This window comes from Mastacembelus armatus, chromosome 19, assembly GCF_900324485.2.
Source record: "Mastacembelus armatus chromosome 19, fMasArm1.2, whole genome shotgun sequence".
Taxonomy (NCBI): domain Eukaryota; kingdom Metazoa; phylum Chordata; class Actinopteri; order Synbranchiformes; family Mastacembelidae; genus Mastacembelus; species Mastacembelus armatus.
The window spans coordinates 5,511,274-5,583,362 of NC_046651.1; the positions used below are offsets into that span (position 1 = coordinate 5,511,274).

Here is a 72,089-nt window from a genome sequence, read left to right on the forward strand (position 1 = left end):
ACCTACTGGCTGGATGTCATGCTGGTTTTATTTTACATAATAAATTTCTCAGCTGGGGCACCTTGAAGGCTGATGAATGGGTAGCATGCTCAGTCAGGGAGCTGCTAAGCTTTGAACGCTCCCTTTATTTCTCCCTCCACATGGGGCATCTGCTACATAACTGATCGACTCCAAACAAACAGTGGGCGGTGGAGGAGATGATTGGAAAAGCAGAGAAAAGAAAGGAGAAAAGGGAAAATAGGTGTAGGGTAGAGGAATAGGAAAATGGGGAAAGATAAGGAGGAAAGAGAAAAATGATGGGGAGGGAGGAAACGAGGTCTGGCCAGGAAAGCCCAAGCTTAATGCTGTGATTATTACTGATGTTACAGCATTTAAATCTCGGGAAATATCATTAAACTGATTAAAAGAGCCAAGAATGATGAGGTTCTGGGTCGCTGGTAATATTACTGTCTAATTTACTCTTTTGATTTTATTCTCATAAAAAAGATTGAAAAGATGTCACTCTAGGGCAAGAGAGGATTTATTCATTGTACAGAAGGAAAGTAATGCAGGGAGATAAATCCTCAAACTGTTTAGTGTAGCCGCGGGTCAAATGAATAAATATATCATGTATACTCTCGGCTAAAAGGATTGCCTCTAGGTTATAACTATCGAACACCTGAGTGGTAAACGCAATCTACAAACTACATTTCCCAGAATCCACTGAGCAGGGTGAGAGGTTATGTGGATATGTGTGGTTCTCCACAGCAAGCGCAGACTTCTTTCAGTGAAAAACAAGAACTTTGTACGAAATATTGCGTAAGATCGGGCATCATCTCCCACACACACTGATAAGAGCTGGTCGTCGGTCAGTGTTTAGCCGGTGTAAATGCGCGGCAGCGATACCGCCGCTGTGCGGAACAATAATCCTGCTGCAGACAGCCGCCGTGCGCCGCTCGACTGCTGCGGAGGACTCAACAACGTGGATTACTCGAAGGTAAAGCTCTACAAGTAAATCAAAGAAGCTGCTGGTTATGTCTCGGTCTGTACGACAGCACAAAGAAGCTGCTTCGGTCTGACCTTAAACAGCCGAACCATAACCCAACCGCGCTACTTCACCGCCGGAACACAGCCCACCCCGCGCTTTTTTTCAAAATAAAAGCATCATACGCAAACATTGTAGAAATAATGCTTTTAAGGTTACCAAGCAGTAAAGCGTACCAACAGTGCCATTATTTTTGTAGCTTACATGCTAAAAAAGCAAGTGTCAGCGTGTTCGTTTATATGAATTAGTGGAGGAGAGTTTGATTGATCTTAAAAGTATTTAATTGAAATTCTAAAGCTTGTACAAGGACCCACTTCCTGATCAGAAAATCACAGTCTGCAAGCAGTTAGCTGTAACCAACTTCACAGGAAGAAAGATGATGAACAAAGGACATACATGACATTATAAGGTTGCCAAAAATCACATCTCATTGGTTGACTACAGGTGGGGAGGGCTTTGGTTTAGACTTTCACCTTCCCTTGTTGGTGCCCTGGGTTGGTCCCAACCCCTCAGCACTTTGCCATCCTCCTCTTCTTATCTTCTTGTCCAGAGCTGCTCCTCATCCTACAAAACATTCTGTGACACAGTACCTAGTACCTCTGTATCCCTTTTACATAAGCCCCCCTTTTATGGTAACTCATCCTTGATGTCTGTGATTCTCTCATCCCTAACTACACCTTGCCTCTCCCTCTGTAACAGTGTATCATGCAGGGCCTCTCTCAGCCTGCTAACTTCACCTTGCCTCCCCTCAGCAACAGTGTATCATATGGGGCCTCCCTATGTGTAAGCACCTGTGTATGTGTGTGCGTGTGTGTTGTAGTGTACATGTGGGTATATGTGTGAGGTAAGTGTGTGTGTGTGCGTGTGTGAGTGTATGTGTTAGACTCCTTCACATTTGATTGCTTCTTCACACAGCGGGGCAAGGTTTGTAACCCTTGATCCTCACAATTTGGTCTTACAACTCTTTGTAACAATGTATAGACGTTTATAAGAGTAATGATATTATAAATGAAAGATGTAAATATATAAATTTATTTCCCAATAATTATAAGTGAAATTAAGATTTTCTTTCCAAACAGTTATAAATGAAGTTAGTAGATGTGTAAAATTTATTTCCCCAACACAAGTTATATACCGTATGGCCTCCAAACTGTTGTGTGCATATAGAATTTGTAGACAATAACGAAAAAATAAAGCCAACAAAAAATGAAAGAAGCACTGAATGTGCTATGTTTTTTGTCAAACATAATTGAGCAATTCTCAAAAAAAATTCTATATACAAATAAGTTTGATTATTGAATAGAAAAAAATGACCAGACCATTGTGATCTCTGTCCCTTAAAACCTGTTGTCTACCCCGCCCCCTTTTCTGCAAATGGCCGAACAACACGTAGCTAAATTAAACTAGCTGTTGTTCTTACATTTTAAGAGTTATATTGACGACCTTGGTGCCGTTTGAAGCAAAAGCGTCCCAGTTTTCTATCGGCGCGCTGTAAAATGTGAAATATGACTCCCCTCCCCCTCTAGCGTCGAGCGCTGTTTGCCCAGTGTTGTCAAGGCTACATTTACAGTAAGGAGGGGCCATTTAAAGCCCACTGTTGCATCATCTGGCTCGACTTCCCATATATTGTTGCAAAGGTCTCATCATTGGCTACAAGATGCATCAGTTACCATTTACGAACAATTTGACTGGCTAATTCTCCTGTCAATCGAAGTTAGAATATGCCCCCTGACTGGGATTTTCTCTGAGGATGTGAATTCTATTGGTTTTACCGTTAGTGACGCTGCGAAACATACAAACATTTTTGATTGAGGCCTCATGTGATTCACAGAAGCTTGCTATGTCAAACTTTATTGAATAAACGGACAAAACAACCGTAAAACGAAGCGGTTTACGGCTTTTTATGAGGAGGACGATGGATTTATGGATTTACTGTACAATATTACGTCTTTTGGACTAAAACATGGGTGCACTTTGTTTTATGGATTCTAACGAACAAAACGATATACGACACTCCATATTTGAGTACACATATGAACTAACGCGACAGAAAGGTATGATCTTAAGATCTTATCTGCCTTTGTGAGGCACCTTGAGTTTCAGCTGTTTATGAAGGGTGCTGTATAAATAAAGCTGATTTTGACTGTTTTAGATATTATGTGATGCAGGTTGGTGACGTACTTTATCATCTCAGTTATGAAAGTCCAGTGAGAGTGGACCTTTTATTTCTAGATAGTCAGGCATTGAATTTGGTCTTGTAATGTGAGTGTTGAAGTTTTGGTTGAGTAAACAAATAAATTGACCATCTCCACAGATAAAGTATTATGATTTTGTGCAATGGAGCCATTAAAACTTGTGAAATATAATTGCAGTATTAATTGCCACCAGTACAGTGCAGTACGTCCTAATTTGCTGACTTTCTTTTGGTGGTAATGTAAATATAGTATAGTTGTATGTAGGTGAAGCAACAGTTTAAATTAAAACCTCATGAAATATCCTGAATCCCAAAACATCATACCACACAGGCCTGTAACCACTGAATTTATTGTTTACAAAACTTTGAAATTCCTGTTCATGTATTGAAGCAACTGCACTGTACCTGTAAATGTTGAGGACAGTAAATTGTGTCTTCATTATTAGGTGCACTATCTGTTGCCTTATATTTTATTACCTTTTGTAATTACATAACATCCATGCTTGCAGTAATGTTGCAGATTATTGTTGCATTTATGAAGCAAAACTAAAAACTCCCTTTTATAAATCACTGACACTACTCATCATTCTCCAAAGGAAATTATATTTGGACTGAAAATGAAAATCTACATCCTGAGCTACAGGTTCTGTAGAAACAGTAAATTTGTGAGGGGAAACTTGCCTGTGTGCTGTGCAGAGAAGCATTTAGGTTAATTATGCTACAGTAAGATTAGAATTTCACAGCAGATGATTTAAATCATTAATGGAAATACCGCTGCTGTGCCATGTGTGTAAACTACACACAGCTCCTCTCTCAATATGGAGACAGCCAGTTTAACTTCTGGTTGTCTTTTGTGTCTATGTAGAAGCTACTGGTGTTTTAGAGCATGTATCATGTTCTGTTTTGTACTATGTTCTCTATATTTTTGTCAGTTTACATGATCACATACTGTACTTCCCATGTGAGTTGTGTTTTGGTGTGATCAAAATTAAATGTAATGGGCAAACAGCTCATTATGTAAGAGATGATGGTGTACTGGCAGCCTGTAAAATGACGTGAAATACTAGTGGCTGCTATGCAGTGGCCTAAAGGACACACTTTGTTTTTGGTGTCAGTGCAAGCTGCGTCATCAGCTGGAAAACCACACAGTGCAACCCATTCTGTAAGAGAGGAGAAAAGGAAAGGAAAATCCACCCAGTGGCACGACCTTAAATCAGTGATTAAATTTAATTTTTATGTAATACTTCACTTTTTAAAGGTCATTTTCTCCTTTCTTCACGCTGAAAATACTGTATGAAAGCCTGTTACTGTTTTTGATACAGCATAAAAAATTCTTTTTTTAAACAATAATTGGTCAGTGCTGACATTTAATTAAGAATGCCTTGGTAAATTAAGGCGAATGATGTTTGTCATGTTTTATAACTAAGACTTCCAAAGCAATTTGTCTTTGATGTTTGGCATGTTTCACATGCTCCTCAACCTTATTTTTCTCTTGTCAGATGGACCTGAAACTGATGGAAGAATTCCTAAAACTCATCAACTTTTATGACTCCAGCTTTTGTTTCGCTGTGTTCACCATCATTTTCAACCCCCTCTTCTGGAATGTGGTAAGATTGCACTGTAAATAGATAGTATAGCTCCAAATTAATTTGTATTGGAAGCCCTTATCTTTTATAGTTGACTATGTATTATTTTCAGTCCAGTTAAGAATATTTTTCTGGCAGCCACAATAGTAAAATTCCTGCTATTGTTCATGGCTATGAGTAATCAGCTTGCATTGATCATTACGAAGTGTCATTGTTTGCCTTTATAATCTTAATAACCTTTGGAAGTGATGCTTTTGTCAGATGAACACAATTTGATTTGAGAAGGGAAGACAGTGAGGTATCATGTCTTTTTTGCTACATTAGTTGCTGCTGTAAGGTTGTTGAACCTGGTGGATAGGGGACGATTCAGGGATAGAGTGCGAGCTTACTGAAGTCAGTTGACAACTTGAGTATTGCAAATTGCAATTCTGTCCACAGGCTATCAGTGGCTATGTCAAATCAAGGCAAACTGACTCAACAGTGTCCTTCAGTCTGATAAAACTGCCCTTCTGTTGTGAGGGTTATACTTCACAGACATGATGGCTCCAAAGCTCTGATAGTTTATCATAAATGTTTATTATAATTTGGTGATCAAGACAGAATTTTGCGTAATATCTGATCAACTATACCTTACATAATATTGCAGAAACAGACCATAAACAATGATGGCATTAAGTTGTGTTAGCTCCCATGCACTTTAAAACAATAACAGAGACAGAAAACAGAGAAAGTATTTACATTGTCCTCACTGATTTTGCAATCTGCCTTTATTGATACAGTATCATACATTAGATGAAAATTAAATATCCACATAAAAAATTTAAAGTTAAATACCTACCTAAAAAATGCATCAATCAAAACACTTGGAATATTTAGGTCCAGCTCACTCGATAAAATTGGGTCAGTTTACTCGCTGCTTTTGGAATTGGTTTCACTGCTTCACCAGCTGTATGACTTTCACTGACAGACTTGTCATGTAACCAACTTCTAATAGTGACTCATATGAGCAATGACTCAGTCCACCATCTCACCTGTGCAGCACAGCACATGTACAGAAGAGAAGCCAATTATTTGCATTAAGGTAAATGTTGCTAAGGTGCTCTTAGCCTTGAACATGCCCCAAATCACCTTTTTGTCCATTGTGCTGGAAGATAAGCTGTAAGTGGCTGTAATGGGGGTTATTTAGGCAAACAGCCTTAGGACTGATGGAATTTACTTAGAGGAAATATTAGATCTTTCACCTTGTCTTTTTGAGCCACAGTGCCACACTCCTGCAAGGTAGCAGTCTCCTGAAAGGTAAATAAATAAAAAGTTGTCTTTATGCTACACTTGCCTTGAATCCCACTAAGAATGTACACTGATGACATTTTAAAGAAAGTTAATGGTGAAGTATATTTCCAACCTGTAAGTAACTAGTGGTACAACATGTATGCAGTTCTTACAAAAGGCCACATTTATGTTTGTTTACATTAGCATTCATTGTCGTTGTAGGAATGCTTTTGTACACTCATCAGAAAATGTACTTTTTGCTGGTGTACATTCACAGAGAGCACAGAGGTCAGGATCGGTCTGAGGTAGTGGGTGTTTAGTAACTAGCTCAATTACTGTGCCTTGTGTCAAACTCCAGGGATGATTTTATATCCCATAGCATGTGTGTATACTTGATACTTGAGTGACTATACATTGTGAAGCCCAGTTTGACTTTTACATCAGGGAAGTGAGAACATTTTGGTAATGTGAGGACATTTTGGCTGGTCCGCACACCTTCAGAGGAGTGTTTGTGAGTAGTTGTGATGGTTAAGGTAAGGGACTAAGGAATCCATTATTTCAATGAGTGTCCTCACTAACATAGCTGTACTAACGTGTGTGGGCACACTTGTTGGGTCATGCACCCAGCCCTTTCTGCTTAACCCTTTATCTTTACATAACACTGACATGAGCACTGTCTCTGAATGAAACACTCACTGCTGAACACAGCTGGAAAATAAAATCAGAGCTAGAAACAAGAGACTAACTGGATAAAAATCGGGCCTCAACAGGTGACACATTGACCTTATTGTGGAATGGGGCCAACCTTGCTGACTGAGAACAGTCAGCCCATTGTGACACCAGTTATGTCTTTGATAGACTTCTATTGTTTCAAACATTCGAATCTGCAGGGTTAACCGACTTCAGCATCACCTGCACAGTGTGGGCAATAGTCAGTGTGCGTGTGGTGTGGTGGGGGCTGCATAGTGACTCATCTACAGACTAGATTGAGTCTCTGAAAGCCTCCAGAAGGTGCGGATGCATTTTGTCTCATGGGCTGCCTGTCTGTCAGCCAGCACAGCACTCTCATTAGAACCGGTTTGTAGGCTGCTGCACCTGCTGATCCTCATTACCCCTGTGCACTGGCTGCAATGGTGTCATCAGGTGCAGATGACATCATCTCCCTCTGCTATGCAAGGTGGTAAAGTTGTTATGAGTGTCGTGTGGTAGGATGGCTTTGTGTCTTTTGCGTATGTCAAATCATATTTATTCATAATCATACTGACGTCCAAACTACTGTACTGCTGCCTCTACAGTATGCGTCCAGATTGTGATCGCTGTCTTACATCCACTAAGAGTATAAGGCATCTAATAGAGTTTTGATATGTCAAAGCAGATTAGTCACTGCATCAGATGTAGCATCTAAATGCTGGGTCAGTCATTATGTGCTGAACTCAGAGTGGGTGGGATTCATTTGCATGGAAGTCAGTTTTCACCATTGAAGAATTTTGTACAGACATGTACAAACAGCAGGAGTGAAACTTAAGGAAGTGAAACTTAAGTTCATGTTCAGTTTGAAATCCATCTGAGCTTTTCTACGAAGACATTCTGCATGTTGGCAGCAAATGTCAAAGCTCATCCACTGGCTGTTGGTGGCCAGAAGACACACGCTTGCAGATGTGCAGCAACTAATGCTGTCAAATTGAAAAGAAGATTACTTCAGGTTGTAGCTAAATGCTAGCAAAATGCTTTTTTTGTCTTATCCTGATTAAATAATCACATTGGCAGATTCTGCCATGATATACAGTACATTGTATCTACTACCATCCAAAATAGCCCACAGATGATGGTGTAATTCTCTTGTCTCAATTGGCTAATGTACTAATTACACTGCTCCACACTCCACTGCCCAGCCATCTGGATTGGACTGGGACAACCCAGGTAGGCACATGCAGTACCTTTACTGTGAATACACTGATAATATATTTCACAGTTGTCCACCATCATATTCTCTGTGCACCTCCTTTGTTTTTCTCATTTCACTTCTGCACCATTTTTCATCTCTCTGTGCCCCCTGTTGTTTCCTCCTATGAATCTGTCCTCATGCTCCTGCCATGAATGACTTTGTCACAGGGAGGGCTAGTGAATCACACAGTAGTAATTTTCTTCTTTCCTATATGACTAGGTCCTCACCTCACCCCTTACACTTCTCAGTGATCCCCATGTCCTGTCTCTGTTACATGTCTATCATTCTATCAGTCTATCACTGCCCTTGCTCCGCTTTTAATGTCACAACCTGACATATTAAATTTGTTAAAGCCATTAGGTTCTCTAATGTAAATGTGTGAGGTTTGGGCCTTGCTTCTTGCCAGCATCTTCTGCTCCACAGGAATAACTGTAATGTTTACCCTAAAACTGGCCCTAAGAGCAAACCGACAAAGCACTGACAGTTTATCACTAGAACTGGCTCTCATGGCTTAGTGCTTCCTAACCTGTGTGTGTCCAGACTGTGCACAGAAGTAGTGTTTCCCTTGTGTTAATTATGTAAATTTTAACTGTTGGACTGTTTCTGCAGGCAGTAATTATTTTGAAGACATGAATGTACAAAGAGTACAGACAGCTTTGGCTGGCTGGCAATGTAACCATCGATTCTGTGTGGAGTGAAACCTCTTGGAAATTGCAGCAGGTTTTTCTGTCGATATCCTTCAGTTTTTTTTCTTTTTCCATGGAGTTTTCCATAAAGTCATAAAACACTCTTTGACTTTCCCTGCCTGCATCAAATTACCATCCATTGAACTGCAGCATCTATTACTACTATGCATGCACACTATTAAAAGCACTACACACCAACACGTTTTCAGTCTTAACTGAATCAATTACTTTTTGTATCAATTTCAACCTCACCGTAAAGTAATGAGTAATTAAACTACAGACTCACTGTCAGATTGTGTTCTGTAGTTCAATCCTGTGATAATTGTTCAGGGATGAAATGAACCTTTAGCTGCCAAACATGAATGGAAACATTGCACATTTCCTCCAAAACAGCAGTTTTGCAAACGTTGTAGGTATTGTTGTAGGGTTTGGTGAGAAACGTTGAACGTAAACATGACTTTGACACTTTGACAAAGTAAAATGTCCTTTTACGTACTGTACCTACTGCACCCTGTGTATGTTCTCTCTTTCTGATTGAGTGAACTAAAAGCATTTGGGCAGAAAGGAAAGGATAGAGCCACAAGTATTTCAAAGCTTTTTTCTTAATTCCATGTTATTTGTCTCATTCAGAACGTGGACCCTGTGAGTCAGTTACCTGAGCAACAGACATGTGCAGTATTGCTGTGCTCACTGGCTTTTCTGGGTAGCAACAGGTTACATGGTCTCCAGCCTCTATAGATATCACGAACTAGTTCAAAATCAGATCTGGTCCTATATGAGATTAGATTGGGTCTGGGCCTGCATTAGATAGATGTCATGCTGACACTGAGAGAAGAAGGTGGTCAACCTGTTCTTTTTTGTTTTATCTCCCCCTACCTCATGCTGACATCTCAGCTGGAATCACATGGACATGACATCAAGCTTTAGATAACAGGATGGGGGAACTGTGTAAAGGTTAAATTGAAAAGAGCACATTTGAATATAATGAGTTAGCAGATTAGACACTGCAGACAAAAGTGCACTTTGTGATGTAGTAGTATTTAGAAGTGCAGTGCAGGGATTAATGAGGAGAATGTAGCAAGTAAGTAAATACAATAAGTGGAGTAGCAGTTGGTGATATGACAGAGGAGGTGGGGGCAGTGAACTGTGTGGAGATCAGTTTGGATCCAGGAGGAGTGCAGCTGATCAGTGCGGGGGACGTTTGCAGCTAATGATCATCTCAGCTGAGTGAATGATATGTTGCTGTTTCTGGTTGGTTGCTACACTGTACGAAAACAGTGATGGATAATGTGAAGATGGACTCCACTATGGCAGACTAGATCTAGGTCAGCACTGCCTGTGGTAGGTTTAGTTTCTTCAGCTGTCTCAACAGGACCATCCACTGCTAGGCCTTCTTTGTTGTAGCAACATTTAAGGTCCTTGGAGATGGTGGTGCCATGGAGCATATATGACTCCACAGTTGTGATTGTAGTGCTGTTGGTTACTGGAAGAAGGGGCACAGTCTGTTTGGGTGTGTTTTCTTGAGCTGCAGTGCTTTCAGTTTTCAGGATCACCGAAAGCACAAGGGGACATGCCATGTGATGTCACTGTGGCCTCCAGCAGACCTCTGGTTATTTACAAACTCTAAATGCTGAGAAAATGAGGGAATAAATGCAAACAGTGCAGATGAGTCAGGTTAACCTTGTGTGGGTTAATCAAGTCTCAATACTTTGGAAATAGGAGGAAAAATAAATGTTTTCGAAAAATACATACCTAAGGGACAACAGAAAGTAAAATAACAAACACGAAAGAATGACAAGAATGGAAGAAAAAACACAGGAATATTTGAAAAGAATTGAAGGAAAAAATACAAGAGAACATGAAAGGTAATTCTGAGGATGCAGCAGGTTTGTTATTGGCCTGTCACTTTTCCACAGCATTCACAGAAATACCCAAAATAACACTCCTTTAGCATAAATCATTTCCTATTAAGTGATGCTTGTGTCTGAACTGTTTTTGCTTGTTGTTTGAAAAGCTGTACCAAAACAAAAGTGGCACCTGCTCGTGGATTGCTGATGTGAAAATGTAGAATTATAATAATTATTCAGGGCTTCGTGCAATATTAAAGGCAATCTTGAGACTTACATTTCTGCCCAATTTTATTGTAGATGTTTTTTATAATGAGAGCCTCCAGTTTACATGATGTCATGACATCTTCAGACAGAATGAAATGTAACCATCAGCATTCAGCAAGATTATTTTTATTGTGTGACGCACAAGTGTTGCGTACTTGGGAGCATAATGCCTTGTGTTAGAACACAAACTTAATATTAGTTATATTTAGATTGATTGATTGCGAGACTACGTCAGTTGAGGAGTGTGCATTAAAGTGTCAGAGTTTGTATGCTGCTGCTGCCACTGTGTGTGGGCATGATCTACAGTCTTTCTCAAGACTCCGTTGTCAGGTTAGATCTCTGACACTGTTGTTGAATCAGACCTAAGGTCTTCAAGGGTTTGGGTTTTACTCAGAGGTCCTCAGATGCGATGCAAAGTAAGACATTTGGGGGTTAATTTAAATTGGTTATTTCACTTTATAGCTCTGTGATTGCACTATTGTATATCTGACTGTGCTGAGCTGTGCTTCAGTAGTTACTGTTAACTGAGCTGTCGGGCTTTCCAGTTTAACACTTCACATAGGCACTTTACAGTGGCAATAGCAGTCAGAGTTACCACTCGGTTCATGGAAATGTTTTAATCTCTGTTTGATTTCACATAGAAAGAAAAGTAACTTCTCATTTCTAGATAACAATAATTTTTGTTGGCTATAATGGTGAATGTCCATGGCTGATTTTTTTTTTTAGCTGTTTTGTTAATTGAGTTCCATCTGAATGTACTACTGCTGAAAAGACTGAGGCTAGAGCTGCATGTCCTGATTAAACAGCAACCTTACTAGGTGTTGATCCATCTAGAAGACAGGAAGATGAAGTGTTGCTAGTCAGTCTTAGTATTACGATACATCATACTAAATGACAATAGAAATAAAATGTCTTTTGTGCTATGTTCAGATTCGAACTGTAAAAAATATACCCAGACACGTAACATAGATGTTAAGTTTTGCTTTATTGTTAATATTTTTAAACATAAAAAAGACACTTTGAGAAACTAATAACAGATGAGTTTGAAAAATGTAACAGTGCCTCTAGAAGTAAGCCAGGTTGCTACTGTAGGTAGTAAGCTGGATAGCCAGGAGAGCTGATACACTTTAGGTTACTGTGGATAACAATATTAAATAAAATACTTCAACTTATTTATTACAGTTAGCGTTGCAAAGCTAATAATTACAAATCCAGTTGTCAGAAATGTACTTTTGGTTTGGGTTTAATTAATTGCATGCCCCTTTTCCTCTGCAATCACATGATGATTATTTATAGCATTTATAGTACTTATGTTTTTTTTTTCTCTGCTTTTTCCTGTAATTGCAGAAACAAAATCTCTTCTCTCATGTTGTTGCTGCACAGGTCAATTTCTGTTAAACAAATAGCTGCCACCCGGTGCATGTGGTAATCAACCGGCCCAGCAATGATGCAGACAGAACAAACAGCATATTAAGCACCATCTGAGCTTCTTCTTGCATATGGAGTCAGTCTCAGTCATCAGGCCTGTGTTGGCCAATGACCTACATCTATGGGAACACAGTACGCCTCAGGTCATGCTGTCCACATTGGCTGCTGCAGTGACTTGTAGTCTAATGCAGCTGATATTTCAGAGGTCAGCCCCATCAGATATAATGATAGCCAGAACATGTTTATCCCAAGATAGGAAGAGCTGGGTCATTGGTTTTAATGATCCTGCAACACACATCCAAAAATGTGTGCGTTGATTTGCTTTCCTCATTGAATCAGAATTGACAAACTGCCGTCCTCGGTGCTTTCTCTTTTCTGTTTAAAATGGAACTTAACATTTTAATTAATATTTAGGCAAACTCTATTTTTTGTATCTTGTGTTTTATTGTGCAGCATGGTGGCTGAGTGGTTAGCACTGTTGCTAGAAGGTTGTGGGTTTGCAACTCGGCCTTTCTGTGCGGAGTTTGCATGTTCTCCCCGTGCTTGCGTGAGTTTACTCCGGGTACTCCGGTTTCCTCCCACAGTCCAAAAACATGTATGTCAGGTTGACTGGTGACTCTAAATTGCCCGTAGGAGTGAGTGTGAGTGTGTGAGGTTGTTTGTCTTTGTGTGTCTCTATGTGGCCCTGTGATGGATTGGTGACCTGTCCAGGGTGTACCCCTGCCTTTCACCCGAGAGAGAGCTGGGATAGGCTCCAGCAGATCCCCGTGACCCTGGCTTTCAGGAACAAGCGGGTACAGAAGATGGGTGGGTGGGTGTGTTTTATTGTTGTAACTGCTGAATTCTTGGTACACTATGTGGTGTCATTGAGAAAATAAGATTCAGACAGAAGATAGTAATGGAGTTTGTAAACAAACCAAGCTATTAGGAGTTCAAACCAAAGGTTAGTGCATCCTGTAATTTTAAAAATAATTTGTGAAGTGATAAATGTGATAAGTGATAAGTGATAGCTTTACATCGAACCAGGACTTTAATGGATGTTTACAGTTAAATTATTTTATTGGTATTGAAGAAATTTTCAGAGATAAGTAAACTAAGGCAAAGTATTAACAAACAGTAGCTGTGCTTTAATTAATGAGGAAGCCACCCATTGCCTCTGATGTTCTACATTATTTTGTCTGGCCAAAAAGTAGTAATAAACAAAATTAAAGTACCAGTAAATATTGATTGTGTGTAGGCCTTGCTAATATGTTAGTCATATGAACTAAGTATTTTAAGGCTTATTGTGTTTGTTTTGGAGTCCTTCTGCCTTGTGCTCACCTTAGGTAACTCTGATACTCAGGATAACACAATCCATCTCACTAAGTCATTAACTAAAGTCTTTATTGTACATATGTATTAGATTCAGTCAGGTAGATACTCATGACCTCAGTGAACAAGTAAAGGTTTGGTTTCTTGTTTTCATGTTTTTTTCAATGGACTCAATTACACTGATTGGAAGGTTGATGTGACCTCACATGTACCCATGCAGTGTAGGCAAGTAAGTGTGTCTGTGTGTCTGTGTCTGTGTCTGTGTCACATCAGTAGGCACTGGAAACAGTGGTCGATAATGTTGTTGTTTTTCTTCAGATTGGATAGCATTAAGAAATCTGTTGGTTGTTAAGCATGTTCATATTTTAAAACTCAGCCCTGCTGTTGAATTTGCTGAGTTTAAGTTCAGAGACACAGGTGTTGGCAGCTTCTTTGTGATTTTGACAGTGTTCAGTATATTGTTTAAGTGACAAGCTCTCAAAAGTAAACAAAGGTGCTTGTTAGGATACTGGCTGTGATAACAGTAATAATGTTTTTACATCTGTAGTAATAAAAACCTCCAGCATATTTAAAAATGAAATTGTCCTGACCCCACATTTTTATTCTTGTGCATTAGTATGCACATTATTATTAGCATAGTTTCATTGAAAGAGTGTATGCTCACATCGACCAATTAATACCTGAATAACCAGTAAAAGAAACCCAGGCCAACTTAAAAAAAAATCAGCATCGCATATCGGACATCGGCTGTCCTGACTTCTAAAGATTGTATCAGCATCAGCCATAAAAAAAAACATATCGATCGACCTCTACCTTCCAGTACCTTCTGCACTGCTATTGACAAAATGTCCATGAATCTCCAAATAATTAAATATTTAATTAGTGTTTTCTGAATTAAGGAGGCTTTAATCAGGATGTCTCTGGTGTGCATGTGATCCATTTATGTTCTTGTTCTTTTTCTCCTTTTGACTCCAGGACAGCACACATGCATGCATTAGTGCACTTGGCTGTGCGTGCATGTGCATTTGTGCCTGTGTGCATGATGTCGCTCATTAAACACACTGTATGTTAATAAAAAGGATGGACCACCAGTGACTGATCAGTCTGTGTGAATCACACTCCAAGTAGGAGAATTTCTCCGTACAGGGCTTGAAAATTAACGCAGCACAAGGTACTCAAAAGTACTCCTTTCACACTATAGTATTACATAAGTTTTATTGTTATCACTGTGCTATATTTTCCCCATCTCCTGCTTACATGTTCGTCCATTAAGGAGCATCAGACGTCAGAAGTCCCTAGCCATCAGATGTCTTCCTAATGTCCTGACTTCAAACCCATTCAAGTGCCTGCATCTCAGATTTAAGTGGGCTGATGGGCATGCAGGAGGAGCCTGTTAGATAAGCCTTAATTGAATTTGTCTTAGAGAGCTGTTAGTTCTGCCAAGCTGGCACCTCTGCCTCATCTCTGCCTTCTGTTATTTCCATGGCTTGATTGATGATTTGATACCAGCATCAGTAGCCTCTCTACAGAACAGTATTGTTAGTGTAGTTCTCCACCTTGTAGAGGGTTGTAAATCATGTTGATTGACTGCTGGCTTAGAATAGAGTGTACTGGTAAAATGTGCTGCTAATGTGGAAGTTGGATGATGCTTGCTATGTTTTCCACATGGTAATAAGATGTGTTGTTGAGCTTATTATTTATTATTATTTCTCATAATCATCCGTTGATGCTTATATAGATGATGAAATGACAGAAAAAGACAAATGTCTGCTCAAACAAGTGTAAAGGGTGTCTTTCTATAACCAACTCCTGAAGGCTGCATGCACAGAATGAACAAAAATAATCCCACATCTTTTTAGTACACACACATGCATGTTGTACATGTGTCTTTTGCTTAGCATAAAATGCGTCACATACACTTCCACTTTCAGTGGAAAGTCACCAAAGTGTTATGCTGTAATCACTCTCCCAGTTCTCATGTCATTCTCATTAAGGTTTATTGCTGTTAACTTCACAATCAATAAGTGATTATTACACAATGTTTAGTTTTACACTTGGACTAACACCTGGGCTACCTATTTGGTGGAAACTAACAAAGGTGTAATTTTCATTGGTCACAGTAATGCTTTATACAATTTTTTTGATAACTTAATCTTTTCCTCTTATGTAACAGTGAGCAGACACTCTCTACCCCTGGGTCTGTTTTACTTTTATAAAGTGAATTTTTTGTTGAAGGTTCTTGGCTGCTTATTGTAAATACCTCCTCTTCTTTTTGAAGTTAGCGCTGTGATTTAATGCTATATACAGTGGGTACGGAAAGTATTCAGACACCTTTAAATTTTTCACTCTTTGTGTCATTGCAGCCATTTGCCAAAATCAAAAAAGTTACACCTTTGTTAGTGATGACCATGTGATATTTCAGTTTTTTTTTTTTAATAAATTTGCCAAAATTTCTACATTTCTGTTTTTTTCTGTAAAGATGGGGTGCTGAGTGTACATTAATGAGAAATAAAATGAACTTTTCTGATTTTGGCAAATGGCTGCAATGACACAACGAATGAAAAATTTAAAGGGGTCTGAATACTTTCCGTACCCACTGTATAACTGGATGAGCTATCAAAAGTGTACTCTTGCAGGGTAATAACTTGAAAGTAGACCTCCCAAGGCTAGAGACTTAACCATATTGGAAAAAAACATGGGAGAAGGAAGCATCACATAACAACTATGCTCAACAAAGCTGGACCTAAGAATAGATGACAGCAACCTCCCTGAACAAGTTCCAGTAACCATTACAGTGGCAGATATCAACGAAAGAGTCTGAAACATGAAGAACTGGACAGCATCAGGTCCAGACATATTCCATGCATACTGGCTTAAGAAGCAAACTTCATTCCATGAACACCTAGCTGCACAAATGAACTAGCTGCTAGTGGATGGGACCCACCCTGAATGGTTAACTGAAGCCCAGGGTGGTCCAAATCCTGAAGGACCTCCAAAAGGGAACAGTCCCATCCATCTACTACTATGTCAGACATCATATCAGATAAGACAAGTAGGCACATGAGTGGAGTGAAAGGAATTGATAACAGAGGAGCTAAGCACCAGGTACTGGTAGACAAAACAGTTACCTGAGAATGCAAGACTAGCAGGCCAGCCTGTGCACAGCCTGGATTGACTACAAGAGGCTTACAACTCAGTGCTGCACACATGGATCATGGAATGCTTGAAACTGTACAACATCAACAGAACTCTAACAGCCTTCATCATGAACTCAATGAGAATGTGGAAAACGAAGGTAGAGGACAGCTTCAAGGCAATTGCACGAGTCACTATCAAGTATGGTATCTACCATAGAGATGCATTGTCCCTGCTGCTGTTCTGCATTGGCCTAACCCCCCCCTCACCAAAAGTGGTTACAGATAGCGATTACAGAATGGAGCAGCCATCAGCCACCTCCTGTACATGTATGCCAGCAGTGAAGAAAATATCGACTCACTGATACATACCACTAGAGGATCTACAGCAGCAACATTGGCATGTCATTCAGATTGTTGTCAGCTGGTAACTAGAAGGAAGGTAGTCTGAACCGAGGAGGTTGTAGTACCAGAATGCAACATAGCGGATGTTGAAGATAACTACAAGTAACTTGGAATCCCACAGGCAAAATGGCCCTTCTAGTATAATAACTGGACCAAAGGTCCCAAGATAAAATAGAAAATGCTCTCGAAGGTGGTTGAGAACATCCAGGCTAAGATCCTGTGGGACCAGACAGACTGACAAAATGGTGATGGCTAACCAAACAGACATAGTAGTGGTGGATAAACATTCATGAAAAGTTGGATAGAGAAAACGATGCACAAGCAACAGAGATAACCACAGCCTTGAGAGGATTTTGAAACAAAGCCCATTCAACAATTTGGGGGAGATTCACAAGGAGTGGACTGCTTAAAGAGCCACCACGCACAGACATATCCAGGACGTGGGCTACAACTGTCACATTCCTTGTGTCAAGCCACTCTTGAACCAGAGACAACGTTAGAGGCGTCTCACGTGGGCTAAGGACAAAATGGGCTGGGCTGTTGCTCAGTGGTCTAAAGTTCTCTTTTCAGATGAACGTAAATTTTGCATTTCAAGGTCCCAGTGTGTGGAGGAAGAGAGGAGAGGCACAGAATCCAAGTTGCTTGAGGTCCAGCGCAAAGTTTCCACAGTCCTACTCCCTACCAAATTGATCATGTTGTTGACAGCGCTGTAACCTCACTGCGTGAAACGCTTGATTCTGTAGCCCCTCTGAAAAAGAAGTTAGTGATTCAGAGAAGACTAGCCCCATGGTATAATTTACATGTTTGTACCTTAAAGCAGGCATCACGAAGGCTGGAAAGGAAGTGGCGTTCCACAAACTTAGAGGAAATTTTTCTAGCCTGGAAAAACAGTCTACTAACATATAAAAAAGCTCTCCGTAAAGCCAGAACTGCATACTATTCATCACTAATAGAGGAAAATAAGAACAATCCCAGGTTTCTTTTCAGCACTGTAGCCAGGCTGACAAAAAGTCACAGCTCCGTTGAGCCCAGTGTTCCCTTAGCTCTCAGCAGTGATGAATTTATGAGTTTCTTTACAAATAAAATCACAACTATTAGAGATAAAATTCAGCAGATGCTTCCTATACCTGCAATAAATGAATCTTTTACTACAGTAGCTCTTGAATCATCTGTAGGACCTCAGTTATGTTTAGACTGCTTCTCTCCTATAGATCTCTCTGAATTTACATCAGTAGTTGCTTCATCGAAATCATCAATGTGTCTCTTGGACCCCATCCCGACTAGACTGCTTAAAGGCACCCTGCCATTAATGAACTCATCTTTATTGGACTTGGTAAATTTATCTCTAGTATCAGGCTACGTACCACAGGCCTTTAAGACTGCAGTAATCAAACCTTTACTCAAAAAGCCTAGGCCTCATCCAGGAGTCTTGGCTAATTATAGACCAATATCCAACCTGCCATTTATTTCTAAAATCCTTGAAAAAGCTGTTGCTAAGCAGCTATCAGACCACTTACACAGGAATGAACTATTTGAAGATTTCCAATCAGGATTTAGAGCACATCATAGTACAGAAACAGCACTGTTGAAAGTTACCAACGATCTTCTCTTAGCCTCAGATAATGGACTTGTTTCGATACTTGTCCTCCTAGACCTTAGTGCAGCATTCGACACCATTGACCACAACATCTTATTACAGAGACTGGAGCATGTGATTGGTATCAGAGGAACAGCGTTAAAGTGGTTCCAATCCTATTTATCGGACAGATTCCAGTTTGTTCATGTCCATGATGAACCTTCCACACGAACAAAAGTTAGTTATGGAGTTCCACAAGGTTCTGTGCTAGGACCGATTCTGTTCACCCTGTACATGCTTCCTTTAGGATATATCATTAGGAAGCACTCTATTAATTACCACTGCTATGCGGATGACACTCAGTTATATCTATCTATTAAACCTGTTAGCACAAACCAGTTAACCAGACTTCAAGCCTGTCTAACTGACATAAAGGCTTGGATGACCAGTAACTTTTTACTTTTAAACTCGGAGAAAACAGAAGTCATTATATTTGGGCCTAAAAATCTCAGAAATAACTTTTCTAAAATTATAGCTACTCTAGATGGCATAGCCCTGGCCTCCAGCACTACTGTAAAAAACCTTGGAGTTATTTTTGACCAGGACATGTCCTTTAACTCACACATAAAACAAATTTCTAGAACTGCATTCTTTCACCTGCGCAACATTTCCAAAATTAGGAACATCCTGTCTCACAATGATGCAGAAAAACTAGTACATGCATTTGTTTCCTCAAGGCTAGATTACTGTAACTCATTACTATCTGGATGTCCTAATATCTTAATAAAAAGCCTCCAATTAATCCAGAATGCCGCAGCCAATGCAGTTACTGGCCCCACCAACTTGCAGTGTCTATTTGTTGTTTATTGTTGCTGTTCTTTTCTCTCTGCTCTATCCACTCACCCCAACCGGTCGAGGCAGATGGCCGCCCAAACTGAGCCCGGTTCTGCTGGAGGTTTTTTTCTTCCGTTAAAGGGAGTTTTTTCCTCTCCACTGTCGCCAAGTGCTTGCTCATAAGGGAATTGTTGGGTTTTTAGTTTTAGTTTTTGTAAAGTGCCTTGAGATGATTTGTATTGTGATTTGGCGCTATACAAATAAAATTGAATTGAATTGAATTGAACAGTCAGTGGTGGTTTGGGAAGCCATGTCATCTGCTGGTGTTGGTCCACTGAGTTTTATCAGGTCCAAGGTCAGCGCAGCTGTCTACCAGGAAGTTTTAGAGCACTTCATGCTTCCTTCTGCTGATCAGCTTTATGGAGATGCTGATTTCATTTACCAGCAGGACTTGGCACCTGCCCACACTGCTAAAAGTACCAATAACTGGTTTAAGGACAATGGTATCCCTGTGCTTGATTGGCCAGCAGACTCACCTGACCTAAATGGTACTGTGAAGAGGAAGATGCAAGACACCAAGCCCAATAATGCGGAAGAGCTGAAGGCTGCTATCAGAGCAACCTGGGCTTCCATAACACCTCAGCAGTGCCACAGACTGATCGCCTCCATGCCACGCCTCATTGCTGCAGTAATTCATGCAAAAGGAGCCCGACCAAGTATTGAGTGCTGCACATGTTCATACTTTTCAGTAGTCCAACATTTCTGTGTTAAAAACACTTTTTTTTATTGATCTTAAGTGAGATACTGAATTGAAATGGGTTTTCATTAGCTGTTATAATCAAAATGAAACGAAACAAGCATGAAATATATGTCTGTGTAATGAATCTATATAATAGATGTTTCACTTTTTTGAGCTGAATTACTGAAAAAAATCAACTTTTTGATGATATTCAAATTTATTAAGGTGCAGCTGTGTGTGTGTGTGTGTGTGTGTGTATACACACACAATACACACACACACACATATATATATATATATATATATATATATATATGTATATGTGTGTGTGTGTGTATATATGTATGTATATATGTGTATATATATATATATATATATATGTATGTATATATATATATATGTATGTATATATATATATACAGTGGGTACGGAAAGTATTCAGACCCCTTTAAATTTTTCGCTCTTTGTGTCATTGCAGCCATTTGCCAAAATCAAAAAAGTTCATTTTATTTCTCATTAATGTACACTCAGCACCCCATCTTTACAGAAAAAACCAGAAATGTAGAGTGACTCAGTATTGAGTAGAAGCACCCTTTTGAGCTAGTACAGCCATGAGTCTTCTTGGGAATGATGCAACAAGTTTTTCACACCTGGATTTGGGGATACTCTGCTGTTCTTCCTTGCAGATCCTCTCCAGTTCTGTCAGGTTGGATGGTGAATGTTGGTGGACAGCCATTTTCAGGTCTCTCCAGAGATGCTCAATTGGGTTTAGGTCAGGGCTCTGGCTGGGCCAGTCAAGAACGGTCACAGAGTTGTTCCGAAGCCACTCCTTTGTTATTTTAGCTGCGTGCTTAGGGTCATTGTCCTGTTGAAAGGTGAACCTTCGGCCCAGTCTGAGGTCCTGAGCACTCTGGAAGAGGTTTTCTTCCAGGATATCTCTTTACTTGGCCGCATTCATCTTTCCTTCAATTGCAACCAGTCGTCCTGTCCCTGCAGCTGAAAAACACCCCCCCGCAACATGATGCTCCCACCACCATGTTTCACTGTAGGGATTGTATTGGGCAGGTGATGAGCAGTGCCTGGTTTTCTCCACACATACCGCTTAGAATTAATGCCAAAAAGTTCAATCTTGGTCTCATTAGACCAGAGAATCTTATTTCTCATAGTCTGGGAGTCCTTCATGTGTTTTTTGGCAAACTCTATGCGGGCTTTCATCTGTCCTGCACTGAGGGGAGGCTTCCGTCGGGCCACTCTGCCATAAAGCCCTGACTGGTGGAGGGCTGCAGTGATAGTTGACTTTGTGGAACTTTCTCCCATCTCCCTACTGCATCTCTGGAGCTCAGCCACAGTGATCTTTGGGTTCTTCTTTACCTCTCTCACCAAGGCTCTTCTCCCACGATTGCTCAGTTTGGCTGGACGGCCAGGTCTAGGAAGAGTTCTGGTCGTCCCAAACTTTTTCCATTTGAGGATTATGGAGGCCACTGGGCTCTTAGGAACCTTGAGTGCTCCAGAAATTCTTTTGTAACCTTGGCCAGATCTGTGCCTTGCCACAGTTCTGTCTCTGAGCTCCTTGGGCAGTTCCTTTGACCTCATGATTCTCATTTGCTCTGACATGCACTGTGAGCTGTAAGGTCTTATATAGACAGGTGTGTGCCTTTCCTAATCAAGTCCAATCAGTTTAATTAAACACAGCTGGACTCCAATGAAGGAGCAGAACCATCTCAAGGAGGATCAGAAGAAATGGACAGCATGTGAGTTAAATATGAGTGTCACTGCAAAGGGTCTGAATACTTATGACCATGTGATATTTCAGTTTTTCTTTTTTAATAAATTTGCAAAAATTTCTACATTTCTGTTTTTTCTGTCAAGATGGGGTGCTGAGTGTACATTAATGAGAAATAAAATGAACTTTTTTGATTTTGGCAAATGGCTGCAATGACACAAAGAGTGAAAAATTTAAAGGGGTCTGAATACTTTCCGTACCCACTGTATATATATATATATATATATGTATGTATATATGTTGCATAGCAATTGTGTTGCCATGGGTGTTGTCTGTTTCAATGACATCATTAAGATGACAACTTTATAGTTTGTCAGTTAATAAAAAATGGTTTCAGTCAGAAATGCCACAGACGGTTGGATTTATATGGACAGACAGAAACCCATTTTTTTTTGTTGCATAACTGATAGCACATCTTGGAAAATGCAGCTGTGACCATTTAGGTACAGTAGGATGTTTTGCTGTCAGTCCCTGTGAGATATGTGAAGTGCAGTATCAAGAGTTTAAAAGCATAAACAAACATAAGTTAAAAGCTCTAGTAAAACAAACTTAGTGTCTCTGTTGGCTTCTGTTTTCACTTTCTCATTACATGGCGCTGTGTATAAATTAGTAAAGGAAATTAAATCAAATTTAAACAATTGTATTATCAGGCTGCAACATAACAAAATTAAAACAAGTGAAGGGGTGTGAATACTGTCTGAATGCACTGAATGTTGTCTGTTCTCTGTAATTTTTTCAGGTGGCAAGATGGGAACATAGTACGCGGAGACTCAGCAGGCTCTTTGGCAGCCCGTACCTTGCCTGTTACTGCCTGGCCTTTGTCATCATTCTGCTAAATGTCTACCGCAGCCACAGGTAAAGGGTTTTTCCATGTTCTGCTCATCTTTTTGTCTTCTTTCTTTCATGTCAATTCATATTTAATAAAATTCAGTTTTTAACACAGACATGACACTATGGCATGTTGGTATACATGTTGTCTAAAAACATGTATCTTTTTATTTTTATTTTTTTGCTTGTTTATATGTAGTGCATGAAGTAAATTACTTGTTTTTTTGTGTGCACCTCTGATGTTTCAAGATATTCAAGGAATGTGAGATCTTATTTAACTAATTACTTTTCTGATGAGTATTAAGATGTGGCTACTTTTTCAGTGTTTTGGAATGAATAATCCAACACTGCTCTCAAAACCCGACCACATGTCTTACCATTTTTCTGTAAATCTTCAAGTACAGTTTGAACACTCCCTTGAGCTTCATTCGCTTTGGAAAACAGCACCCTCCCTCCTTTTGATGCTGTAGAACAGTGTTTTTTCTTTTACCAAAGGGCAAGTCTCAAGGCACACCTGTATTCATATCCAGGTGTGACTTTAAAAAGAAATTTAAGGCCAAGCTTGTGATGGAAATACAGGCTACCAAATGTAAAATATACTCCTTCTAAGTAAACACTGATGTCAGTTCTAAATGAACAGTAAGGTAGCGGTTTAAGACAAACAAAATTAAAAAAATAAATTAAACTAAATAGAAGTTGGAGAAATAGAGAAGATAGAGAAGAGCTGCAGAAGAGCTTGTGATTGATGTATATTTACAGTTTGTGATGTCAAGTTATTGCATTCTGTTCCGTGATGGCATGAGGAAAGAAACTGTCCCTATGTCTGGTTGTTTTGGCGTGCAGTGTTGTGTAGCACAGTCCAGAGAGGAGAAGTTCAAACAGTTTGTGACCACGATGTGAGGGGTCTGTAGAGATTTTCTCTGCCCTCCTCTTAAGCAGTGAGATGTACAGGTCTTTGATGGAAGGAAGGTTGGCATCAATGATTCTTTCTGCAGACCAAACCGCACATTTATGGACAAAAAGTGAACAGACTCAGTGATTCCTCTGTAGAACCGTGCCAGCAGGTCCTGGGGCAGGTTGAACTTCATGAGCTGATACAGGAAGAACATCATGTGCTGTGCCTTCCTCATGGTGGAGCTGATATTAAGTGTCCACTTCAGGTCTTGGGAGATTGTGGATCCCATAAACTTGAAGGTCTTCCCTGCTGATACAGTTCTGCTGACTATGGTGAGGGGGGTTAGGTTCAGCGCTCCTCCTCAAGCCCCCTGTCATCTCCACTCTTGTCATTGTGTTAAGTTCCAGGTTGTTGTGAACACACCACAGGGCCACCGGTTCTACCTCCTAGCTGTACACAGACGCATCGACCACAATGGATCTGTCATCTATGAACTTCAGGGGTCCCCTAAAGTGCAGTCGTTGCTCTTGTGCTGACTGACCGGGTGCTGGACATAGTTCTCCTGTTGCCTCATGTCTGTCAGAAAGTTATCCACTGATAGGTGGAGGCTGGCACAGTGAGCTGGGCCAGTTTGGACCAGGTGATATCTGGGGTGATATGCATATGTCCCTGAACACACAGTTATTTTAAGTGTTCGACTTCAACTGTAACAAATGCAGTGTGTAACATGTGTAACATTTATCTCTAGCAGGTTAGATTACTGTAACAGCCTGTTCACAGGGCTCTCAAAACGAGCTGTACGGCAGCTGCAGTACGCTGCTGCTCGGGTCCTGACTAGAACCAGGAAGTACAACCACATTACTCCTGTTCTCAGATTTCTACAGTGGCTTCCTGTCGCTCAAAGAAAAGACTTGATTATACACTGGTTGTGTATAAGTCTCTTCATGGCTCAGCTCCACATTACATCCCACACATTCCCTTTGAATTGAATATGAAAGTGTGTCCAAACATTCGACTGGTAGCATGTTTCTTCCTCTCCCGGTCTTAGCTCTCTCAGTGCTGCTCTTTTCTCTCTTCCTTCGGTCCTTATCTGTGCCCACGGTTCTGTATGTGCCAGTGTGACCCCACACCTGCTTTGATACGCACCCCGTGGAAGTACAGGCTCCCACACCTCCCACTATGGATCAAAATGGTGACAAAGCAACCTTAAGAAAACCATACATATATTGTGCCAGTAAGAATTTTATTTTTACTTGCTTATTTATTTGCTCTTGATGCGATGTCTGTTGCTGGGCAACAAAGCTTTTGGAATTAGCTGCTTTAAAGCAAACTGTCTGAGCAGTTTTTGCCTTTCTAGAGAGTGTTGATCAGCACACCATGTGAGAAAGTAAAAATACAATTCATTCATTCAGATGTGGAAGACGTCAGTTTAGTAGTCATGGAGTGTACTGCATATTGCATAGTCTGTTGTATCATATATTCAAGCTAGAAAAAATAACCTCAGCTTGTCTAACAGACAGTCTTTGGTGCACTGGGATTTTATAACTACATTGTAATAGGTGCTTTTTAATTCTCTGACCATGTGTAAACGTAATGTAAATGAAACAAAGTAGGAAACTCAGAAACCCTGTCCCCTCCAAAATGACTATACAAAAAGTCACTAATCACTGAGACAGAATCCTCTTGCTATGTTTTGCTTTGTCCAGAGACCCTCTCTAAACAGCATTTCCAATGTGAGTCATTAGTGTATTCATTCATTATTTTCACATTTCATTCTGTTTATTTTCATACACATTCATATTTATAATATACACAGAATCTTAATGTATGTTCAATATTATTTTCACTGTATGAAAGGATTGAGATTTAATCCACCGTTTCAGAACTGGATGTGGATGGGATAAGATGTTGTCAAACACATCCCACTGCACACACTGGCAGACACGTTAAACTGAGTTATGCAAGTGTTGCTTTGCTTTGTGTGGTTTAGACACAAGTGCAGCTGTGGGATGTGGGTTTTTGATTGCCCACATTACAAAACCAGTTATTAAAACATGTTATTCCCATAAAATTGCAGTAGTGTATTCTACAATATGAGTTTTTAAACCCAGGCTATTTATTTCTGAAAACTGTCCAAATCAGCCTGGTTTATCATCTGACAAGGAGAAATACAGAATATAATAACTGCAGCACAGCACAAAATGACTGTGTTTGGTTTGAGGTGGTTACTGATCACAGCCTGACAAAAGACTAACAATTGCTTCTCATTAACAGGTTTAAAATTGCTCTCCGGCTCACTGTTTGGGAAGAAAAGCTCTTCAGGTATAAAAAAATTAAAAGCAATTTTATAAAAATGATGCAGTAACAACTACAGACGTCATCTGAACTCAAAAGACAAATAATGTTCCGAAATGTTAAAAAAACAGATTTACTTTCAATGATTTTTGGCTAATTTGAGATTTTATGTTATGCTTACTAGTTTGTATATGTTCAGTGTTCAGTAAATAAAATATTTCAGCTTTCACTTTTTACACAAAAACAGAAACAACATTCCAAATAAATAAACTAGGTTTGTTGTGTAAGTATCACGCTTGTTTTAAGGGACCACCAACACTTGTCTGGGACTGTAAAGTCTTGTGTTTCATGTGCCCCAGAGGAAGGCACTCCTTTAGATGGTAAACACGTTAGTGATATTAGCTTTTAAAGTTTTTTCTTATATATTTATGTCAAATATACGTATACTGTATGTTTTGCAGTGAATGCTACTCTGCTTCTTGTCGGACTTTAAATATCTGAAATATGTCCACACTACTAAAGTCCTCAGAGCCTTGCTGTCAACAGTGCTCTTGTCTTTTGAACCCTGGGCTGTGTCTGTCTGTTAAGTGGCGATGGTGTGCTGGAGAAGGAGAGGTGTGGGACCCAAATGCAGGACACAAAATATTTTATTTCACCTGGCAAGTGAACACAGAGCAACCACTAGTAACATAAGTTAGCTAATGCTCCAGCAAAGAACAAAGAATGACAGGGGATATATATAGACAGAACCAAAGATTAATTGAACACAAGTGAAAACTATGAACTAATGAGAAATAAAGCTACCAAAAACACATAGGCCTGACAAAGCTCTAAATATCCTAAATACCAAGCAGAACCTCAATAGTGTGGGTTAAAGCTGTTTATCTGGCTGCAAGGCTTCAATTGTCTTCTCCAAAATACATTACTACAAACAGGGTGACAGGTTTGAGCTGATGAAAAAATTAGGGGCTAAATGAAGATTACCTGGTGCTGGGTCAGTAGGTGTGGGTTGGTTAAGAAGGCTCACCTTTGCATTGGATGACACTTTATTACGTCTGTCTTCTGAATGCTGCTGCTCCCTCTCTCGTCTTATGCTTGTCCTCTCTCCTGTCCTCCAATCCTTTGGTCCTTGCTACACATCTGTCTCCAGTCAACCACTGTCTTCTTCATGCTGCTTTTATTTGGTGTATGCTGCTGGCAAAATGCCTGCCTGTTTCTTTCACCTCCTCAAGTATATTTTGACTTTCCCTCTAACTGCATTTGCCTCATGTTTAACTTCTCTCGACAGTTATTGTATGCATCTTGTCTTTAACCCATGTCTTTATTTTTATTGTTTTTTTTTTTGCTGTCTCCTGTATTTATGCTCTTGTAGCAAATTTTCTGTTTGTCTGGATTTTCTATCTTACCAGATTTTTCTACACATTGCTCTCGTGTTTTCATTTTTTCGTTCTCTTCTTTTACGTCCATTAATTTCTTTTTTTCTTTTTTTTTTGGTATTGTTACTGTCCTCCTATGTGTTTGCTTATGTTATTAAAATAAAGCCTATAACATAAAGCCTAACATAGCATGGACCAGTACTCAATCATTTAGCACCTCTGTCGTTAAAAAAAAAAAGAGTCTCTCAGTAGTATCTGAATTGATAGAAAATGTGTTATCAAATTAACACAGTGCTGGTAGAGTATATATTTTTATACTTCTTTTGTGCTTTTTAATTTAAATATTTACAGATTTGAAAGCCACATAGTATTTGTACAGAGAGTAAGATTAATTAGCTGGTCAAACTTATCGAAGAATAGTCTTATGTAAAAATCATCACCTCTGCTTCCTGTGCTCTGCTGTAAAACAGAATCATGAGAAAGACTTTGTCTGACTTCCACACCAAATCTTCCTTCCCTGACCTTCATACATGTCCTCCTCCCTTCTCCTGTGTCTAGCTGTCTTATTCTGTATTCAGACTTTCAATTTCAAATTATGAAAAGGTAAAAGGAGACCAGATATGGCTTTGACTGACGGGGGTCCTTAATTCCCTATCATCTAGTGCCATCATCCCTGTTGCATTAACATGTACTATAGTCAAAAATGACACAAAAATGTGTGTAAATTGGACAGAAAAATAATGTAAAAGGGGTAAAATTACAAAAGTATGTATCATTGAACTTTTTTTTTTAATGAAAGGTTACCAGTATTTCTAGAAACTCCATCAGCAGTGACACGTCATCAGGTATTATGGTACATGCGGTGGTCAGTCCATCACGTCCGCTAACCCCTTGCCCATAACTCCGTCCCACAGACCCACTTTCCCATCTTTTTCCAATCCATATCCCAGCAGTATGCCTTACCTTGCATGATGTGGCAAAACAACATGCACAATAAAAGAAGTTAAAAAAAAAAGTAAGCAAGTGAATTTCACTGCCAGCGGATCAAGTATTATCTAATCCAGTCTAATCAAATTACACTTCCTGCTTCCTCTGACAAAGGAAGAACCCCAGGGGACTCTCAGCACAGACCCTGTAACCCAGTTTTCTCTTATTAACCCCAAACCTAGTTTTAATTCAGTAGCCATTTTTGTCTGCAGGTGTTAAAACGTTTACACACACAAAGCTGGATCAGCACCAACACCTGTGTGGGTCCTATTATAGATTTCATCATGAAGTACCCTTTCAACACTATAAACACTTGACTTTTGAACTGGGCTATGTTTAAAGGCAGCAGGATAGCAGTTAATCTGCTATTCCTTGTTATAAGCTGCTTCCATCCTTTTGCTGCTGCTGTCCAATTCATTGAAAAGCACATTTGACATGAATTAAGCATTTGTATTTTTACTGTTGTGTTATGCCAGTGCACCTAGGTTCCATCCTTTCACATAGGGAATATAAAGGCCCAGGTGAGGACCTTTTAAAGCAGGTACTCATTCTTTCAGAAAGTTTTCACCCACCCAAACATCTTAGGATGACACAGTGGATCCAAAATGAAAAAGCTTTTACTGTACAATCATACTTACACAATACATGACCCTGATGTGATCTGTCAGTACAGACTACTTTCGAATTGACGAAGGAGACCATTAAAAGCACTCTTGCTAACAAGCAACATCTTTCAGCAGTCTCACACACACACACAAAATTGATGCATTGAAAGAAGTGGTGGGAGAGGTGATAAGAAGAGACTTGTTGAGTCTGGTTTTAAAAAGACATAAAAAGGTGAAGCCTGATTATGTCTGTAAAGATGGATGCTTCTGTAGGCTACAAAAATGTGATGCATTGAGACTTGCTTCCTGTTTTGTCAGTAAACCGCTAGTTACAGGTCTGACATTTTGAACTGAGATAACACAGTTTGATGTTGGAAGTTGGAGGTTGCATAAGGTGGATCCAGTAAGCGAGTCAGTGAATGAGGGAATTTCTCTTGATGAGCCTGGAAAAAAAATGTATGTTACATTATTCAAGTGTTATTACAGTAGGTAAGATAACATCAAGGTGGAATATGTAAAAAAATGGTGTGTAATATAATAATAAACAAACATATAGACTTGTTGGATTGGCACAAAACTTTGTACAGACTTTCATGTTTCTCACATGATGAACCTCCATATTGTCATCAAAATTTCTATTTGCCGAGTAGTTTGATTATTGACTGGATACTTACACAATTACAACCCCAGCTACAAGCAGGAGTATGTGTTCTTGCTTGAGTCCACAATAAGCATCTTATGGACAATTGTGTCCATAAACTTTGCATTATAAATCTACTGCTCAAGGTGCACCTGATTGACAGCAATACACGTAAAGTACATGTACAAGTAAAGATGGCTATGATTTTTTTTTTTTCCTTCTGCAGTATGACAGAGGCAATGAAGGCCCAGGCCAGGTGGGAGGTGATGGACAGACTGGTTGTCTTCTCTGTTGGCATAGCTCTCATGGTGCTGGGCACTCTATTGGTGGTCAGCAGCTTCCTCGCTCTGGGATTCACTGGAACCTTCCTAGGTGAGTATCAAATAAACATTATAGGGACCAGATAAAAAACATTTCAGTGAAGATACTTGGCTTGTTTTCTCAGTTTGGGCTTTGACACAACATTTGAATAGAAGGCCAGTGTTACAGTCTGGGGCTATGTTGATATAAGCATAGAGGAGTAAGGGAACAGATTGTTCAGTTTGCTGGTGGTGCACATGTAAAGAATAATCGCAGCATGTTAGCTTTATTTTTTTTCCCTATAGAAAAGAAACACGTGCATTGTTAACAAACCAACCTGTACAACCTGACCATTGAGTGACCACAGTGCACTTGTGTACTTGCAGGAGAGGTTAGTGATGGTGGTAGCAGCTAGATATAGGTTCATCCAACCATAACATCTTGTAGATAAACCACCACTGATGCTAAAGAAACATCAAGGCTAAAATATCAGCTTTAATATGTATAATATATTATACTGTAATATATAACTAATCTGACACAGGTGCAACTCATTCCCACAATCAAAGATAAAGCTACTTAAGACAAGCATAGGCACTATACAGGAAATAAACCAAAATAAAAGTCCAAAACCGAACTCAAAACACACCCTATGACAGTTGTATTAAAATGAATACTTATTCCTCTGGCACTGTAGTTTCCTAAAAGTGATACTGTATCTCTTGGCTTTTCTATTTAGCTGCTTCCTTTTATAGTGATCTCTTGTAGTTTGACATATGTATTTATCTAATTTATCTATTTACTTTTGTAATTATTTTAAAAAATAAAATCTATTTATTTATCTATTACCTAATTTATAATCCAGAATAAGATGATTATATTCAGTTTACTCTGGATTAAGTTCCTGTGTATATGGGGGTGGGTTTGATGCTACACCACAATCTAGCAGCACAGTTTTCATGGACACCCACAAACATACACACACACATATTGAAGGATATAGCCTGAGGATTCGTGTTGTAATTTGATATGTCTTTTTTGCTCTATATTAAGCCCTTTGAGTCACTCTGACCTGGTGATTCAAAGTGATGGTACAGGGCAGAGACAAAGATCCAAACACAATCAAATTACAGTCTTAACGTGGTGGCCAGCTGGCCTGGGATCCATATTCCAATCACAACCTATACTGATCACCCATTTCTCTAATGTCCAGGGTACCACAGTGCTAGTATTCTTCAGCAAATCCAGGTTGCCCATTTTCAAAACCACAATGAAACAACAGTGACGCAGGAACATGAAAAAAATGTTATGCGTGCCTTTCAAATCTGAATGTGTTACAGGTAGTCTTTTTGAAGGTCAGAAATGAGGATAGCATATTCTGAAAACCAGTTACAGCTTATTCTCTATTCGAAACCAGACATGTTTGTTTACATAATCATCCTGGCCTACCTGCGGTGTTTTAAATGAGCAAACATAATGAAAACTGTTATATAACTCAACGATTAACACGATCAGCAGCACCACATGAGAAATTCAACAGTTTGGTTTTACCTACTGGAGGACTGTGTGTGTACTTGCTGGACCCACAGTGTGAGGACCATTAAACATTTGTTGCATGCAAGTGAGCACATTTTAGGAGAGTGAGGGCATTCTGGCTGGTCATCATTGTCTTACACCCCTTCAGATGGGCAGTTTGAGGCTTCAAACCTGATTTTAAGGTTCAGGTTTGTATCAGGTTTAGGTTAGGGTTAGAATAACAGTTTGGGTTAGGGGAATTTAGTGTTGATTGTCTAATTATGTGTAAAGGGCTAGGGAATGGACTATGTCAACATGTCAATCCTCATAAGGATAGCTGCACAAATATGTGTTTTTGTCAATGGGGCAAAAAAGGAAGTATTTGAACGTTCATGTCCTGTTATACTTGAGGCCCAAAATGGGTCAGACTTCATGTGCGTGTTTTTGTCCACACAATACCTGGGGAACTTGTTACATTGCAGACCATAGTAAGTGCTCAGGTTACAGTGAGCAGTGTCCTAGTTCAGCTGCCTCCAATGTTTTATATATTTTAGACAGTGTCAAGTAAGCACAGACTTGACATCTAAGATAATTTTATTCCTCAGGAAGGTGTCTGTTTATATAATAGAAAATGATTTGCAGAGTGCATAAAGAAAAAATTACCCCAATGTTTACTTTTATTTCTTTATTTATTTTGGATGGTAGTGGTCTCTGGCAAAAATAGGCAGTATACTTCTCTTTTCATCCATCAGTGGTATGATTGATGTTTCCTGTCAGTGTGCCACACATTTAAATTTCTTTTTAATATTTTTTGGATAGAAGTGTTGGTACAATTCTCAAATTTTAACAGAGATTTCCCATGAAGTCATATCCATGCGATCATACTGATGACATCAGTAACAGCCAGGTGTCGGTGGAGCAGTAACAGGGCTGTGTGTGCCAAAGTTCCCTGGCAGTACATCATCAGGTTGAACTGTCTGCATGTTTGTTGCTGTTTTGTGAGAAACTTGTCAAAAATGATTATACCATGACAAGCAGACAATAATCTGTCTGGTGTGAGTTTTAAAACAAGGTTGATGTCACAGTAGAAACCATGGAAACAGTATGAAACAATAAAAACTCGGCAATGAATCCCACTCTTCCTATACGGGTTAATAAACTAGTGCCTGGAGACAAATTCTGAACCTGTAGGAATAAAAAATAAGCAGGTTTGAATTATGAAATGCAGTGTTTGCATGAAGTACAGCCAGAACTCAGTCATCAGAGTTTTTTTGTATTAATTTTCAGTGTGTGTATTTTTCAGGTGATTACTTTGGCATCCTGATGGATGAGAAGGTGACTGGCTTTCCCTTCAACATCATGGAGAACCCGATGTACTGGGGGAGCACTGCCAACTACCTTGGCTTAGCATTCATGTAAGTGTCTGTTCTTGTGTGACTGTACACTGTGAGTTTTAGGCCATGGCACTGAGCACATGTTGGGAAAATGAGGTTTAAGACTTGGGTTTAGGGTTTAGGTTAGAATCCGGTTTTAGTTAGGGTAAGGGTGGGGGTTAGGCATTTAGTTGAGATGGTTAAGGTTAATATTTGGGGCTGGGGAATAAATCGTGCCAATCAGTGTCCTCATAAAAATATCTGTACAAAAGTGTGTGAAAAGACATCTGTGGCAAAAAAAAGTGCAGTTTGAGTTTAATCACTGCTGAGGTGTGCAGCTAAGAATGGCTTGCAGCATAACCTTATTGTTACTTAAAAAGTTGTTAACACAAATAAAATTAAATTAATGAAAAAATTACCCAAAGTGGCAAAGTGGTGATGTACGTCAAACACTATTCTAAATTTAGCGAGAGCATGAAGGACGGGTGCAGATGACAAAGTGCGACTTGTAAATGGAAGACTTTCTAAGTTGCAAATCACATCCCTCTTGAAAAATGGAGTGGGGTGGGGGCTAAAACCTTCCATGTATGTTGTCTCTATGACAACTGTGACCACATTGCTCAGAGCCCAGCGTGGGTAGTTGCTAGGCAAGCGCTCCAGGGTTAATAAGCCGGCTGCCGATAAAAGCGATTAACCCCCAGTTTTCCTCACACAGAGCTATGTCAACTCTATTCCTAGTTTTGCCCTATTTTCTCTTTGCACTACAATTCACTTTTAGTGGTGTATATTCTGTAGGGGAACGTTTGATCAAGATAGCGATTGATTCCTTTACCTCTTATTTCTGCGTCTCTCCCTCACCTGTCCCTCCAGTCACCTTTGTCTTTCTATTCTCATCAGTCAGTGAAGAAACAAGAGCAGCCTCTGCTTCAACCTGTTCGTTGTCCTCACTCTTCGCACACTGATTTCTGTCCCAAAAATCTATAGTCAAACAAATCAAAAGCTCTGATAATAGGCCTATGGTTTAATCCCCTGTGAAATGAGGCAGATTGACATGTGTCTGTGTGTCTGTCTGTTTTTCTTCATTAATAAGTTACTTCTGAGACCAGGCAGGTTTCTACAGTGCTTGAGAACAAAACAAAACATGCCAATAGGTGTTTTTAGATGAAGACTTACACTTTCAGTCCCATTGTGGCCACTGGTTTATGTTTTTTACATTTTGACAAAACAATATTGACTTAAGATGCATTTACAGTATTTACAATACACTATTATAATAGATGCTTTGTAATGGTGATCCAGTGCGCAATTCTCAAAACACCCACAAAATGACGGTGTTTATCGGTAAATCCAATATTACAAAACCGATATCCGATTATGGTAAAATGCTTAAATATCGGTAAAAATATTGGTAAATCGATGTATCGGTCAATCTCTTATCACAGGTTCTTAATAGATGGAGGTCTCTTTAGGATTTCTCTTCGATAGTGGCTTTAGGCAGCCAAAATCAATATTTTTAATTGATAATGGTTTATCGGACTACTTGTATGTGAAGTGGGTGGTATATCACATGAGGACTGGGTGAGAATTATCACCAACCTTGCTACAGAGGCAGATATTTCTCTCAGCTGGTAGAGACCAAAGCAGACAAAAAATGTTTGATACAGGTCAAGTTTTGTTTGTATGTGCTGGATGTGTAAATGAGCAACTATCATCAAGTGTGTAATTTAAAAGGCAATAATATATCAGGTTTTTTGAATACACTCCTTACAGTTTAGGGATGCACAGATACCATTTTTTTCACGCCGAGTATGAGTATTTTTATTTGAGTACCGATATTTCTACCACAAAAATAACTATTAGGCTAAAAATGCAATGAACTGGAAGGTTATTATCCACTGATGGATAATAAATAAAAATAAATACAAATAAAAATGAACATAAAATAACTAACAGACATTTCAAACAAAAAAGAAACGTTTTCTGTGTAAACACATCGGCACTGTCTTTACATAATACTTGCTTGCTAATGCCGACAGCCTCACTGTGGTTAAGAGACTTAGCCACAGTGATTCTGGTTAGCTCCACATCTCCCTCTAGGCACTACTCTGAAATTACAACAAAAATGACAAGCCACCCTCTGATCACAGTCGTGGTCCTTCAGAAACTAATGTAGTTAAGTGGTATCTGTGTGTGACTTTGGTGAATGAGTAAGTGGGCACAGTATTGGTCCGATACCCGATGCCAGTATCAGTATCAGTGGATCTGTATTACAGTTACAAATGAAGCACATGAGAAGGGTAAAAATCTCTCTTTACATACACGCACGCACGCACGCACGCACGCACGCACGCACGCACGCACGCACACACACACACACACACACACACACACACACACACCAGACAATGTGCCAGACAATCTCTCCCACACATTAGGCCACTTACAGGCCTCTGTGTGTGACATGGACAGCATATTAGCTGACACGCATTAGCAGATGCACTTAGACTAATACATGAACACAAGCTGGACTCGTGCTGCCACGATGGGAGCTAAAATTGCTGCATGATGCCTGTCCTTTTAGTGATTACATATCTTATACTTTTGCAATGAGAACCACTCCAGACAAAAAGGCTGTGGCACCAAACTGACAGTGTAATCTTAAAGTAATTAACTTAAGCACTTAAAAGTTTACATGTTCCTCTGCTTTAGTCTTTTTTATCACATCAAGCATCCACATTATCATTTCCTGCGTGGGTATGCAGCCCACACGAATAATGCATTCTGCCAGTAATAATGAAGTCATTACACATTACACAGTACACTGAATGGCTGAATCCCTGTCATAAATAATATTAAGGATTATTACTTCAAACAAATATATGGGACAAATAACCTATGTAAAGTATTTTCTTTCACAGTATTTTAACTGTTTGTGTCTAATTAACGTCTTTTGTCACACCCCCCCAAGGTTCAACCAACACTGGAACAGTTACCGTATTGTCCAGACTATAAGTCTCACTAGAGTATAAGTTGCTTTTAGCAAAACAGCCTTGTTGAACAGAAAAAAACATAAGTTACTTCAGTGTGTAAGTCACATTTCTGATTATACTAATTATAGTCTAAATTAGCCTATGAAGAACGCAGAACAGCGATACTCAAAGTTTCAAAATGTCACTCTGCCGCAGGCGAAACCACATCACTCTGCTCCCAGCTGACCCTGCTACCTTGCTGCCATTAAGCTGTGGCTGAGATTACAGAATGTATAGGTGGACAGTGTAGCAGCAGAAGGAGAGTCAAATGTATATCTCAAGACAGCTTCATGGACAAAAGAAATAGTCATGGTTGTATTAGCTATTTCTTTTACAGGGTGCTTATTACACCCTTCAGAGTAACAAAAAAGAGACTGAAAAATTACACAATAGCAATCCGCTTTGGCAAGTTTTAGAATTCATTTAAAATGTCAGCCATCATGGCTGTGCTTCAATGTCAGCATCACTGAAAGAGTTTTTGTTACCAGACAATATTTGTAGATATTATGTAGATGTTGTATGTGCTTTTAAAAGTTATTGAAGTTAAAAATCATGTTATGTTCCATTAATACACATTAAAACACAAAACATATTTCCAGGACATCCCGCAACAGCCCTGTCTCCAGTGTTTGTTATACTTCACACCTCTGTCTGTAGGTGCTGTACTTATTACAGATGTTTTCTCTTTTCATCCAGTTGCCCCTTCTCATTCACTACACCAAAAGGCAGATTAGACAGCAATGAGGCTCTGCAGGTCTATAGGCAAGAAAAAATGAAATGACAAGATGAAAGATTTGTCTGTCCTGTGTACGTGTTTCGTGTGTGAAAAAGTTTTTCTTCGATCTCAGGGTACATTTACTTTTCCATTCTCTCCAAACTAGGTCAGAGATTGGACTCTCACTTTCCCTTCGATCGTTGAGTATGTGTTGAGCTACATCGGTTTTCCCAAAGAGCAGCACAGGCATCATCTGAGCATTATTATTGGGGGCAGCAGTGAATCACAGCATACCCAGCACTTAAAGCACATTCAGCCTGCATTTCAATTAGAGTATACGAGTGTGTTTATGTGCCACGTATAAGGACAGTATGATTTTGAAAACATTATTAACCCAGTTTCAGTGGGAGAAGTTCCCTTGCTCAGTCTCATAACTAGTGCTGCCAGCTTCTGGAGAATAATAATGGTGATAAATGTGTTGCCTCTAATGCCGTCTGCAAAGTTAAGTTAAAAGTTTTTAAGCAGCAGTGCCTTATTGCTTAGTTACTGTTTCTCAAATGTGAATATTTGCTGGCTGTATCAGTCAGGACAAAATATAAGCATGTTGCCAATTTTGGTTTTCTGTGACATATAAGAACTACTAGATAGATCCCAGTTAAATGTGGTAGAAATATTCATGTTCCAATGCTGTTCATCAAGGAAACCACAAAGATGAACATACACTATGACCTACATATTCCTGCATGTAACCATGTTTTGAAAGTCTCGCCTGCAGTGGACATGCTGCCTGAATCTGAGCGTCTGCAGCCTGATAGGTATAAACAGCACGGAAACACACAAACACATGGCACCTGTGCATACGCACAGATTTCTTGACAGATTTAGCAACCACTGAGACTTGGTGATATCACTATTCTAAAATCAACATTAATTTATTCACATGCTCATTAATTCAGAGCAAACTGACAGCTGTTGTCTCATATGATTGTGATCATCCTTTAACAAGTCATGTAACAGTGATGTTTCAGACAGGCATAGTTATTAAAAGCATGAAGAGAAACCCAAAGGGTTAACATACAAAAAGATGTGTCACAAATGACTCGAAGGAAATGCTTCTTTCCCCTATAGCCCACAGAGTCACAAACAGGATGCACCACACAAATTGAATCAGAAGAAGTAGATAAAGAAAACTGGCTTTCAGCTCTGGTTCAGGGGAGCAATGTGTTACTCTAATGAACAGGGATAATGTTCTGGTTTGGAACAAGCCAATCAGCCCACGCCCTGACCAGTTTTAGTTTTGTCCTTTGTAATTATGATAGTTTGTAAAATAGGTCAGTGGTAAACAGGGATTGCCACACAAGGTCTACTGACTCACCCTCACATCAGATTGGTGTGTTATTAACAGTGAAGCCAGTGTTGTGTTTCACATACGAAGGTGATGAAAGCAGTTAATTGAATGCCCAGTGCAATAACAGCATCTCTAAGTAAAGTCTTGAGCTCCACAGAGGAAGATTGTTTGTGGCGGTGATGGTAGTCCATCAGTTGGTCCACCACATCAACATTTTGACATTTTGGTTTTTTCATTACAGATGCAGCAGTGAATTCCAGGTAGAAAAACTGTAGATGTAATTTCCTGACAGGGCTTTAATTTAGAACATTTTAGAACAAACACTAGTGCAAACTAAAGTGGAAAAGACTGACTAACTGACTATGAATTTCTATACCAAATTTCACAGTCATTCAGTTCGGACTGACAGACATTCTGACCAACATTGCTATTTATGCGTCCATGCCACACACTAGCTATTTTTTTCAGGGCATTGCTTTCTGAATCTCTCCTGGTTGTGCTGCATACATTCAGTAAGGAAGTGTTGTTGCTACTGAAGAAGAAGAAATTCAGGGGTGGACTAACTTTGTACAGCTTTTGGTGTTTTTGTTTTTATAATTTTGCTCTTTAAAAATGCTTTTTTCTCTGTATCCTGCTGCCTCCATTACTGTCTGACTAACTGGGTCAGGGTGGTCAGTTATATAAGTCTCATCAGTGAGTCTAGTTTAGCTGCCCTACAATGTGCTGTTGTACTGATTGATGTGATTATGCTTTTTTTCTTTACCTTTGTGGCAAGTATTGGCATAGTGTGCTTTAAAGGTTAAAGTTACACATCTCAGTGCAGAACACTCATAGTCTCTGCAAAGTATTGAGCCCTGTTGAATTTCTGCCCTTTTTTATTGCGTGCTAAGAATTCCATTTTTGCTCATTATTCACCCCTAACCACAGCGTGAAGACAATACAAACCCAATAAAAATTTAAAAAACTGCAATGTATTTAGACCCTTTCCTGTGGCTCTGCTGTGTTCATGTGCATCCTGTTTGCTCTAATTATCACTGACATGAGTGGCTGGTGGTTCAATCCCTGGCTTCACATGTCAAAGTGTCCTTGCGCAAAACACTGAACCCTAAGTTGCCCCTCGTGGCTGTTCTACCGTTGTATGAGTGTGTGAGCCATTGTGGAAGTGAATGGGTGTCTGGACAAATGTATAAAAGTGCTTTGAGTGGAGAAAAGAGCTGTATATGTACATTTACTGTCTTCTGATCAACTCTGCATTCCTGACAATCTGGGATCACACACTGAGTCATTGAAAAGAAATACCATATTCTGAGTGCCTGAGATCATGTGATGACTTTAATGATGACAATCTTCTGTTCCATGTCCATGAGGAACTACATTTCGTTTTCCTCACATCCATTTTTCCAGGAGTTTGGGTTCATGAAAATGGGCATGAAAGGGCAATAAACCTGAACACACATCTGTGCATCATCCAAATACTGTGGGAGTAGTATGTGATCAGTTTTGCATTCATGTTTTGTACAACATTACACAGCAGTGTTCTCGAGTATTTTATTTTTAAACAAACAATGCTGCTCACTGTGTGTAGGAAGGTGATTTATCTTGTCAGTGTGCCAGTTTTTGATGTTTATGTAGGTCATTTATGCTGTGAGTGTTTATTTTTCCCCACATAGATAAACTACAAGCTAAAACATTTTTAAATTCAGTTATTTTCTAAAACTATATTTGACTTTTTTGTTTACTGCTTATCACTTAACTGTTGTAACAAAAAACATACAGACGTAACCTCATTCAAAGCTGCCTTGCTCTTTCTCTCTTTCTGCAGTGGTGCCAGTCCTGTTGGTTTTGTTCTGACTGTTATTATAGCCATAGCTTACAAGGTGGCGATAAGATTTGAGGGGTAAGTCTTTCTCCTCTTCCCATTTGTTAACAAAATGAAAACATAGTTGTATCATACAGGTCACATTTAGACATTGACAGAGTTACAAATGACAAGTTGTCTCTGTGCATGTGTCAATTATTTAAATGTTCTCTTTTTTCCAAAGTATTCACACAGAATTAAAACTGCAGAGGACCCTAAATCTTTACCTGTGGAACTCCTAATTTTTATTAACTTATATATGTATTGTGCGTGTCTGTTGGCTGGATCCCAAATCTGACTGTAATCTATCTGTTTCCTGGGCTACACACAAAAATGGGTAGGCAACACAAGGATATGGATCAACTAAAAAGCAAGAAACTGTCTTTCTCACTCACACAAATAAATGCTGCACTAGCTCAGTGTACCTTTGGTTTAATCATACATGTTAACGTCTCTGGAACAAAATTTCATTATCACAGGGGATAAATGTAGAGACTTCACTGATGCTACACATGCGTAATATCTATGAGGTGAATAAATACAAAACATACAGTACATAAAATGTTTCTTTGATCCATTAACACTTGGTTCTTTTTATCCCTTACAGATGTGTGATTGGCCTAAGATACATGAAGTGACTAAGTGCAACTGACGGGCACACTCCATTTAATACATGTTCTGTTGTAGTTACTTAATTGTGAATGAGGGCATCCATTTATACTTCAGCTGTAGCCTAGACTCAGCAACCTTGCTGGTGATTTATTTACCCAGGTAAATGGGGACAGGTCACTCAAATGCAAATGAACAAGGCCACCTAAGTAAGACAATGACGTACCATTCTACTCCCAGCCCTCATCCTGCTCCCTTGTGTTTTCTTCTCAGACGTCATCATTTATTCAAGACTACATTCATTAGTTTTGCAAAAAGTTGAGATGCACAAAAATAGGTGGCCAGATCGTGTTTTATTTATTTAAAAGCCTCATTGGTCAGTCCCCCCCCCCCCCCCCCCCCCCCCCCCCTTGTGTAGTCCTCGTCCTCATCCATAATAATTATGAGATAAGACCTAAAAAACAGTTTTGAGTGACCTACTTTTGGACATCTGTCCACACAGACACATGTGTGCAGAAACACAGAGAGAAATACACAAACCTCCTGCTACTGCATAAGGCAGTCACAAATGAGGCAGGGCTCAGCATGGACACAGTTGCTAAGTGCATTCACTCATCAAGAGCATTTTGTATATGTATATGTGTCATCTTCAGGTGTATAGGTGTGTTTTGTATGTACATGTATTATTGTGCGGATTTGCATTTACATGTGCGGTAAATCTGTTGCATAACTTCATTAAAATGCATGATCTACTGACACAGCGATGGCACAGTGGCACATGGTTGTACTGTACCTACCACATCATACTCTGTCACAACTTATTATGTTGTGAAGTCTATAACAAATATGAAATGTTCACCTGGACAGTTGCACAAAAACAAATGGTGAAAAATGGCAAATTGATATATCACATCCATAAACCAAAACACACACAAGCACAGGAAAATTTATGTTTACCAATCCAAATACCAGTCAGGAAGTGACATCTTACAAGCCCTTTCTGTCCTTTTTACACCTCATTAAGCCCTGTATGTTGGTTGTTTCACATGCTCACACCTATATTTTTGCTGCAATGAAAGTCACACAGTGCTGGCTAGAAAAGACACATTTGTCTCTTTGTCCAGCTTCTTCTTTCAGGGTGGTCTCATGTGGCCAACAAGTGAAATAAAAAGGAAGAGAGAGGTTAGCCTCAGCAGTGTGAGAAGCATGTTTTTCGTCACATAAACTGGACCTGTGAATGTAATGCACAGGTGTCTATGTCGCTGTAGCAATTTTAGCCTGCTCCAATCCACAACTACTATATATAATTTAACTTGACCCTGTGATTTGAAGGTAAAGCAGGTGCCAGACTTTACCACACACTGTGACTGAAAAACAATTTGTAAACTATTTTTATCTTCTGCCTCTGGCATGAATTCTGAATGATCTCATTTGATTCAGCTGTGCCGGGAATTGCAAGGAGCCCAGTTGGACGTTTCACTCTCTGCCATAGCGCCAACTTTTGATACTGAAATGCGTTGTGCGGCAGCGATTATGGTCCGTGTGGAACAATGATCCCTATGCGTAGCAGGTCCAATAACGCAAGTGATTGTAATTAAACAAATATCAATTTATCAATTCATCAATTTACTCAAGTATTTGGTGCAGCCCTACACCAAATAAAGTTCATTCCCCTGCCATGTATATTTTAAGTTCTGTTAGGAGGTTTACATGTACACCAGTGTCCCTCTTATCCTGTCTTGAGTAAACATCAGCATCAGCATCTGGATTTTCAATTATGAATGTTCTGCATGGATTGCATTAAAGATAATAATAATAATAAGAAGAAGAAGAATGCACCCATAGCTTTATTCTTAATTGGTGCTGACTGCAGCTTATTCTTTTTATGGTGTGGTCATTCTCTCACAATATTGTGAGGCACATTTTCAAAAGCTGTTATTCTCAGAGCCATCATCTAGTTTAAATCTAATCTACTGACAGTAGCAAAGTCTCTCTTCTCTAAAGAGAAGAAACCTTTTAGTTTTTTACACTTATTATCACATGCAGGAATTAGGCTTAGGAAACAGAAGTGAGGGATTTGGGACAGAGTATGATGGGAGCACAGAAATATTCACATTGTTGCTGACTAGGTAAATCAAGCTTCTCACCTCCACTAGTATGTTGGAGGATTTCTGGTGTAGCATGTTTTGCAGTATTTTTCTATTTGCATGTGTTTGTGTTTTCACCTTTGCAGTGCATTTCTTGAAAGGTTGTGCTTTGTCATTAAGGAGCAGTATATGGGGGTCAGTGGTGTAAAATTGTGTGTGCATTCATGTGCAACAGACTGGGGGAATATGTGGGGACATACATGTCCCTGTCATACACACATTCACTCAAAGGTTCTCACGGTTCAACACACACTTGCGTTCCTGGCACAGGGTGGTACAGTGATATGGTCTCTTATTTATTGTCCCATTATGTGTTTGTTCTGCTTTATTTACAGAGCCTTCACTAAACAGATCTATCAGGAGAGGAGGCAGCACAGCAAGCATGAATAATCACCAGATGTTTCCTGCTTCAGGTTTGGATGAGGATTCCCCTTTTGTCATGTGGACTGATGGAAAAATGTCCCAACAGCAAAGCTACATAGAGCCATATTTGTGGACCATATGGCTATGACATACTTTATTAGGCTAAGGAGGACAAGTTAAAGTAAATAAGTAAATACTTGATATTTTCAAACTGGCTAATTCACTTTCTTGCTGAGAATTAGCTGAAATACTGTAATTAATACCAGTGTGTCAATCTATCAAATACCGAGCCAGGAGGCTGGGCTTATTAGCATAAATACTTGAAACACAATACCCAACTCTGTCCAAACTTCAAAAATACCCTTAGCAACAATTCAAAAGCTCAATAAATTCACATCTCTCTTTTGCTTTATCTGTACACAATCAGAAAGGTAATTGTGGTTTCACAGAGTTGCATGCTGTTTTGTGGCTAACAATAGCAAATTGTAGCTTGCACACACATGCTGCACAGAAACCACTGGGCAGATTTATTGATGCTGTGTGTTTTACAGTGTTTATTATTCTTTATTATCCAAAATTATTCTTGGATATCTTTGCTGATGTCATTCCAAATTGTTCCTTGTCTTTTTGTAGATTTCAAGTTGCAGTACGATCAGTCTGACTTAGAGATGCTGTGTGCATCACTGAGTTCTCAAATTATTTTATTTTAATTTTATTTTTAATAGGCACATTTCTGATAAAATCCCTATGTGGTGACTGTATTTATTGAAAATATTGTGTTGGATTTGATAGACTAACTGTTTGACCTCCACTCAGCAGTTCTTTCCAGTCCAGTGTTTTTCTAGAATACCCATAAATTTAAGATTCAACACTGACATTGTTGATTTAATTATTCAGTGTTATACAGTCCAGTGCATAAGCATTTGAACACTTGTGCATGTGTTTCAGTTCAGGAGTCTGTGCTTCAGGTCAACACGTACAAAATTTAGGTATTCAAAAGTAATTGGACACTTGGCTACTAAATATTTCTTGAGCAGATTCATGTGATTTCAACAGAACTTTATGCATGTGGCTCAGAGTCTCCATCTAGTTTGAAGTAGAGATGTCTGTCAAGGGGTAAAGAGGTGACCATGCAAGTGAAGAAGGTGATGAGGTTCAATAAAACAAAAATCTATAGAATAGATATCAAAGATAGTTGGTTTGTCAAAATCAACACTTGGGTACATCCTTATGTCCTTGTCATTTCATGGTCACACCTCCTAAAAAAGTAGGTGTGGACCAATGACTAACCACCTGGTAGACTAACCAGTCCTAGTTTTGTTTAGTTTAGTTTATCTTGAGGCGTTGTATGGGACATAAGCAGAAAATCATTTGCATTTGGTAAAGAAAAAACTCCTTTAAGCCTGCATAACAAGTCTTTTCTAGGATGTTGATGTGTTTTCTAGTCACTGACTCACAGTCTCAGAGGATTGATCGAAAGATGCAAAAACATCTACCTCTATCAAAATGAAAACAGGATTTTGTGGAGGAACAAAGGAACTACTCAGGACTAAAAGCACCACATCATCTGTCACACATGGTGCTGGTTCTATTATGGCTGCCAATGGAACTGCTGCACAATAACTGCAGATCTTTGCAGGAGCAGGAGAACAGGAGAACCCATTAAATAGCTCATCATTTCGCAGGACAATGATTCTGAACTTACGCAGCAACCAAAGAGATTTTCAAAGTGAAGAGGTGGAACATCTTTGACTGGTTGAGTCCTTTATCTGATCTCAGTCCGACTGAGCTGCAGTCCACTCACCCAAACCAGACTAAAAGCAGAGAGGCCACAACAAGCAGAAGGTTCTGCAGTGAAGCCTTGGACAGAATCACCAGGGCCGGTACAAAGCTCCTGCTGATGTGTGTGTGGGTTGACCACTTCATTCAGTGACCGCAAAGGCTTTTGTGTCTTAAGAAAACAAGATTATTAATGGTAGCACATGATTCAGCACTCAGTATATCTAATGCGGGATGTGGTAAAAAGCATCAGGCGTAATTATTCTTCATTTGCATGAGTCAGGAAAATTAGGAGAGCACTGAACTGAAAGAACAAAAAGCTAATGCAGTTCCTCTGATAAACTTAATTTGATTGGTTTGTGAATAACTATATACCTAATGGTAACTATCTGTCTGTGACTTTTAAGTCGTAATAATTTAAGTTTTAGTTACCGTGTTGGTGGCTGGTGATACAGAGGGGTTGCTGAGTAATGGCTGATTAGTGTAATTATTCATTATTATATAAAAATATCATTTAACAACTACTCTTCCACAGAAATAATTACCCACCTTTTAGCCCATCTGCATGTGTACACATAAAAATTCTGAAACAAAACAAGGAAAATCACAAAAAAGATCACTAAATCACACACATAGGTTAGAAACTATAAAAGTTGAGTCAGTGGTACAGTAGTTGTGGACATTGTTGTGTAGTTCTTTGTTGCGAGTGGCATAATTCATAGTGTATGTACTGTATGTTAATTATAATAGGTGTATAAACTAAATGCTATAATTGTCCAGTACGAGCCAAAGACATGTTTAATAACATGACCGTACACTGAGGTTTGCTACTCTCACTAGATGAATGGTTCAATTCAATTCAATTTATTTGTATAGCGCCAAATCACAATACAAATCATCTCAAGGCACTTTACAAAAACTAAAACTAAAAACCCAACAATTCCCTTATGAGCAAGGCCTTGGCGACAGTGGAGAGGTAAAACTCCCTTTAACGGAAGAAAAAACCTCCAGCAGAACCGGGCTCAGTTTGGGCGGCCATCTGCCTCGACCGGTTGGGGTGAGTGGATAGAGCAGAGAGAAAAGAACAACAAATAGACACTGCAGGTTGGTGGGACCAGTAACTGCACATCAGCGATATACAGCTCCAGGACCAGGGACACCTGCAGAAGGTACAGAGAGAACAGAGAGAGAGGGAGAGAGCACAAACTAGGGGAGAGAGAGAGCACAAGGTTAGTAACATTCAGTGGTTCAATGGTTATGACCATTCTTTTCTAAACTTGGAGTGAAACATCTCTAATGCTGTTGATTTATCTACCTCTACTTTACCAACCTCATTTTCTCTGATTATGTTCACCTGTACTCTGTTCGGTTGCCCTTGTGTTTATACTGGTTGTTCACCACGTGCTGTTGCCAGATCCTTGTCATTTCATGGTCACATTGTGTCTTTGCCTTCATTCTTAGGATCTCTGAAGATGTTCATGATTCAGGTTTCCACTATTGCTGTTCTTACCTCACTTCATGACTAAATAAGCCTGGCGAATCCTCATCTCTCTTGTTATTTGTCTGCCCCTTGGTCCAGCATTAAAATTAAAATACACCACTGACAGTAGGATTTGGCCAACTATAGATCCAACAACCACAGCAAGAGAGGCTTTTGTCTGTTCAGCATCTGCTCCCCCATGATGGAGGAACTGTCTAAGGTTGCTGCTGGTTGCTGTGGTTCTTTGATTCCATGGCTGAGCTGTAGTCTGGTTTTTTTGAGGCTACACTTCCTCCCAGAGTCAACTAGAGCAGAGATTACTGGCCTCCTATTCAGCTCTCCACAGCCAAGTGGGCTTTCAACAAGGCAACATCCACATCGGGCAAAAAAACAAGAGACACAGCTGAGCCTCAAGATCCACAGAGGAAAAACCTGGTCAGTCCCTATGTAGCAGGGGTTTCTGAGAGACCCCTCTGGGGTCGATGCACGCGCCGGCGCGTTTTGACGCATCTTTTCCTGATAAGGCCGAAACAAACTTAAATCACTCCGTCAATTCTGATCGTACAGATAAAAGAACTATATCATTCAAATCTGTAAAGGGTCTAGTTTTAGTGGTATACCATCATAATAACAACAAAACGTTGTGCTTTTTTTAAATAAGGAAAGCCGACAGGGTGCGCTCTCGGACTTTTCTGTCTCTGCCATTTCTCTTCACAGACGCGTAAATAAAACAACCAGAATCTCAGCGAATACTTGCCTCATAAAAATAAGAATTATATGGCTAGAAAGCTTGAAATGTTTTCTTTTGAGTGAAACAATTCAAGTCAAAAACAAATCATCACTTTTTATTTAATCCGTATGAACGTAAGGAGAAGTCCGTTTTTTCCTGTCTCACCTCATTACAGGTAATGCGGTCCCGCCTTGTACACTGTCCACTGTTCACATGTAAATAATCTCAGGTGAACCAGGTAAATATGTGCACACCCCCGAGAAATGACATATAATATCAAACTTCATCATAGAATTTACTCACTTTTTCGGCGCGTTTGGATGATGGCGCGTCACAGACGTGAATTCAATTCAATTCAATTCAATTTTATTTGTATAGCGCCAAATCACAAAGAGAGGAAAAAACTCCCTTTAACGGAAGAAAAAAAAACCTCCAGCAGAACCGGGCTCAGTTTGGGCGGCCATCTGCCTCGACCGGTTGGGGTGAGTGGATAGAGCAGAGAGAAAAGAACAGCAACAATAAACAACAAATAGACACTGCAAGGTGGTGGGGCCAGTAACTGCACATCAGCGATAAACAGCTCCAGGACCAGGGACACCTGCAGAAGGTACAGAGAGAACAGAGAGAGAGGGAGAGAGCACAAACTAGGGGAGAGAGAGAGCACAAGGTTAGTAACATTCAATGGTGGAATATACATGAGGTGGGAGGAGAGAAGAGAGAGGAGGGGAAGGGAAGGGGGGGGTTAGGGTAGGGGAGCTCAGTGCACCGATGGTCCTCGGGCAGTCTAGGCCTATAGCAGCATAACTAACTAAGGGATGGTTCAGGGTTGCCTGAAGCCAGCCCTAACTATATGCTTTGTCAAAGAGGAAGGTTTTAAGTCTAGCCTTAAAAGTACAGAGAGTGTCTGCCTCCTGAACCCAGGCTGAGAGCTGGTTCCACAGGAGAGGAGCTTGATAGCTAAAGGCTCTGCCTCCCATTCTGCTTTTGAGAACTCTGGGAACCACAAGTAGGCCTGCACTCTGAGAGCGAAGTGGTCTATTGGGATAATATGGTACTATGAGGTCTTTAAGGTATGAAGGAGCTTGATTATGAAGGGATTTGTATGTGAGAAGAAGGATTTTAAATTCTATTCTATATTTTACAGGGAGCCAATGAAGAGAAGCCAATATAGGAGAAATATGATCTCTCTTGCTAGTTCCTGTCAGGACTCTGGCTGCGGCATTCTGGATTAATTGGAGGCTTTTTATTAAGATATTAGGACATCCAGATAGTAATGAGTTACAGTAATCTAGCCTTGAGGAAACAAATGCATGTACTAGTTTTTCTGCATCATTTTGAGACAGGATGTTCCTAATTTTCGAAATGTTGCGCAGGTGAAAGAATGCAGTTCTAGAAATTTGTTTAATGTGTGAGTTAAAGGACATGTCCTGGTCAAAAATAACTCCAAGGTTTTTTACAGTAGTGCTGGAGGCCAGGGCTATGCCATCTAGAAGAAGCGCTTCTTGTATTCCACACAGAGACAAATAGTTTAGCTTGTCCTCAGAGTAAAAACACTGATTTTAACTCAAATGAGGATCGTTTGGCTCCTCATTGTTTTGTATTGTGCTGCACTAATCCGTCCCATCTACATTGACTGAAAGGCTCATTATGCACGTCTTTGTCTGGTCGTTCAGTGCGTCTTTTGTGTTCTCAGGTAAATCACATGACTATTCATCCTCAGACACACCCTCTTGCATATGGCCTTTCTGGACAAAAAGTGTCTTAGAAAATTTAAATCAGTGTATTGTTTACTGTGAATGTGTGAACAAGATGACATTCACAGCACTCTGAAGTAAACACTTTAGCCTACAACATGCTGGTCTCCAAAGTCTTGTGAACCAATGTTCTGTTTGTGTTTTATGGTCTTATTTCAGTGAGTAAAAAATTTTAGTTTTTCACTAACCATGCATAAACACTTTTTTCTCAAAAACACAATACTGTATAAACTTGCTGCTCACATATTATTGTAGCCAATTTTGTGCTGATTACAGTGTTATTAGACTTTAGACATTAATATGTTTAAAAAACACTGAAAAAAGCACAAATGTCAGGACATGTCAACATTTTCCAGGCCCCAAAAACCCCCTCAGACCCCAGAGGGTTAAACAGATTTTTGGGAAACATCAGATACCAGTCCACTTCAAAACACACTGAGACAGAGACTGGTTCACCCTAAAGACCAGATACCAAAACAAAAGAGGAGTAATGTGGTGTATGCTGTACAGTGTAAGGAAGAATGCTCAGAACTTAACACTGGAGAAACCAAAAAACCACTTAACAGGAGGAGCAGCTCCTCAGGACCACAGTCAGCTGTGCACCTCCATTTAGAGGACACCCTTTTGAAGACAGTGAGGTACTCATTTTGTTCAGAGAAGATAGGTGGTTTGAAAGAGGAGTCAGAGAAGCTATCTATGTCGAAGTGGAGAAACCCTCTCTCAACAGGGGTGGAGGACTCAGACATAATCTTTCTTCAATCTACCAGGCTGCCCTTTTATCTGTTCCCAGCAAATTAAGGAACAGGGAATCAGAAGGAGTCCACCACCCTCACCTGAGCTCACTCCTTTGTTCACCTAATGAGCCTATTCAGACCAGGTGTGAAGTGAAACCAACTCAGGGGCGTGGGTCTGACGACTCTCACCTGATTTGCTTAGGTAAGGTACCTGTCCAACCTTTCTCAGACTGATGAAGCCACTTGGATGGATGGCAAAACGTTTCAGCCTTAAAGAACAGAAAGTCCAGTTGCCATGACTCAACTTCTAGATAACCTCCCCTGGACGACTGAGAATCTACACAGACAGCCACTGCCTCAGCACTCTACTCAGCTGGCTACCCATAGTGGTCAAGCTTCAGATTTCTGTTTCCTGATGTGCCAACAAAAATGAGGCTGCCCATCAGAATGACCTCACTTCCAGGTCCACATTTAAGGCCACCCACAGGAACACACACTTTTCATGCTTCATGCATCCACCTCTGGTCAGTCTCCAGAACAACGCTTGTTTTACACAGTCAAAGACGTCATCCTGGTGGGTCGTGCCGTCTGTTCAAGCCCTCCTGCCAGTCTGTTACTCGGATTACTTTTTGGATCATGTTTGTTTGTTTGTTGGTTTGTTTTGCTTTACTTCCACTGAAAAATAAACCTGGCAAATCTCTTGTTCTGTGTCCGCATCTGTGTCCAGCATTAAAACTAATGTTATGAACACTGGCACATAATAAAACAATGTTCCAAGCATCGCTTTGTACATAATGAATATAGTTTACTGTTGAAACAAAACTCAAAAGAGTTCTCAGTCTGTTGACAGACTGCACTTTGAATGCAGGTCATTTCAAAAGACTAACTTTATTTTTCTTGCCACTGTATTTGTGATGCTAAAAATACACCAGCTTTAACGTAGAGTTTGAAGTCCCATATTATACCGAGAGCTCTGCTGAAATCAGGCTGCACTTATGTTTTTAGAATAATTAAAGTGCTAGAATAAGTGAGGTAATTAGTGTAGGACAGAAGCTGAAGCATGTCTCATCACTTACATTTCTCTAAGCAGTGTTTTCATCCCTTTCAGTGGCTGTCAGAGAGTGGGCTAATTGGAATTGAGGTGACATTTGGGAATTTGCATGTTTGTTCCTGAGAAAGAGTGTCCACAGTAGTACTGCTCACACAGGAGGAATGTGATACCACTCTGCTGCCTGGACCAATGCTTTTTATTATGTATTTAACTCCAGAGCCTGACTTCAGATGTCCCTGTCAAGATGACATTGACACACCTGATCATGTTTCTTCCTCTGATAATGTTTATAGTCTTTGCAGGAGAAACATTTTCCTACTTGTTCCACATCCTACAGTATCCACTGCTGTTTACCATGCTATCAGTCTGTCTCCTGGACTTTCCTGCTGGTTTGTTTAGAATTTGGTGCAGGCATTCTTGATGAACTCCAGGAATTTCTTCACTTTTTATTTGTTCTTATTAGCCGGTCAAACTTTTGTTTGGTTCAAAATGCTAAATTCAACAAGTGAACATGGTGAACATTAGAACTGATAACTGTCATGTGAGCATGCTGATGTCATAGAGATTAGCCCAAAGCACAGTGCAGTCCAAACCCCACTTAATTTGAGACAAATGCTCTATTATGCAAACGTGGACACAAACATACATTTGCATGAATAGGCAAGCCCACACACACAAAGCATAATTTCCTAAAAACACAAACAACTAAAACTGCTGTCGTGTTGTGTGTCAGGGTTCAAGCCAATCGTGACCATCTCTAAAGATGGTCATTAAACCAAAACAAATTCCACACAGACAACACAGCACTGGAATTTTATAAAATAACATAGATTCAGGATTACTGCATTGAATGTAATAATACCAATTGTTAATGAAACACAAACACCTGTAGCCCACTCACCCACAGTACATTATGTCCACACGCATAAGTGAGAAATTGAACAGTAACAATGAGACATGCATTATTAAAGGTTATAAATTGCCTTCTGTATGATGCAAGTGCTTCCTGATTGCATCTGCATACGACTGCCTGTAGAGGTGGATAAACCTGACCTTCAGCACACTATGATGAACACCATAGGTGCCTCTGAATGTTCCCTGTCTGATTACAGGAAGCTGATCAAAGCAGGTCTGAGGCAGACTGTAATGTTGTACCATTTCATGCCACTTCACAAACAATATTTCAACCCCTCACTGTCTTTTAAGAGCTGAGTCCTGTCACTTGCACCACTTGTTTTTCCACTCTCCTCTGCATTTCCTTTTCCACTGCTGCGCCGCAGCACATCTGTCCTTCCTCGCAGTCATTATCTATTAGCCAGGAAAACACCACCACTGTTTTTTATTATCAAATTTATTGAAGTATTTTTGTATTATTGATGTATTTGTAGGTGAGGTAGAGCTATCTGTAAGGTGGTAATAGTTGACACTCCCCACTGTGTCGGTGAGAACATTGCCCAATTTATTGATACAGTATCTGTTACAGTGTCACAGCTTAGGTTGATGAGTGTATAGAGGCCTATACACTCACATGTGGTTGAGAGGTCACAAACACACACACATGCTGGGTTTCCTAATACTGTTACACTCCACTCAACAGCCTGCTCTGTCTTCTCTGGGTATGTGACCAAATTTTGGTCTACCTGTAGAGGGCGCACACTGACAGCCAAACTGGTAGTGGACTACTAATACAATCAAACGCACTATGAACCACTATAACAAGTAACACAGTACAAACAGGTGATGGGCTTTGATATATCCATTGTCATAGACTCATACACAAGCCTTTCTCACATTTGTTTTTGATGTACCTGTGACGGAAAAGAAGAGTAAGAGTGGACTGGAGGAAGTAGGGGACTGTTCAGATGGGTTTCCACGTGTTTATTGGTTGACATCTCTAATGGTTATATGTTCTCGTCATCGTTATCAGTTGCATTTGTGCTGCTTCTTTGTGGTCCCAGTGGAAGTTTACTGCATAAGACTGCTGAAAGTACTTATTGATACTCATATGTACACACACATAATTGTACTTCTGTCTTCGTGAGGACAACCATCACAGCTAAATGCCTAACACCAACCATTACTCTAACCCTAACCTAAATCTAACTTTAAAACTAAAGCCAAGCATTAACCCTCCAACAGGAGACTGACAAACTGAGGGTCAGCCAAAATGTCCTCACTCTGATAGAATTATGCTCATAATTGGCCTCACAAAGATACAAGTACACCCACACACACATACTGGGTCATAGTGCACGGGACGCAGGAGGCCAGTGATCTTATTCATCAGCAGGATGCCTCGGGAAAAGAGATGTGAAAGTTAACAGGATTTGAGCATGCCGAGCAGAAACGTCGGCTGACTCTGACGCACACTCTGTTTTCAACCTGAGCCAACATGGATACAAACAATGCACTCTCTGATTACCAGGCTCAGGGGCCTGTCACACTTAACAGGGCACTTTTCTCCAGTAAGAAAAGGAGTGGGAAGCATTCATATGGTTGCAACATGCAGGAGCTCATAAGTAACTTTCACATAGAAATACAGAACTAAAATGTACTTCAGGTGGAATTGTATATAAATACTAAGCTCTGACATGATGAAGAAGATGTAGGAGACATTTGGGGTAAATGCAGCCAGAAGTTTAGCTGCACTCTGGAGTGATTCCACATGGTTTTCTGGTTAAATTCATTTTGAAGGTAAATTAACACAAACCACAGCTCCCATGCCCACTGCTGTTTTGTATTAATCACATATTGTGTCTGTTTTTAACTGCCTTATGGTTTCATTTTTGTTTCTAATAATAAGGGTTTATTTATATGTAAGCTCAGAGTGATAGTCGTAATCACGCAGGACTAAAATGAGCTTTATGTGAGTGAGCTTATACCCCAGTGCATGCCTGGAAAGTTCTCATACACACCTCATAAGCTTCATTATGTATCTTCAGCTGGTCTGGGTCACATTATTACATTTTTATTTGGTGGCACTGAGTTACTTTGTCACCCTGAATGAATCACATTAAAGCAGCACACACTCATTTTTGACACAAGTTAGAGTCGGCTGTTTTATTTATTTTATCACATAATATCCACTCAGTTTTTGGGGAATTAAAAAAACAGTTTCCACTTTCATACCTAGACCTTTTTCTCCTGCAATAACTGTTATTGTTCATTAAAAACTGAGTGACTGGCAATTGACAGTTCCATGTCTTTTCATTTGCTGTGATTAGAAGTATATCTTCATTTAAACAAACAAATGGTGCCCACTCATTTGCTGATACAAAGCCACTACACAGGCAGCGAGTCATGCCTTTGTGGAGAGATGCATACCCCGAGTGCCCCCTTTTGGTCAGTTTAGAAGATTATTCCTTCTTCTGCCTGGCAGCTGTGAGGATGTCACTAAAGAAATTATTAAATGAAAGTTTAAGATAAATAATTAACTGAATCTTAACAGACCAGGCGGTATTAGTCCATTGCTTTGCAGGTATTCTTCTTTTGCAAGCATGAGGATGCACTGAATGTGCAACGCTGCTTTATGATCTGTTACTAAAAACTGAAAAAACTGTAAAACTGAAAAAAAAACCCGCCTAATTTATTTCAGCTGCATTGCCTGATGTTTGCTAGAATAACTCATAACCGCTGTACTGGTTTAATATTTTGAGACAGTGTCCAAGGTTCATGCACTCAGTGTACGAAGCCCAGGTTAAATGCCGGAAGAGGACTCAATTATTAACTTTGTAAGTAAATGGAAGTTCTTATTTAGCTGTTACGGCACCAGCTGTCCTTTTCCGTCGCTGATATGAAACGTTCTCATTTTTGGACGGTTCGTTTAACAGTTTCCCTTCGCTCTCGTCTCGCCTTCATTAGAAATGGCAGATTGACGCACCAGTGGGAGTTTGCTCCGATTTTCCCGACGCTCAAAGGAGCACCAAGTACCGACACACAAAGCGGTGACGTAGACAGGAGGAGGAGTGCGCCGCGCGCTTAAATACAAGGCTCCAGTCCGGCAGTGAAACAGAAGCGCACAGAAGAGCTACCAAGACCTTCTCCACACACTGAAGGCTCGACTGCCTATTACGCACCCCCACATCTTAGCGAAAGCAGCGCACGAATCCTGGGTTTCACCATGATAAAGAAGATGTCGCCCTCCGAGAGCGATTTTGACATCCCAGCAAAAAACTGCTACAGGATGGTCATTTTGGGATCCACTAAAGTTGGAAAAACGGCCATCGTATCCCGGTTCCTGAACGGGAAGTTCGACGAGCAGTATACACCGACCATCGAGGACTTTCACAGGAAACTTTACAGCATCAAGGGAGACGTTTACCAGCTAGACATACTGGATACATCAGGGAACCACCCTTTCCCTGCCATGAGGAGACTATCCATACTGACAGGTATGTATCCACACCGGTATCATCCCGCTTGTGCAAGATAGAAATAAGTGATTATTGTGAAAACGTGCACTTTAAATGCTGCAGACCCATGTGGTCACTGCGCACCGTGTGCTCTTAACGCATGGCTGCAGGGTGCACCAGTTCATGTTATACTGTGCGGTTAGAAAACACACATGCAACAATGTCTAACGCTTTTCACAACTCGAACGCCAATTAACCAAAGCGTCCTTGTCTCTCCAGGCGACGTGTTCATCCTCGTCTTCAGCCTGGACAACCGAGAATCCTTCCAGGAGGTGCAGCGGCTCAAGCGGCAGATCTACGAGACCAAGTCGTGCCTGAAAAACAAGATCAAAGAGAACATCGAGGTCCCGCTGGTCATCTGTGGGAACAAGGGCGACAGAGAGTTTTACCGGGAGGTTCAGCAGGAGGAGATCGAGCAGCTCGTAGCCGGGGACGAGAAGTGCGCATACTTCGAGATTTCCGCCAAGCGCAATGAGAACGTGGATAAGATGTTTCAGACTCTGTTTACTTTGGCCAAACTACCTCACGAAATGAGCCCTGACCTTCACCGGAAAGTGTCCGTGCAGTACTGCGACATGCTGCACAGAAAGTCTCTGAAAAATAAGAAACTGAAGGACATTGGGGAAGCTTACGGTGTGGTGACTCCGTGCGCCCGGAGACCCAGCGTGCACAGCGACCTCATGTACATCAAAGAGAAGGCGATAGGAGGCGGTCAGGGCAAAGACAAAGAGAGGTGTGTGATCAGTTAGAGCGTGAGGAGGATGCTCAGCACAGATATTTGACAGAAGAAGGAGCCTGGTGCGTCAGCTTGAGAAGCGACCTGTTCGGCCGAATGAGCTCAAACTTGATAATGGAGGTGAGGAGGCATCGGGGCCGCTGCCGCGCGTCCTGGCGCAGAGCTGCTTCTATGGACACTGACTGGGCACGCGACTCCGTTAAAACCGCCAAAAGTAAATAAAAACCTGAATAAAAACGCTACACTGCCCACAAGACATGTAAGAATGTTAGCTTGTTCTGTCAAACAGAGCCCAATGTGTGACGTGGCTTTATACCCTGAGACGCATAAACGCGTAAATGTGTTTAGTTGACGTCATGAGAGAAAAGAGACTCTTGGATCAGGAGGCGCGACACTGGAGAAAAATGTTGTTTACATCATAGATTTTATATTTACTAGGTACACTTGAATGTTTTGTTGCAACTATTTTCTATTGTGAATGTATATTTATTGTCCTTTTTGTAAAGAAGTCAAAAGAAAATATTAAAATATAATAAAAAAGAACATAAACAAAAAAGTATTTTGCATTGCTTTTTATTTTTTTACACACTCTTTGCCCAAAGTCCTGCTAGCTACATCATTTATATCCAAAAGGCCCATGAGGTGCAACTACAAATAGACACTGCTGCCAAGATTTAGGCACATTGCATTTTGCACTTCTGCAGAATAAATACCAATGGACCAAATGATAATCTGTAATTTTCATTCATAAAAAACAGTCATCTCTTATTGCTGTGAAACTGAAACATGCATTTCCAAACTGTGCAATTGTTTTGTAGAATATGACAAAAAATGTTTAATCTGCAGAATTCACGTCTTTAAAATATTATACAGCTGTGTGTGGAATCTGGATCCAAACAGCAATAGTGTTCAGCAAATAAACAAATGATGGCACAGAATAATTGGGATTTAAATCATGTTTTCTAAAAAAAAAAAAAAGGAAAAAAAAAAGAAAACAGGTGTTTGTTACTGAACAAAAAAGGAAATCAGTGGGAGTGAGTTATAATTTCTATCCCTGAGCCCTTTTGACCATTTAAATATCAGGCTGCAAAACATAGTATAAAATGAATACACCTTGCAGCTTCACACAAAGCATAGAGTTTAATTTTATGTTATCTGACCCTGCTTCAACCTTTTCTGCTGAAATGAGCAGAAACATAGTGTCCAGTACTTCCTACCACTGTTTCTGTGATGTCCCATCTCCTCACAGCAGGAATCCCATATGGTAAATGGTCTTATACTTGTATAGCGCTTTTCTACACTTCTACACTCTGTACTCAAAGTGCTTTTACATTCACATTCATTATTCACCCACTCGCTCACACAAACATTTACATACACTGGTGGAACAGCCACCAAGGACACTTCGGCCTGTGGACCTAAGGATCGAACCACCAACCCTCCGGTTCATGATCAACCTGCTCTAACCCTGAGCCACAGCCGCCCATATACTGTATCCAATTCACACATACAGAGATAACATCCCTGTGTGTGTGTGTGTGTGTGTGAGAGAGAGAGAGAGAGAGAGAGAGAGAGTGTGTAAGGAGTTAGAGACACACTGCAATGTGCTGTAACAGTGCTCTCCAACTAATCAGTAACACTCTGTGCTCTACTCCTGGTTGCATTCATTACAGAACAACATAATTACATAATTAATATGCATCGCTCTCTATTAGCTGAAGAGCTACAGTTGTTTTTCTCCTAAAGAAATGAGTGTGTTGGGCTCTGATGTGAAGGGGAACAGCAATACTTTTATTGTGACGCGCACATAAAAGACGCCCACCATGCAAGAGGTGTCCACACAGCAGATCACTGTCAGAACATACACTTTTCATTTTCACCATCAAATATATCAATAGCGTCAACATTTGTGCCACTATGGGGGGTGGAGGTCAGTGTTGCAGTGATAATAAGTACTGAATGTTCCAAAAAGCAGAGCAGTAGAACAATGTAGGGGCGGGTGTGGGTCAGACCAGGATTTTTTCTTTGGAAAAAATCAGATATTATCCAGTCGTATTTGAATCAAAGAGTCTTTGGCGCAGATGAAAGGTAACCTGGCAAACTCTCACCTGAATATTACACTGTTTGCATTGCATCAGACTGCTCTGACGTCAGTGTTCTGTAAGATTTACACTCTGTTTCGTATAACTTTCCATAAAAGCAAGTGTCACTGTAACTATCAGCTTAATGTTTGCTCTAGCAGGCTCTAATGTCCCTTGTGATTTTGAAAGTATCTTCACAATAAGGAATAGCCAAAATTAACTTACTTTGCATATTGAAAATGTACTGGCCATTGAGTGTGCTCCCAGTGGGGCTATTGCTCCAGAACACAGTGTGCAGGAAAGAAAATTGCAAAAACATGAAAATTGGAGGAACATCAAAACAAATAGCACATGACAGTGGGATATTTGGATGTTAAACATCTTGTTTTGACTAACCCCCTAAACCCTTTCTATGTGAAGAGATCATATGTAAGATGCCCTCAGTAGAGTCTGAAAACCCTGCACTCTCTCAGGACCTGAAATGTTTTTCTTTGCACTCAGCATCCCTTGTTTCCCTTGCTTCAGTCCCTTCCAAAGGTTAGTAAATACAGTGGGTACGGAAAGTATTCAGACCCCTTTAAATTTTTCACTCTTTGTGTCATTGCAGCCATTTGCCAAAATCAGAAAAGTTCATTTTATTTCTCATTAATGTACACTCAGCACCCCATCTTGACAGAAAAAAACAGAAATGTAGAAATTTTTGCAAATTTATTAAAAACAAAAAACTGAAATATCACATGGTCATAAGTATTCAGACCCTTTGCAGTGACACTCATATTTAACTCACATGCTGTCCATTTCTTCTGATCCTCCTTGAGATGATTCTGCACCTTCATTGGAGTCCAGCTGTGTTTAATTAAACTGATTGGACTTGATTAGGAAAGGCACACACCTGTCTATATAAGACCTTACAGCTCACAGTGCATGTCAGAGCAAATGAGAATCATGAGGTTGAAGGAACTGCCCAAGGAGCTCAGAGACAGAATTGTGGCAAGGCGCAGATCTGGCCAAGGTTACAAAAGAATTTCTGGAGCACTCAAGAGCACAGTGGCCTCCATAATCCTCAACTGGAAAAAGTTTGGGACGACCAGAACTCTTCCTAGACCTGGCTGTCCAGCCAAACTGAGCAATCGTGGGAGAAGAGCCTTAGTGAGAGAGGTAAAGAAAAACCCAAAGATCACTGTGGCTGAGCTCCAGAGATGCAGTAGGGAGATGGGAGAAAGTTCCACAAAGTCAACTAACACTGCAGTCCTCCACCAGTCGGGGCTTTATGGCAGACTGGCCCGACGGAAGCCTCTCCTCAGTGCAAGACAGATGAAAGCCTGCATAGAGTTTGCCAAAAAACACATGAAGGACTCCCAGACTATGAGAAATAAGATTCTCTGGTCTGATGAGACCAAGATTGAACTTTTTGGCATTAATTCTAAGCGGTATGTGTGGAGAAAACCAGGCACTGCTCATCACCTGCCCAATACAATCCCTACAGTGAAACATGGTGGTGTGAGCATCATGTTGTGGGGGTGTTTTTCAGCTGCAGGGACAGGACGACTGGTTGCAATTGAAGGAAAGATGAATGCGGCCAAGTACAGAGATATCCTGGAAGAAAACCTCTTCCAGAGTGCTCAGGACCTCAGACTGGGCCGAAGATTCACCTTTCAACAGGACAATGACCCTAAGCACACAGCTAAAATAACAAAGGAGTGGCTCCGGAACAACTCTGTGACCATTCTTGACTGGCCCAGCCAGAGCCCTGACCTAAAGCCAATTGAGCATCTCTGCAGAGACCTGAAAATGGCTGCCCACCAATGTTCACCATCCAACCTGACAGAACTGGAGAGGATCTGCAAGGAAGAATGTCAGAGGATCCCCAAATCCAGGTGTGAAAAACTTGTTGCCTCATTCCCAAGAAGACTCATGGCTGTACTAGCTCAAAAGGGTGCTTCTACTCAATACTGAGCACAGGGTCTGAATACTTATGACCATGTGATATTTCAGTTTTTCTTTTTTAATAAATTTGCAAAAATTTCTACATTTGTTTTTTTCTGTCAAGATGGGGTGCTGAGTGTACATTAATGAGAAATAAAATGAACTTTTTTGATTTTGGCAAATGGCTGCAATGACACAAAGAGTGAAAAATTTAAAGGGGTCTGAATACTTACTTACCCACTGTAATAGTAGTCAGGAATTCCTTGTAACACACTTGCACAAGTTGCAACAGATTCAACTCATACTCTGTTCAATATTATTGGGAATATTAATTTCTAGGAAGTTCTTGTATTCTTACTGATGGCATTTGCTTTGTATTGTGTGTTACTGTGTTTACTGTGTATTGTTTTCAGTTTGCCTTTGGGGTATGATGCCATGTATCATGTCACTGGTCACACTGTGAACCATTTTTCCTGTGGGATAGTGAACTGTGTCAAAATTCAGTTGGTATTCTTAGTTCAGTGTCCACCTGTGGATATATTGCATCGTTTCTTCTTACAAAAAGGTAAAGTACATGCAAAACAATATTGTGTGACATTATAGCTGTATTGAGCTGCATTGTAGTGGGATATGAGTGTTGCACAAAATCATATTAGAAACTCATGGGAACTGACAAAATTCACCAACCCCTGAAGTCAATGGTGTGTAGCACATTTACTCAAATACCACACTCATCTAGGATTGTGAGGTTTTCTATTGAGTATTTAAATTTTATGTTGCTTTATAAGGCCAGTGATGCTCAGTTTGTGCTGGTCCATATAGTCCATAAAAGTTTCAAGAAAAGTTTTAACATGCCACATTTAAATGCTGCCAATATATTTTTTTTTTCTATCTTGTAAAATATTTTTAAAGTATCACCTTTCAGGACTTGGCAGGCTCTAACAAACATTTAATAGTGGATTATCCTGATAATAGCCCTGCATTTCACTGAGGTCAGATTTTGAATGCAACACTTTTACTGTAAGAGCATGCATACATTACAGTATTACTACTGTTATTTTGAATTCATAGCATAGCTTTCCATCTGCATGCTGCATTTTAGCCATTTGATGCTTTTTCTAAGTCTGTGTGCGTTCAAAGAAAAGGTGGTGTGACCTCAAATCTGTTGACATCTGGCACTCTAAGAACCTTTAAATAAGCAGTGCAAAACACATTCTTAGGATAGCTGACGAAGAAAAGATTATGTAAACCAAGAAAGGTCATGCATGATGAAAAAACATGGGATAACAAGTTTGTGCCTTAATTTGGTACAGTCTGCATTTGCTCTTGTAACTGCAACAACAAAGTTTCACGGCATTAGAACGGTCTACTGAGCCGACTAGTTGGTGGAGTAGTGCCCTAGTAACCCATATCTGTGCTCCTGCTAACAAGTGACAGCAATCATCAATACACTGCTTTAAAATGCTGCCAATATTTTTTAGTTTTATGTTCTTCGAGGACCTCTGAGTTAAATAATTTAACACTTTTGAAACTTTAGGTACATTTTTATAAGGCATGCACATAGAATAACTACTTATATGATTTTTTCCACTTTGAATTTAATGTACTTTGTATCGTCTCTGTTATTTTTTTTTTTTAATTCGGTCAGTGTGCACTGAGTGAAATAGTGGCTAGAAGTACACTTAGTTGACCTCTTGCTTTCTAAGAAACTTGAAATAAGTGGTGCAAAACAAATTCTTGGGACAGCTAAGGAGAAGAAAAAATAATTATGTAACCCAAAAAGTCATGCATGTTGAAAAAAACAAGGGATGGCCTCTTTGTACTATTGCCAGAGACACACAAGCTAGTTGAGGATGAGATGCAGAAAAGAGAAAAGCAGCTTTTATAGGAAAAGGAAAGTATATGAATAAAAGGTCAACATCGCTAGGCATAGAATACAAGATTACACACACATGCCTGCACAGTGTCCTGTGCTGAATGTGTGTATGTGACAGGAAAGGACACTGATTTCCACTGTTCAGACTAAGCTCTACCTTTAAAAAATCTAAATCCACTTATTGTGTAATCTAATCACAGCAGTCAGCAGGACACTTTTTATTAAATGTACATGATCTGAGAGGATGGAGATGTAGTTGCTTTATTAGTGACTAATGACACAGTGGAGGTCCGTAGGATCCTGCTTATGCAACATGTTGTCGTAACTGACCTGAAGTGCGTTACAACAAGGTTGGGAACATCAGAGATGAGTTGGCCTCATGCACGCAGTGCCGTGTTCACTCTTATTCTGGAGAGACAGAAGGAGGGATGAGATGACAATCTGAAGAGAGTAATATCTGAGCACTGTCAGTCATCTGCAATACTCTGTTACAGTAGCTGCAACCAGCCTAGTTGACCTGCATTTCAAGGTCAATGAGTCCTATTTGTCACTAGACAGTCCTGTTTGTTTTCATTGAATTTTCATTATTTTTGATGTGGTCCTGTTTTTGAAGCAGTGATATTTAATTCCTCACCCTTCAAGATCAGTTTTCATTGAACCGTGTGCTGCCCGTCCTCACAGCTTGTTGCTCCTGAACACCCTCAACAATTCAGAGATTGTTCTCTGTTGTCCCCAGACATGTCAGTGAGATAAACTGAAAATAGTCTAGATCATCCTGCACGACTTATTTTATCACTGTATCACCCTACTTGCTGAAATGAAATGAAGAGTCCTGTATTTCAGTTCATTCTGTTTGTTGAGAGCAGTGAGAGTAAATTCAAACATTAAGGTTTCACTCCATAAAACCAAACTAATGAGCTAAAACTCTGGGTGAGGAGGCTCTGCGAAGTTGGTAATAATATTCTGTGAATTTATCACTACAAACCAAACCTTCATATCACATGTGGTCAACTGACCTATTGTTAATATATAAATATTGCCCAGAGGTTGGAAGGATTCTTGACACCAGTTTTCTCAGAAATACCTTAAGATAAAATCCAGGTAATAATAAAGGTGTAAATGTCATGTTTTCTGTTGTGCACAGGCATAAGAAACGACACGCATGCAGAATATTTTCAAGAATGTGAACTTTGAACTTCAGGGAAAACACTTTGTTTTAAACCTCCATCAACATAAGAACAGTGTGTTTATTACTTTTTTCTTTAATCACTATAACTGAGGCACCTGCATATCAACAATGACTGCTGGGTATCACCATATAAGAGATCTACAACATATCACATGCCTTCCATAATTGTAAACTCATTTTTAAACTGTACACTATATAACACACTCTAAAGTGGTTATAATTTAATATATAAACATATCAGATGTGTTAATTATGAACAATTCTTAATGCCAGTCCTAGCCTACAAATGATTTGTACATATATTATTGTAGTAATCTATTATGTGTAACTTAAATGTTCATATATACATAGTCAAACCTTAATCAATCATGTGTATCAATCCATCTATCTGTTTTAGGAAAGCAAACAGTTTTTCTGATTTGTCCTCTTCTTGCAGTTCTGAATTACTTTCCAAGAAATTGCTATTGGCCATCAAATATATACACAGCAACGTCAGCTTGCATTTTCTTTAATAATATAAACTATGTCTTTGTGAACAACTCTATAGTGTCCTAACCGTGTTTATGTGATGATTTTCCCTGTTAAATAGGACGCTTAAAGTGTTTTTGTTTGGTTTTGTTTGTATATATATATATGCAGCCTAGTATCTCAAGGAATGATGTCAGTGATGGACATGGATGTCAGTGATGGATTCAGCACTTCACAGTTTGCATTAAGTGCCACTGTGTCTTATGTGTAGTTGTGAGGAATGGGCATCAGTCACACTTCAAAATTGTACATATGGACTATCACGTGTTTATTATGCTGTATATTTTTATAGTAATCTATTTTCTTTAGCTTACGTTTTTACTTATATATGAACAGTTTAAACCCCTATTGAGCCGTTGACTTCATACTTCTGTTTATACCAAAGCAAACCATCGTCCTCACTGAACTTTAAACAAACAAACATTTATGTAAGAAATTACATATCAAATGTTTTTCTGAGGAGAATAACTGAATTCTGTGTATTCTGGGACTGGGACTTTTCTCAGGAGCAGGTTAACAAAGTTAACTGGATAAAGTTTTTGAGTACAATGCAGAACTTCAGTAAAACAGAAACACAGGCTGAAGTAAAAAGTAACACAGTGAAAGCATTCCTACGTCAGTGTGGATACAGCATCTCATTTTGATGTGAACATTTGACCATTTTGTAATGACTTCTGTAAATGATTCCCAGTACTGGATAAATATCTGAGTGTAGTGGATAATGTAATAGAATGTAAAACGTTTAAAAATCAACTTTATTTTATTTTCTCAGAAGCCGTGAGCTTGAGTCAGGAGGCAGGACCAGTTGGCTGAGTCTCAAATCAAATAAAGAAACAAAACACCCCTAACTGGTTTTCTCTACTCAATCACTAATGAAAAAAAAGAATCTAAAAGAAAAACTATCTGCCTTCTCTAAAAAAAATGACCATTGCAAAATGTGTACAAAGTACGAGGCAACAACCCTCTTACCCAGTGTCTCTATACAGCCAAAGATTTCCCAGGTGTATGCAAGTGTACAGGGGCCCCCTCTTTACTTCAGCCCAAACCTCCACACCTCCAATTCAAAATCAAAATACAGACACACTAGATTGACAAACGAGCTCTCAGCTGCACAAGCTCAAAAATCTCCACACCATCCTCTGGCTTTTATACTCTCTGCCTTATGCAGGACCTGGACTTCAGGAAACAACTAGCCAATGGACATGGACCCAATCACCACCTTCAAATAATCAACACACTCACATACACTTAGAGAGAGGGAGAGAGTGAGAGAGAGAAAGAGCAAACACCAAACTACACATAGCAGGCCCTCAGTGTCATGTAAGAACTATCAGGAATGTACTGCATGAGAATTTCTGTCAGAAATGAACAACTGAACCACCCCGCCTTTCTGAAGTTTGCAGATTTTGGAACAGAGAAAGGAGAGACTGACACTCCACAGAGTGGAAGGATTATTCCTACACCAAACTGTCATCTCTTATACAAAATAATTGAATGATGCAGGAATGATGAGTAGTAGCTCAGTCTGGCAGGATCAGTTTTTATCTGTAACCTACAGTATTTATTATACGGCAAAGCTGAACAACAGACTCAGGCATGCTAAGACTGAGCCGGAACGCAGTAGTTGTATTTATGCTCCATGAAAAGTATTGGAGGCGTTTTATTTGATACTTCTCAGTTGAACAAATGAACAAACGACTGCATGTTTGTGTGTCTGGTTCTGGTTTGTTCCGGTCTGGTGGTTGTGTTAAAGACAAGCACATAGAAACCTCCCTGATGTTTGGGGACACATGTCAAACTCTAGCTTTGGAAAAACTGTGGCGGACATTACTCACACTTTTTAGCTCCATGGCGCTTTTGCTGTACTTTATAGGCTAAACTAATTAATCACAAAACTGTTGGATAACTGATGGATTCAGTGATGATAAAAAGTTAGTTCCAGTGGTACACTGCAGCTGCAACCATTTCCCCCAAAGGGGAGAAAAAGAGCAAGTCTTAATTTTTTAAAAATAAAACTTAGACTCTTTTTCAATATCAGGACATAGAAAAAGCCAAGGTAAGTGACAAATCTCCTGTTTTGCAATGAACATTATTATTACTAATGTTGTTTGTACTGTGTGATATGATATTGTAGAAGCAACTCATGGCTTGGCATAATAATATTTCCAGCTCTAGAAATGTATTTTGCTTTTTTGAGCAAGAGTCATTTCATTTGGGCCTAAAATGCACAAGGTTTTCAAAGTCATATTTACATACATTTACATATTAATTATTTCAGTCCAAAAACATGTATGTCAGGCTGATTGGTGACTCTAAATTGCCAATAGGAGTGAGTGTGAGTGTGTGAGGTTGTTTGTCTCTATGTGGCCCTGTGATGGACTGGTGATCTGTCCAGGGTGTACCCCTGCCTTACACCCAGAGAGAGCTGGGATAGGCTCCAGCAGATCCCTGTGACCCTGAGTAGGAATAAGTGGGTATAGATGATGGATGGATGTTACTAAAAGATCATGGGATAATTGTAATTAAGTTGTAAGTAAAGTTTAAAACGACATTAAAATGTTAAAATTGTTTGCAGCATGCACTGACAGCACATTTGCTGTTAATAGCAACAGGAAGATCAAGAAGTACGTACGTCTGAAGTGTAAATGATACACTCTCTTCCCATCCCTGCTCCTATTTTCACTCACGCAGAGACAAAACCTAACACAGGAAGACACCGAGAAGCATACACACCGACGATCGCTCAAATGCACACGTGAAAATTGCTCACCAATCTAATTTCATCTCATCCACAGCTGTGTCCATCCTTCTGCGTACATCTCTGTGCCCAGATGACCACTGCCTGAGATGAAGGTTGCTGTCTAAAATCAGCAACTTGCTGCTGATACATACATGCTCAGTTCAATAGTGGAATGAGCACGTGTGTATTCATCACATCCATCATGCAGATGAACGTGGAAGCATACAGTAACAGTGAAGTGCAAACATCACATTTTATACAATGTTTTTTTAACAGGCCAGTGTTGAAGTAGGGTCACATGATGCTGGTACAGTTGCCTCACATCAAAAAGGTTGCAGGTTTGAATCCTCCCTCCAAGCAGTAGATGAGAAATGGATGGATGGATGTTGAAGTGTATTTCTGTTACATTTGCATTTGCTTGCTGTGTCTTCAGGCAGGCTGCAGAGCGAGGCTTTAGACTTCCTTTTGCAGTTGCTGTTATCATCTGTACATGTACTTTTGTACGTGCAGTGTCATCAGTTTGGGGTGAATAAACACAAATGGTACAGTAGTTACTTTCTCCTGTCATGCAGGCTATTTCTGGCTATTTCTGGAAGACACATCTTTTTTTCCAAACCTTACTCATCTTCCTAACACAGAGGATGGTCTCCACTCCATGCTGCTCCAGCAGGATTTTCTTGGCTGTTTGTTCTTGGATCAATAGTAACAGAGCAGCAGGGATGTAGAGAATGGGGCTTGTATGATGAGGAGCTTTTTATGAGAAACAGATGATTTGTTTGTCTTGCGTGTGAAGGTAATCTGCTCATCCAAAGGCTTTAGATTTGGAGCAGACAAGACACAGGCGAAGATTCAATTACCGATGACATAAGGTGCTTTCATCAAAGGCCTTTCTGATGTGAGTTTGGGAGAGTGCGTGCGCAGGGTTAGAGGCTGATCCACTGACGCACATCACTCAAACAGAAACGATCTAACAGGCAACTCACAACCCTGTAAACCAGCCAGTTCTGGTTCTGAAGTAGATGTGCTGCGGGTGGCTGGTGACTCAGGGGTTTGAAGGACTTAATTGGCCTGTTGTTGTGCATGTGCCGACTGTCCCACATGCTGCTGCTGTTACTCATTCTGCAGCCTTGCTAATGCTGGCTGTTTTTGTAGATCTCCAGGTCAATATGGAAGCTTCATTCCACAATAAGGCAGCATGTCCTTACATGAACACAGCTCGTATGAATGGATAATAAATTAATGTAGCTTTTAATTGCCAGAATGAGTATGGTTTGTGGAGTGGAACATATTGAGTCTGCTGTAACCCTGGTAATTATTCCCATGTTTAAAAGGATTTTTTGGAGGACATTTAAAATTGAACTCTTCAACTGCCTGTTTTTCAGTCTGAGCTCCTTTTTTTCCAGCCAAAGACCTAAATTGCACGTGTTAGTCCTCGCTGCTGTTTAACCAGCACTGAGAGCTACACGAGGCTGGATTTCATTTGTCTTTGTTTTTATTAAGTGAGGGGGTTTTAAAGGACAATATCAGGTATTTGTGATATTAGTTGCTTTTCTGCTCAGTGTTACCAGTTTAGATACTCTAAGTGGAGTAGTAATTGCCAGGTTTTTGGAAGCTAGTCCAGAATGTGACATCCACAAACCATCAAAATTGTCTAACCAGAACAACTAAGTGATTAACGTTCAAAGAAGGTACTACTCAACACAACTGGTTATTTAGTGGTGACACGGTTTCTCAGAAGGTTGCTTTAGACATATGGCCCTTTCATACACAATGTGACATGCACTGTGGAGGCTCCTGGATTTAGTGCATGGACACAGCAACATTTTTGCTTAGCTGGAACCTTGGTTCAAAACAAAATATGCAGGGTTTTCAAAGGTTCCAGTGGGACTATGTTTGGTTGTTTCCCTGGCTGTCAGTCAGTAATGTAAATGTATCTGTCCCCCACTTAAACCAAGAACAACACAACACTGCCTCATTTCTACGGCACAAACTCCTGTACCTGACTGTTAAAACACACCCGAAATGCCAACTTCAGTGTAAATCTGTTTTTAGGACAGTATTCCTCCCTACATCTTCATTTGAAGGTGTGTTATGTAATCTTGGGACTTCAGACACACAGAATATCAGACATTGATCCAGTGTGTTTTCTGTGCTTGGCTGGTTGTCTCGTTTCTGTTGTCCCCATTGGTTACACCTCCCAGCATGCCACGGTTAAAATTTAACACTTTGCTTGGCACAGCTGCAAACCATCGTGACACTGTGCATACCGAGCTGCCATTGTCATATTCTGTGTGAAAGACCTATTATATTGAACATACATCAGTAACAAATATAATATAATATAATCCATCATGCTTTCATCTTGTCTTATCTTAGCTTGTCTTATCCTATAATAGGACAGTCTGAAATGACCCATTCCACATAGTGAGTACTTTTACTCTAAGTGCGATATACTAATAATATTTATTTATGTAAAAAAGCTGAATGCAGCACATTTCATTTTCATTTCTTTCTGCATCTTCAGCTGCTCTGTGTCACATGCACACAAGCATTATCATTAAAATGTAACAACTTTACAGAGTTAAAATAAGTCAAAATGACATTTGTGATGTTTGGGATATTGTAGCACTTTTACAGGAGCTACAGTATGAGAAAATTTTTTCATTTACATTGAAATTAGACATACAGAATCAGATGCTTATGCACACATTTGAAATGTCTGTCTCCCTTTGTTTGTCCAAGTGTTATTTATTGTAGCTGTCCGCAGCTAAATGATCATTTGGGATTAATCAGTAACTCTTAGTTTGGTGTTCCTCAGTAAATATGTGCAGGTAGATGGTTTTACAGGCAGAGATAGGATGTCCTTCAACCCATATGCCAATGTTTACATCTGTAATGAGTGATTGGTATTGAGAAATTGCTGAAGAGTTACACATTATTGATTAAAATTAAGATATTTCTGTAGTTATCTATCACTACTATGACCCAAATTATGGGGCCGTTATCTACTATTTAACATGTATGTATTCTAGGTTTTTAAAACTATAATACTTACCCTAATAAGTAATAAGAATGTTATGAAATTTGAATATTTTTATAGCTTGTCATTGCCAGCCCACATTTTCACTTCTGTTATTGCACTTTGATAATGATCAACAAATATTTGCTTGGTGCAGAGGCATTTTGACTAATACAGTAGATGTTTCCACATAATGCACTAGTGCATTAGTATAACTGGGTTATGCATTTGTGTTTATGACATACTGTTTATTACCTATACCTGTCTGGTATGTTTTGTTGTATATGCATACCATGTCACATGCCAACAAGCACACAGTTCATTCTTACCAAGTCTGTTCCCTTTTTCCACAAACAACCTCCACCAGGACTGTGATTTGACCCTTTCAATCAAATCACAAGTTTGTTTCAGTAATCTCTGTGCAACTACTACCCATCATATGATTAGCTGATGCCAGGCAAAATATACCAATGAAGTAACTCTGCCTTCTTGGTATTTAAGAGAGGCATTTGAAATGCTGGAGCTGGGTTGTGGGGTAAATTGAAAGAAGCTCTTCCAAAAGTCAGTTTTCTAGTTTTATACAAGAACCAGAAAGGGGGGGAAAGTACAGTGTACAGAGGTGGCATACACCTGTTACCTGTGATCTTATGCCTCACTACATATGAAGAGCTCTCTTGCATGATGATTATTTGAATAAGATGTGCTGCAGAGGAAGGTTTTATTACTTCACTTGGCTAAAAGTTCAGAGTCATTTATAGTCTAATACAACCCAGCATAATGTGTTCTCTGTATTTCACTCACCTGCTAATTAAATTCCCTGTTAAGTGTGTTCTCATAGCTATGGCTGTGGTGTTGCATATGTAGCTGTGTTATGAATATTCCACAGTGAGTATTCATGTCTTCATGACTAAGTGTGGCACCACCTGTGACAGCACCTGGCAAACAAATCTCCTCCCCTTTATTTGAAAAGCCTTTAAACAGGATGCACTGATGAGGATATGACGCCAAAATCCAAATCCTTATGGCTATTTACTTTTACAGAGTTGGTTACTCATACTGATGCCAATAATGAACATCAGAACCTTACTGCTGAGCTGCAGAAACTGTATAAGTATAAGTATTACGATTATGAGGAAAAACAGAAATACATGTTTTTCTGTTTTGCTTTGCAAATGTATTAAAATGACTAATAAAGATGAAATCTCTTATTTACAAAAGCAGCCAGGCCCTTTGCTAAGACTCTGTGCTCAGGTTCATCCTGTTTGCTTAGGTTATCCTTGAGCTGGGTCTAGAACTTGTGGTAAACACCTGTGGTAAACAGAATTGACTGTACTTAGTTTAATACAGAACATCTGTGCAAGGACCAGAAGCATCACGTTCAGTCTGACAAGAGTTTGAGAGGTTTGCATGTTCTCCCTGTGCTTGTGTGGGTTTTCGCCAGGTACTCTGGTTTCCTCCCACAGTCCAAAAACAGGCTGATTGGTGACTCTAAATTGCCCATAGGAGTGAGTGTGAGTGTTTGAGGTTGTTTGTCTCTATGTGGCCCTGTGATGGACTGGTGACCTGTCCAGGGTGTACCCCTGCCTTTCACCCAAAGAGAGCTGGGATAGGCTCCAGCTGATCCCAGTGACCCTGGTTAAGGAATAAGTGGGTATAGATAATGGATGAATGGATGGATGGAAGAGTTTGAGAGGATCATTGTTTCATTTGTTTAAGTTTTGTGTTGGTTATATCCATATTTGCTATTCATCCAATATCCATACTCGTCTTGTTTTTGTCCTTTACAGCCATCAGCTGTTAGCAGTCAGGTGGGAGGAGTGTATAGTTGCCCTATGTTTAGGTTAAGTGCAAACGCAGATCCTCTCTTTGCTCTGTACAAGGTACTTTCAACATCAGCAGGCTTAACTTCTCACAAAATCTGTGTCCAGGCCTAAAATCCACTGACAGTCAGATACAGCTTGACTCATGAAACAAAGTGCATAATGTTGGATCACATTGATGTACTTCAAAAAATGCACATCGAACAAACAGGTAAATGATGCTAAACAAAATGTAAAAAAGATGTGTGGAGGCTGTTTTTACCTGCAGTGACCAGTACAGCAACGTTAGTCTTTAGAACTACAATATACAATATATGGACATAGGCCTGTGCATGTGTGTGTGTGTGTTGGAAGTTGTAACAGCATGGCTGTGTTTGATGAAAGCAACTCAATTTTATTTTATTCTTCTAATGAGGCTTTTTGTCCTGAATATTACAGCACTGTGACAGATGCTGCACAATAGGCTTTACAATATATGTAAAATCATATAACTATAACTAAATATTACTGTAAAACCATGTGCACATGGTTAAATAACTAAAGTCTTCAAAGATATCACTGCTGTCATAAACTTTTGTAAAGCAGCTGCACATCATATCTGCTTTACAACAGTTTGATGAGCTGCCTGTGTATGTGGTGCTGCAGGCACCGCGCCATTCGAGCATGTGGGTGTGTTTATATTTGGCCTTAGGCTTAATTTCACCAAAGTGATCATAATCCCCTGGCTTGTTATTAATATGACAAACATGTGCCATGTAATGGATGATCTATTCATAGGCATCTAGGACTCTGATGCCAGCATCTATTGTTATTACAGAGGTAGTAAGTTAGTTGCCAGTCATCATCTTAAAAAATAACAAATGTATTGAAATGGAGCTAGTGCTGAAAAAAGTGTTATTACATTTGGGAAAAGATTCCAGAAAACATGTGCTTAACAGAGGATTGCAGTCCTGCTTCATACAAATGGTTTTTGTTGTGGGTTTCCCAGAACTGCTGTGGGATCATCCCACTTACTTATACCCACTGATATCATATCAGTTTTGAGACTTTAGATTTGCTCTGGGTGAAGTCCTATAGCAGAATAAAGTAAATTTTTGATTTACATTCTAAGTGTATTTACACTAGCCAGCTCAAGGTTATCAGGTTTCTTCAACTTTCTTCATTAATCAGCAGTTCAGACCTGCATGTAATGACATAATGTTATATTGTTATCAAAACAGACTGATATCACCAGACAGACCAAAAACATCATTTGTGTAGATTGTATTTTTAACACATAAACATGTTTGTTTAACAAAAAAACTTTGAACTTGGGTATTAAAC

At 39.8% G+C, this 72,089-nt stretch overlaps 2 protein-coding genes across 3 annotated transcripts; both read left to right on the forward strand.

Annotated features, from left to right (window-relative positions):
- Positions 1 to 718: 718 nt before the first annotated feature.
- Positions 719 to 45,301, forward strand: pemt (phosphatidylethanolamine N-methyltransferase). 2 transcript variants are annotated; one of them, XM_026314715.1, is made up of 7 exons: positions 719 to 976; positions 4,718 to 4,825; positions 22,768 to 22,883; positions 29,881 to 30,026; positions 32,773 to 32,884; positions 39,757 to 39,831; positions 42,884 to 45,299. In XM_026314715.1, the coding sequence occupies exons 1-7, from the start codon at positions 869 to 871 to the stop codon at positions 42,936 to 42,938; spliced, it is 720 nt and encodes a 239-aa protein (XP_026170500.1). In that variant the 5' UTR covers positions 719 to 868; the 3' UTR covers positions 42,939 to 45,299. The 2 variants fall into 2 exon arrangements, with proteins under 2 accessions (XP_026170500.1, XP_026170502.1); XM_026314717.2 differs by lacking the exon at positions 39,757 to 39,831 and having other exon boundaries at positions 42,884 to 45,301.
- An 8,935-nt stretch (positions 45,302 to 54,236) lies between these two features.
- On the forward strand, positions 54,237 to 56,146 carry LOC113135528 (dexamethasone-induced Ras-related protein 1-like). Its single transcript, XM_026315624.2, has 2 exons — positions 54,237 to 54,830; positions 55,071 to 56,146. The coding sequence occupies exons 1-2, from the start codon at positions 54,560 to 54,562 to the stop codon at positions 55,598 to 55,600; spliced, it is 801 nt and encodes a 266-aa protein (XP_026171409.1). The 5' UTR covers positions 54,237 to 54,559; the 3' UTR covers positions 55,601 to 56,146.
- The last annotated feature ends 15,943 nt before the right edge of the window (positions 56,147 to 72,089 follow it).

Excerpts from the sequence above, each read along its gene's own strand:
- pemt (XM_026314715.1), top strand. The coding sequence starts at position 869 with ATGCGCGGCAGCGATACCGCCGCTGTGCGGAACAATAATCCTGCTGCA. Across the intron at positions 30,027-32,772 it reads ATTCACTGGAACCTTCCTAG|GTGATTACTTTGGCATCCTG; the intron begins GTGAGTATCAAA and ends TGTATTTTTCAG. Across the intron at positions 39,832-42,883 it reads GTGGCGATAAGATTTGAGGG|AGCCTTCACTAAACAGATCT; the intron begins GTAAGTCTTTCT and ends CTTTATTTACAG.
- LOC113135528 (XM_026315624.2), top strand. The coding sequence starts at position 54,560 with ATGATAAAGAAGATGTCGCCCTCCGAGAGCGATTTTGACATCCCAGCA. Across the intron at positions 54,831-55,070 it reads GAGACTATCCATACTGACAG|GCGACGTGTTCATCCTCGTC; the intron begins GTATGTATCCAC and ends TTGTCTCTCCAG.